The 72,089-nt window shown below is 34.8% G+C and overlaps 1 long non-coding RNA gene across 2 annotated transcripts; it reads right to left on the reverse strand.

The window, feature by feature from the left end:
* Positions 1–45,055: 45,055 nt before the first annotated feature.
* On the reverse strand, positions 45,056–52,636 carry LOC140498338 (uncharacterized). Of its 2 annotated transcripts, none has more exons than XR_011965073.1 (3): positions 52,585–52,636; positions 46,557–46,717; positions 45,056–45,275 (listed from the first exon to the last, which is right to left on the reverse strand). It is a non-coding gene; the product is annotated as an uncharacterized lncRNA (long non-coding RNA). The 2 variants fall into 2 exon arrangements; XR_011965074.1 differs by lacking the exon at positions 52,585–52,636 and adding an exon at positions 48,439–48,554.
* Between the last annotated feature and the right edge of the window lie 19,453 nt (positions 52,637–72,089).

The raw sequence follows: 72,089 nt of genomic DNA on the forward strand, positions 1-72,089 counted from the left end.
AATAAGTAAAAGGATGAGAGGGGAACATACTGGGAGAAGGAGAAAAGGAGAGGCAGAATGGGGTGAATTATTCCTCACACTAAAGAGACAAGAAAAATAGATTTTACAGTGGAGGGAAAGATGTGACATTTGAGAGGGAATGAGTGAATCTTAGTTCCATCAGATTTGACTTAAGGAGGGAATAATATGCAAACTCAATTTTGTAGGGAAATTTATCTTACACTACAGGAAAACATACAGGGAGAGGATAAGAGAAGGGGAATGATCAAAAAGATGGCAAATGGGGGGAGGCAGAGGTGATCAGAAGCAAAACTTTTGAGGTAGACTAGGATCAAATGGGAAAATAGAATAAATGGCGGACAGAACAGGATGGAAAGAAATATAGGTACCCTTTCTCAACATGACTATTATGGAAGCGTTTTGCATTATTACACATGTATAACTGACATCAAATTGCTTGCCTTCTCAGTGAGAGTGGAGAGGGAGAGAGAGAATGTGAAACTCGAACTTTTAAAAACAAAGGTTAAGAATCACTTTTATATGCAACTGGAAAATAAGATATGCAGGTAATGGGGTATAGAAATCTATCTTGCCCAACAAGAAATAAAAAGAGAAGGGGACAAGAGAAGAGGAGGAGAGTGATAGGAGGGAGGGAAGATTGAGGGAAGCAGTAATCAGAACGCATGCTGTCTTGGTGTGAGGGATGGAAAATATTGGGTGAAAATTTAAAACTCTGACTTGAACTTCTAGGAGTCGTATATTAGTAATTTAAATGTTAATTTAAATTAAAGGTAATTAAAATCTTTCTCATTCATTAATAGGGCCATATGATTGCCTTAAATCACTAGGAAGCCTAAGTCACATGTGGTGGGAGCAGCTTGCTGAACAGGCAGAACAGGAAGAGTGGAGCAGAACTTACAGGGAGTGAGTGAGGTTGGAGCAGAGTGGTGATGAGGCAGGCAGGCAGACTTGTGTGGCAAGGCTCAGGCTCATGAGTGTTTGCTTGTGAGAAGACCTTGGCTGAGGGGGGAATCTTGGGAATGGCTTTGCTTCCTGCAGCAATCATGATTGTGAACTTCTTGGTCACCATGACAGATTTTGCTTTCTGGTTCTGGGATATGGCTTCCTGGTGTCTAAATAAATGTTTTTGTTCTTCCTTCTATATAAAGAGTCTTTTATATTTTGAGAATGAGAACTACACTGACATATTCATTGTCTCCACCAATGCTGTGAATATTGCTTTTGTGATACACCAAAATGGTGGAGTGAACTATAAATGCTCTCACTCTCCCTTGTTGACCTTGAAAAACCCAGAGAATATTTCCCGAGGAAAAATCCTGGAATAGGGGAGCCAGCAGAAGGACTGCAACAGTGTTTTAGCTTGGGAGGATAGAGAGATTGGAATGTGAAGGTTCCCTCTTGCTATGGCTGAAGGGGACCAGTTCAAGACTGGAGGAATCCCAGTAAGCTCCATCTCAGTAGACCAACAGGAGATCCTGAGCCCCAGGGTTGTGGAGCCAGTAACTGCCAACACTAGGACCCCAGGCATGCTTAAGCACAGTCATGGGAACTGGGAAAATACCAGCACAGATGGGGTTCAAAAGCTGCTGAATCTGCCTGTGCTCTAGCACAGCTCTAAGTGAGGTGAAGACCTCCAGTGATCAGACCATCCCTCCCTCACTCCTCACTCCCAGAGCTTGAGTATAACCCCAGGGAAACTCAGATACAATTCACCTGACTTCATCCTTGGCACACAACAATCCAGCTCACTACCAGGTAAACAGCAGCATTATGTAGTTTCTAGTTGAAAGAACCAGAGCGCACAGCACACAAAGCCAGTAACTAAGCCCGAAACTCACAGCAAAAGACGCTTGGGACAGAGCCCCCTGTGCCCTAGAAACAGAGATCCCATTTAAAAGCTAAGGAAAAGTCAATCACAATGAGAAAGAAGCAAATTAGAACAACAAAGATGATAGAATCTTATTATGGGGACAGGGAAGATCAAAATATGAGTGAAAAAGAGAACAGTATTGACACTATACACACATGTGAAACCTCAAAAGGTAATATGAACTGTTCTCAAAAATTATTCTTGAAGAACTCAAGAAAGATTTTAAAATCCATATTAGAGTGGTAAAAGAAAAATTGACCAATTATTTTAAAAAATAAAACCAGCTCCTTTAAAAGCAAAATTGGCCAAATGGATAAGGAGGTACAAAATTTACCTGGAGAAAATAGCTCCTCAAAAGAACAATTGGACAAATGGAAAAGAAGTTACAAAAGCTAACTGAAGAAAACAATTACTTAAAATTTAGAATTAGTCTGGTAATGAGTCTATGAGACATTAGGAATCAGTCAAAATCTAAAGAACAAAGAAGTAGAAGAAAACATTAAATATCTAATTGAAACAAGTACTGATCTGGAAAACAGTTCCAGAGAGAAAGTCAAAGAATTATTGGTCTACCAGAAAGCTAGGATGAATAAAAACGTCTGGACAGTATCTTCTAAGAAATCATAAAGGAAAACTGCCTTGAGTTCTTAGGTCCAGAAGGCAAAATAATCATTGAAAGAATTCACTCATCATTTCCTGAAAGAGATCCCAAATTGAAAATGCCAAAGAATATTGGCATTGCCAAATTTCAAAATTATCGGGTCAAGGAGGAAATATTGCAAGCAGCCACAAAGAAACAATTCAAATATTGAGCAAGTACAATCACAATCATAATGGGCCTTACATATTTTACATCAAAAGATCAGAGGGATAGGAATAAGATATTCTGTAAGGCAAAGAACTTGGACTACAAACAAGGATCTATCACCCAGCAAAACTGAGCATAGTCTTTTGGGCAGGGAGATGGACATTTGGTGAGATAAGGCATTTCAAGACCTGCATGCTGAAAAAGGCAAGTGCTTAATAGAAATTTTGATCTTTAAATATAAGACTCAAGAGACGCATAAAAAGGTAAACAGAAAAAAGGAAAAACAAAACCTTGTTATTCAAAATGAACAAAGTGTTTACATCTATATATGGAAGGTTGTTAATCTTGAAAATTGTATATTTATTACAACATTAAAAAGAGATATACGTAGATAGTGTGAGTATAAAGGAACTGTTTGCATGATAAAAAAAATTCTAAGAATTACAAAGAGAGAAGAGGAAAGGAGGAGGTAGAAAAGGGTAAGTTACAACACATGAAGAGGCACAGAGGGAAAGAAAGGAGGGAGGTGAGCATTGTTTGAGTTTTACTCTCATCATATTTATTTTAAGAATGGAATAACATACTCAGTTAAATATACAAATATAACTTGCCCTCGGCAGTAGGAGGGGACAGGGGAAAGAAAAGGGAGGGGAGCTGATAGAAGGAAGGGAAGATTGAGGTAGTAGATGGTGAAAAGTAAAACTTGAGGAGGGTAAAGGAGAAGGTAGAAATAAAAATATAAACAAGGGGAAGGGAATATGATGGAAAGACATAGATATTAATCATGACTGTGAATGGAATGAAATCTCATAAAACAGAGGCAGAGAGAGAACAAAGGGTTAAAAATGATAATCTTACAATATGATGTTTATAAGAAACACATTTAAAAACAGGGGATACACTCAGGAAAAGATAAATAACTGGAGCTGAATATATTATACTTCACCTGATATAAAAAATAAACCAGGGGTAACAATCTATTCTCAGAAAAAGCAAAAGCAAAAATGAATCTAATCAAAAGAGATAAGGAAGGAAATTACATCCTGCTAAAAGTCACCATAAATAGTGAAGTAATATCAGTACTAAATATAGATGGACCAATTGGTATGGATCCAAATTTTAGAGAAGAGATTAAAGATGTTACAGGAAGAAACAGAGAACAAAACTATACCATTGTGGAACTTTCCCTCTCCCTCTCTGAACTTGATAAATCAAACCTCAGAATAAGCACGAAAGAAATTAAGGAGATGAATAGAATTCTGGAAAAGATAGATATGATAGACCTCTGAAGAAAACTGAATAGGAAGAAAAAGGAATATACCTTTTCTTCACAGTGGTACAAGGAACATACACAAAAATTGACCCTGTATTAGGGCATAAAACATTCACATCCTACTTCAGAAAGACATAAATACTCCATTCTTTTCAGATCATGTTGCAATAAAAATTATATGTAATAAATGGCCATGGAAAGATACACAACAAAGGAATTGGAAACTAAATAATCTAATCATAAAGAAAGAATGGCTCAAAAAAACAAATGACATTAATAATTAATAAATTAAAGAGAATGACAATAAAGAGAATATCTATGAAAACTTATAGGGTGCGACAAAAGCAATTCTTAGAGGAAGTTTTGTATATCCTAATGCTTACATCACTAAAATAGAGAATCAAGAGATCAGTGAACTGGACTGGCAAATAAAAAACCTAAAGAAAGAACAAACTAAAAATCACCAATTAAATACCAAATTAGAAATTCTGAAAGCTAAATGAGATTAATAAAATTGAAATTAAGAAAACTATTGTATTAATAAATAAAACTAACAGCTGGTTTTATGAAAAAAACAATAAAATTTATAAACTTTTGATTAATTTGATTTTAAGAAAGAAAAGAAAATCAAATTACATGTATCAAAAATGAGAAAATTTCCCCCCAATGAAGAAGATATTAAAGCAATAATTAGAAATTGTTTTACCCTACTGTGTGCCCACAAATGTTAAAATCTTAGTGAAGTGGATGAATATCAAAAATATATGAACTTCCCAGATTAACAAAAGATGAAATAAAACTCTTAAATAATTCCATTTCAGAATAAAGAAGTTGAACAAACTACCAGTGGAGTAACTAGGAAAAAATGTCCACGGCCAGATGGATTTACAAGTGAAGTCTATCAAAAATTTAAAGAACTGCTAATTCCAATATTATATAGAGTGTTTGGAAAAATTGGAGAAGAAGGGGTTCTACAAAATTTTTTTGTTATAAAATATAGTTCAGATGCCTAAACCAGGTAGAGGCAAAACAGAGAAAGAAAATTATAGTCCAATTTTCCTAAGAAATATATCATCATAAAGATTATAGCACTTCTCAAGAAGTGATGATCAGGTGAGATTTATACCAAGAATTCAGGGCTGGTTCAACATTAGACAAATTATCAGCATAATTGATCATATCAAAAGCAAAACTCATAGAAAGCATATAATTATCTCTATTGATGCAGAAAAGCTTCTGACAAAATACAACACTGATTTTTATTGAAAACACTGGAGAGCATAACAATAAATGGAGCCTACCTTAAAATCATAAGTAGCATCTACCTAAAACCATTAGGAGGCAGTCAGTGTAATAGGGGTAAGCTAGATACATTTCCAGTAAGATCAGGGGTGAAGCAAGAATGTCCATTATCACCACTGCTATTCAATATGGTACTAGAAATGTTAGATTTAGCAATAAGATAAAGAAACAAAAGGGATTAGAACTGCAAAGAAGAAACTGTTATCACTTTTTGCAGGCAATATGATGATATACTTAGAGAATCCTAGAGAATCAAGTAAAAAACTACTTGTAATAACAAACAACTTTAGCAAAGTTGCAGGATACAAAAGAAATCCATTTAAATCATCTGCATTTTTCTATATTACTAACAAAGCTCAACAGTAAGAGATACAACGAGACATCCGATTTAAAGTTGCAGTAGACAGTATAAAACATTTGGAAGTCCACCTGCCAAAGCAAATCCAGGCACTTTATGAACACAATCACAAAACATTTTTCACACAAATGAAGGCAGATCTAAATAATTGGGGGGGGGGGGAATCAGTTGTTCATGAATAGACTGAGCTAATACAGTAAAAATGACATCTCTACCTGAATTAATTTGCTTATTCAGTGCCATACCAATCAAATACCAGAACATTATTTTATTCAGATAGAAAAAAAATAATGCCGCCCTAGCCATACCAGATGTAACTTGTATTATGAAGCTACAATCATCAAAAACGCTCGGTATTGGTCAAGATATAGAGGGGTGGATCAGTGGAATAGGCTAGATACACAAGACACAGTAGTCAGTGACTATAGCAGTGTGCTATTTGATAATCCCAAAGACCCAATTTACTTTTTGATAAAAACTGCTGGGAAAACTGGATAATGATGTGGCAGAAATGGGGCATAGTCCAATGCCTGACTCCATACACCGGAATAAATAGGTACACAATCTAGATATAAAACTAATAATATAAGCAAATTAGGGAACTAAGGAATAGTTTATTTGTCAGATTTATGAAGAATGGAAAAATTCATAACCAAAGAAGAAATAGAGAACATCATGAAATGCAAACTGAATAATTTTGATTATATTAAATTGAAAAATTTTTACACAAACAAAGGCAATTCATGAAAGAAAAGGAAGGAAGCAGAGAAATGGGAAAGACTTTTTACAACTAGTATCTGTGATAAAGGCCTCAGATCTGTACAGGCAGTTTTCAGAGGAAGAAATTAAAATTTTCTATAGTCAAATAAGAAATGCTCTAAATCACTATTAAATATAGATATGTGAATCAAATAACTCTGAGATATGACTTCACACCTAGAAGATTGGCTAACATGACAAAACATGAAAATGATAAATGTTGGAGAAGATGTGGGAGAGTTGGAACACTAATTCATTGTTGGTGAAGCTGTGAGCTGATCCAACCATTCCGGAGAGCAGTATGGAACTATGCCCAAAGGGCTATAAAAATTTGCATACCCTTTGCAATACCACTTCTAGGACTGTATTCCAAAGATCACATAAAATAGAGGAAAAGATCTACATGTACAAAATGTTTATGGCAGCTCTTTTTGTGGTGGTCGAGAACTGGAAATCAAGGGGATACTCATCGGTTAGGGAATGACTAAATAAATTGTGGTATATAAATGTAATAGAATTCTATTGTCTTATGAGAAATGATGAACAGCTGCACCTCAGAAAAAAACTGGAAAGACTTATATGACCTGATGCTGAGTGAATTCAGCAGAACCAAGAAAACACTACGTATAGTACAGTGTGTAGGGACAGTTTTTGATAGACTTAGCCTTTCAGAGCAATGCAAAGACCGAAAACATTTCCAAAAATGGCATTCACATACCAAGGAAGAACTATGGAGTCAAAATGCAGAACGAAGAAGACTATTTTCTCTTTTGCTACATTTTTTGTTTTGTTTTTCTTACGATTTTTTTCCATTCCTTTCAATTCTTCTATGCAACATGACTAATGTGAAAATGTCTTTAATAGGAATGTACATGTAGAGCCCATATAAGGTGGCAGTCCATCTTTGGGAAGGAAGGGGAGAATAATTGGAACTTTTAGATGTGATGGTTGTAAACAAACACAAATAAATTAATACATTTGGAAGAAAAAAAGAAATTTTTCTCTCAAAATTTTGTGAATGTGAATGTTGAAAACTTAAAATAAATTAATAAAAAAGAGAATGCCTTTAATTCTTTACACTGATTCACATTCCCTTTTGAATTTTAACATGTAGGCATTATGACTTTGTTTTCCTCTTCTGGGTTTGTATCTTGATCTTCCCTGTCACCATACTCTCTGTGATCCAGCTTCTTGTTTTTGTTGCTTCTTTCTCATATTTTTGCTTATTTTGTGACCTTTAATGTTTTGTTCTTTTCCTGCCACAAAGTGGGCATTGTCCCAAGTTTCTAGTGTTGAGGATTAGGGCCTTTGCAATTGACTTTGTGTACTGGTTCCTTACATGCTGGCAGGTTGCTCAGTGAATTGGGTTGTCTTGAGATAGTCATATCTGTTTTCACCTGGTTTCTGGGGCTGGTAATTTGCCATATTCAGTAGTGCTGGAGACCTTATAGCTCACCTCCTGTGCTACTGCCCATCTGAATCAGGATGGAGGGACTTTGTTTGCTGACCTGTGCTGTGGCTAAGAGTTTCTTCCAGACATGTCCTGACACATTCTACACTTTTATCCAAGTGAGACAGACCTTTTCTACAGGAAACTTATCTTCTTAGTTGCCTTGAGCTGCAAACTTGCTTCACTTCATATTTTTTGTAGTTTTTGTTACTCCAGAATCCATTTAGATATTTTTAATGGTGTTTTCAAGGGAAACTGGGGAGAGCTCAGGCAACTTTCTGGCTTCTCTCCACCATCTTGACTCTATCCTTTCATTTATTTTTAAACAGTGATTCAAAAAGTTGACTTTGCAGTCAAAATTATTTTCTGGTCATTGAGAAATACGAGATAATTCGTGAATCATTTAAATAACCAATAAAAAGGAATTTATTAAGCACTTACTATGTTTCAAGTACTGTGTTGATTATAGGAAATAAGATTATGTATCTTAGTTATATTCTTCTCTTCAATCCATCAATGAACACCGGAATTTAGTCCCTCATCAATTCTCAACTAGACAACTGCAGTATCATCTTCACTAGTCTTTTAATGAAATCTATTCCCTCTCCATTTTATCCCCCACTCAGCTATCAAAATTATATTCTCAAAGACAGTTCTGGCCCTGTCACTGTTCTCCAAATGAGATTCCACTGTCTTTCTATTATCTTTCTGTTTTTGTTTAGTTGTTTTCAGTTATATCCAACTCTATGTGACCTCTTTTGGGTTTTTCTTGACTAAGAAACTAGAGTGGCTTGCTATTTCCTTCTCTAGCTCATTTTACAGATAAAGAAAATGAAGAAAACAATGTTAAGTGGCATGTCTGGGGGTCACACTACCAGTAAGTATCTGAGTCTGTATTTGAACTCAGCTCTTCCTGACTCCAGACTTAGAACTTTATCCACTGTACCAACTCACTTCTGATTTCTTTTCTTTAGTGTTGAGTCAAAAGTTCTCTGTCATTTAAAGACCTTCCCAACCTGCATTCTGCTTCATAGCTTATTGGACAATACTACCCCTTCATGCACTCACAGGAAAGTTAGATTGGTATCTCCTTTTTCTCACATGTAACATTCTAACTCTGAAACTATGAAAGAAATACTGGTTTGGGAGGACCATAGTACAAATTCTATCTCTGACACAAAGCTTATGTGTTAATGGAAAAATTGCTTTACCTGAGTCTCAATTTTCATCAACTGTAAAATGAAAAGATTGAGCTGGATGATCTTTGAAGACATTTTCTTCAAATATTTGCCCCTATGATCTTTTAAAAAATGTTAGTAAGTGGATACATAATGAACAATGGGTTATCCTCCATATATGGAAAGCACTGCCTTCACAATTCTGCCCCTATGAATCCCATTTCCTTCAAAGCTGAGTCCATATATGTTATCTAACTCCTGAAAACTTTCTGACCTCCCAGCTTAATGTCTCTCCTTCTAAATTACTTAGTATTTGTTCTTCATATTCATTTATGTGCATAAGCCATGACTACTAAACATTTCACTCCATTGTAACAGAGGATCTAAATTAAATCCTTCATCATTTATTCTTGGCTAGGTGGTGGATATAAGGAATCAGTAACAAGAAGAACTCTGAAGATGAAAGGAATAAAAGTCATGAACAAATTAGATAAATATAAACAAATACTTGTCTACATTTCAAAAGGGTAAGACAACCATAAAAAAGTGAAACAGAAAGGGTATAAGAGTGCTGACAAATTCTTTAAAGTAAGGAGCATAGCCAAGAAAAGAAGGAGGAGTAGCTGCCCTATGCATGTCTCTAAAATATAGTCCTAAATAGGAAACTTATTGAGGGAGGGGCCTATGGTGACAGAGGTATGTTTCAGGATGCAAAATCTCTGGGTTTTGAAGGAAATGCTTGTGTTAGAGACTAAATGAATTATTTTGGAAAAAATTTTCCTGCCTAGAATTACAGTTGGGAGGGAGATGAAGCACATTTGGTCTAAGAACATATCCTAAATGGAAGCCCCAAATGGAACTAAATGTACTGCACATCTTGCTTATCCCATTCCTTGAAATGACCTCTGAAGTCTGTAGAAAACTGCTTTATCTCCATCATCCATCTCAACAGGGAAAGAACAAAACTTAAAGCAAAAGAAAACAAAAATTTCAGTAAGCAGATAAGTGAGTCAAGAATAACATTTAACTTATTCATTATTTTGAGGAATTTAAAATACTACAATAAAATAAATGTCACCAAAATATATTTAGAAAGAAGAACATGAATTTGATGGTGTTTAACCAGTATACTGAAATACAAAAATGAAGAATGCAGAAAGCATGAAGCTGCACGAAAAAAGTAACAATTCATAAAATGAATAAGTATTTGCCACGTTGTAACAAGGATAATGTATTGATTTTTCACACTGCAGCTCGTTTCCATTTAGGAAGCTATGTTTTTGTGCAGCAACATAGGAACATTACTGCACATCTCTATTGCCTTAATGATCACCTATACATCTGTCACATTCACTAATTTAATAACTTTCCTCTAATTTTATATAAATGTTTGGAATATAAAGTATCTAGAGGCTGAAAACATAGAAAATTCTCATGAGATATCATAATTATGATATATCTCTACAGTCTTCAGAATTTTTCCAGTTCAGCTTATGCTCAAATATACATACACACATGCATATATATGTATATGTGTGTGTACATGTATGTATATATGTATATATACATATCGATGATTTAAATATATATATCATGGACAAAATTTTCAAGGAAACTTTGGTATATATAAACACATACATTTCCAAAGACTTTGAAAGAAGAGTATTTGACAAATTAAGATTTTGTCCAGTTAAGAATAAGACAAAGACTGTTTCTGGCCAAGGCCTTTCTCATTTTAAAGTGGATTTAAACCTTTCCAATTCAGAAAATAGTCTTTAAAGTATGGCTTTATAAACAAGATCTACATTAATAAGGAAGGTTGAGTGAGACAAAGAATATATATATATATATATATATATATATATATATATATATATATATATATATATATATATATATATATATATATATTACTATACAGATAGATACACAGACACAGACATATACACACATCCACACTCACACCCACCCCATGGGTGGGTTTGGATGTCTATGTATGTATGTATGTATGTATCATCAATGTTTTCTCTGGATGAAGACAGTATCTTCAAAAGCCTTTCGCAGTTTATTTGGATATTTTTAAATAAGCAACATTCATTCAAAATCATTTTTTTCATTTTTGATAGATTAATTTACTTTTAATTTTTAACACTCACTTCCATAAGTTTTAAATTTTCTCTGTCTCCCTCCCATTCCCCCAAATATGATGTACAATCTGATATAGGTTTTACATTCTTATTAAACATATGCTCATATTAGTCATGTTGTATCGAACAACTAGAATGAATGGAACTATGAGAAAGAAAAAATCAAAATAAAACTAAACAAAAAAAGGGAGGACAAAGAGTATGCTTTGATCTGCATTCAGACTCCATATTTCTTTCTGCGAATGTGGATGGCATTTTCCATGACATGTCTTTTGCGGTTGTCTTAGTTACTTGCATCATTGAGAAGATCTAAGTCTATGAAAGTCAGTCATCACACAATATAGGTGTTACTACGTACAGTGTACTCCTGACCTGTTCATTTCACTCAATATCAGTTCATATAAATTTTTCCACATTTTTTTCAGAAGTTCACCTGTTCATAATTTCATATAACACAATAATATTCCATTATATTTTTATACCACAACTTGTTCAACCATTCCTCAATTAATGAGTATCCCCTCAATCCAGTTCTTGACCACCACAGAAAGAGCTTAAACAAATATTTTTGTAGATGTTGGTCCTTTTCCTCCAAAAACTCTTTTTTTCTGCTATAAAAAGTTTATTAAAAATCAACAGTGTAGAAAGATTTAAGGGGTTATCCTTAAACTACTTTCTTTTTTATTAATATTTTTTTTTAGTTTTTAACATTCATTTCCACAAGATTTTGAAATCAAGATTTTCTACCCATCTCTCTCCTCCCTAAACCCCGAGACTGTGCTTTCTGATTACCTTTTTTCCCAATCTGCCCTCCCTTGTATCACCCCACTTTTTCTTGTCCCCATCCCTTCTATTTTCCAATAGGGCAAGATCAAGTTTTGTACCCCATTGCCTCTGTATTTTATTTCCCAGTTGCATGTACAACAATTTTTTAACATTTGTTTTCAAACTTTGAGTTCCACATTCTCTACCTTTATACCTCTCCACCCACCCTTATTGAGAAACCAAACAATTAATAGTTATATATGTGCAGTCATGCAAAACACTTCCATAATAGTCATGTTACAAAAGGCTAACTATATTTCCTTCCATTCTGTTCTGCCTCCCATTTGTTCTGTTCCCTTCTTTGAACCTATTGCTCGTTAAAACTGTTCCTTCTCACACAGGCTCCATAAGCACAGAATCTATCATACCAGAGGGGAGCAGGAATGGTCCTAGGTGGACTGAAGCAGTAGCAGCACTGCAGAGTTCCATGAAACTGAATGAGAGAGAAATGCAGGGCCCCCAACAACAGCAGCAGTCACTCTTCTGACTCTCAGCCCATAGATTAAATGTTTGAAAGTCACCTATTGAATTTCCAGGAGCCAAGATTGCAGAGTAAATTGTAAGTGCTTTCACCCTCTCCTGGTTGACCTTGAAAACCCAGAGAATATTTCAAAGTAAGAAATGTCAGGCAGAAACCCCTGTGCCCAAGAAGGAGAGATATACTTTAAAAACCAGAAAAAATGTAATTACCATTAGCTTGAAGCAAATCAGAAAAACAGAAACCATAACATCTTAGAGACAGAGAAGAAGAAAATATTCAGAACAAGATAGCCCTGACAACACACCAGTATCTGAAACCTCTAAAGGAAGTATGAACTGGTCTCAAGCCCCAAAATCATTCTTAGAAGAGATTAAGAAAGATTTTACTTTTTCCCTTCTTCCTAAATCTTTATTTGTTTATTTAAATTTAATTAATTCATTTATTTTCAGTTTTCAACAATCACTTCCATAAGTTTTAAATTTTCTCCCTCTCCCTCTCCCCTTCCTTCACAAGATGGTGTGCAATTTTATCTGGGTTCTATGCATGCATTCTTGTTAAACATATTTTCACATTAATCACGTTGCATAGAAGAATTAAAACTAATGGGAGAAACCATGGGAAAAACCAAACCAAACTAAAACATAACACAAGAAAAAATAGTCTGCTTCATTCTCCATTCTGATCCCACAGTTATTTCTCTGGATGAGGATGGCCTTTTTGCCTAAAGAGTTCTTTTGGAATGTTTCAGGTCCTTAAATAGCTGTGAAGGACTAATTCTATCAGAAGTATTTCTCACACACCATGGCTGTAAGTGTACATAATATTCTCCTGGTTCTATTCATTTCACTCAGCATCAGTTCATGTAAGTCTTTCCAGGATTCTCTGACCTCCATCTGCTCATCATTTCTTATAGCACAATACTGTTTCGTTATGTTCATATACCACAACTTGTTCGGGCATTCATCTGTTGATGGACGTTCTCTCAATTTCCAATTCTTGTCAATGACAAAAAGAACTGCTATAAATATTTTTGTACATGTGACATATTTTCCCATTTTTATGATCTTTGTGATGCAGTCCTAGAAACGATATTGCTAGGTCAAATGGTATACACGTTTTTGTAGCCCTTTAGACATAGTTCCAAACTTCTCTCCAGAATGGTTGGATCTTCCCACAGATCCACCAACAATGAATTAGTGTTCCAACTCTTCCACATTTTCTTCAACATTTATCATCTCCCTGTTTTGTCATGTTAGCCAATCTGATAAGTGTGATATGGTACTTCAGAGTTGTTTTGATTTTCATCTCTCCAAGTATCAAGAATGATTTAGAGCACTTTTTAATATGACTAAAGGTAATTTTAAATTCTGCCTCTGAAAACTGCTTGTTCATATCCTTTGACCATGTATCAATTAGGGTATACCTTGTATTCTTGTAAGTTTAACTCAGCTCTCCATATATTTTAGAAATAAGGACTTTTGTCACAGACATTAGTTATAAAATTTCTTTCCCAGTTTCCTGCTTCCCTCCTAGTCTTGGTTGCATTGGTCTTATTTGTACAAAAACCTTTCAATTTAAGGTAATCAAAATTATCCATTTTGCACTTCATATTGTTCTCTATCTCAAGTTTGGTCATAAATTTCTCCATTCCCCATAAATCCAACAAATGCACTATACCTAGCTCCCCTAATGTGTTTATAGTATCACCATTTATACCTTACCCATGTACCCATTTGGACTTTATTCTTTCGTATGGTGTCAGGCATTGGTTTATCCCCACTTTCTGCCACAATATTATCCAATTCTCCCAGCAGTTTTTGTCAAACAGTGAAATCTTCTCCAAAAAGCTGGGATCCTTGAGTTTATTAAACAGGAGCATGCTATATTCAATGACTACTCTGCCTTGAGTACCGAATCTGTTCCACTGATCTACTTCTCTATTTCTTAGCCAGCACCAAATGGTTTTGATGATTGCTGCTTCATAATACAAGTTAGATCGGTACAACAAAGCCACCTTCCTTAACATTTCTTTTCATTAGTTCCCTTGATATTCTGGACTGTTTGTTCTTCCGGATGAATTTTGACATTATTTTTTCTAGTTCTGGAAAAATACTTTTTATAGTTGTTTGGTATTGCACTGAATAAGCAAATTAATTTAAGTAGAATTATCACTTTTATTATATAACCTCGACCTCCCCAAGAGCAACTGATGTTTTTTCCAGTTACTTAGATCTGAATTTATGTTTGAGAAAAGTGTTTGGTAATTGGGTTCACATAGTCCCTGAGTTTATTTTGACAAGTAGACTCCCAAGTATTTCATGGTGTCTACTACAACTTTAAAGGGATTTATCTGTCTCTTGATTCTGAACTTTGTTAGTAATGTAAGTATAGATGATTTATGTGGTGTTCTTTTGTATCCTGCAACTTTGCCAATGTTGTTTATTACTTCAAGCAGTTTTGTTTTTTTACTTGATTTTCTGGGAATCTCTACGTATATCATCATATTGTCTGCAAAGAGTAATAATTTAGTTTCTTCTTTTCATATTTTAATTCTCTTAGTATATTTTTCTTCCCTTATTGCTAAAGCTTGCATTTCTAGTACCATATCAATTAACAGTGGTGATAATGGACATTCTTGTTTCACCCCACCCTTATGGAAAATGCATCCAGCTTGTCCACATTGCACATAATGCTTGCTGATGTTTTAAGGTAAATATTATCTATTACTTTAAGGAAGGTTTCATTTATTCCTATGCTTTCCAGTGTTTTCAATGGGAAAGCTTGTTGTATTTTGTCAAAAGTTTTTTTCTGCATTTATTGAAATAATCATATCATTTCTGTTAGATTTGTTGTTGATATGATCAATAATGCTGATAGTTTTCTTAATACTGAACCACCACTACTTCCTTGGTTATAAATCCTACATAATCATAATGTATTATTCTCCAGATAAGTTGCTGTAATCTTTTTGGTAGTATCTTATTTAAAAATTTTGCAACTGTATTCATTAGAGAAATTGTTCTATTATTTTCTTTCTTTGTTTTGGCTCTTTCCACTATAGGTATCAGAGCCATATTTGTATCATAATAATAATTTTGTAGGATTTCTTTTTTTGCCAATTTTCCCAAATACTCCATATAGCATTGGAATTAACTCTTCTTTAAATGTTAGATGGAATTCACTTGTAAATCCATGTGGCCCTGGAGAATTTTTTTCTTGGGGAGTTCACTGATGGCTTGTTCAAATTCTTTTGCTAAGATGGAGTTATGTAAGTTTTCAACTTCCTCTTCGGTTACTATGGGTAATTAGTATCTTTTAAAATAACCGTCCATCTCATTTAGATTGTCGAATTTAGGGGTATGCAGTTGGGCAAAGTAATTTCTCATTATTGCTTTAATTTGCTCCTCACTGGAGGTTAGTTCACCCTCTGCATTTTTGATATTGATAATTTGATTTTTTTTCTTTCTCTTTTTTAAATCAAATTGACCAAAAGTTTATTAATTTTATTGTTTATTTCATAAAACCAAATCATAGTTTTATTTACTAACTCAATAGTTTTCTTAATTTCAATTTTATTAATCTCTCCTAGAAATCAGTATTTCTAATTTGGTGTTTACTTAGGGATTTTCAATTTGCTCTTTTTCGAGTTTTTTTAGCTGCATGCCCAATTTATTGATCTCCTCTTTCTCTATTTTATTCATATAGGCACTCAAAGTTATAAAACTTCCTCTAAGAACTGCTTTTGCCGTACCCCATAAAATTTGGTAGTTTGTCTCTTTATTGTCATTCTCTTGAATGAAGTTGTTGATTGTTTCTATAATTTGTTGTTTAACCCACTCATTCTTTAGGATTAGATTGTTTAGTTTCCAATCAATTTTTAGTCCATCTTTACATGGCCCTTTATTACATATAATTTTTATCGCTTTATGTTCTGAAAAGGATGCATTAACTGTCTCTGCTTTTCTTCATTGGAATGTGAGGTTTTTATGCCCTAGGACATGGTCAATTTTTGTGTATGTACCATGTACCACTCAGAAGAAGGCATATCCCTTTCTATCCCCATTCAATTTTCTCCAGAGGTCTATCATATCTATAAAATTCCAATTTTAAAGAAAATACAACAGAAATTACAAGCAGAAATTATAAACAGAAAGACCAACAGGCAGGGCTTCCCACTGTCTGACTATAAGCAACCCATATGCCCTAGGTCAACAGATAGATCCAACTGTCTGACCATTCATACATAGTTACAAGAAAAAGAAGCACCAACATCTGGGTTTTCAAAGCCAGGGGTCTAGTTAGTGGCTACAGAGTCTCATCTGGCCAAATAAACACTTCCAATGAGTAAGACTCAAAACACCACCTCACCTCAGAGCTTGTGTATACAATTTTCAGAGCCAGAAATCATGACAAACCTTGAGAACCCATGCCTCATTAGAGATTAACAATGTGCCTTCCTCCAAAACAAATCTCCCCTAATCAAACTTCCCTTACTGGGCAGCACCATTAATTGGTGGGGTTTCCTCATTAACATAGTGGACACTACAGAGCCACAAATGTCTTCTTACTTTGTAGGAATGTGGACAGTTCAACTTTAAAAAGGCCCCTATAATTTCTACTTATTTCTTGTTTTCATTTTCATGCTTCTCTTGAGTTCTATTTGAAAGTCAAATTTTCTCTTCAGCTCCTTATTTTTTCATCAAGGATGATTTAAACTCCTCTACTTCGCTGAATGTTCATTTTTTCCGTGGGAGGAGTGTACTCAGTTTTGTTGGGTAGATGATTCTTTGTTTAAATCCTAGCTTCTTTGTCCTCCATAATGTCATATTCCAATCCTTTGATCCCTTAGTGTAGAAGTGTCTAAATCTTGTGCTATCCATATTGTCTTTCCACAATATTTCAATTGTTTCTTTCTGGTTACTTGATATATTTACTATCTGATGTGGAAAGTATAGAATTTCACAACAATATTACTAGGAGTTACCCTTTCAGGGTCATTTTCAGGAGATAATTGATGGATTCTTTCAATTTCTGTTTTACCCTCTGCTCCTAGAATATCAGGACAATTTTCCAAGTATTTCTTTTCCTTTTTTAAAAAATAGTTTATTTATTTTTAATTTTCAACATTCATTTCCACAATATTATGAGTTCCAAATTTTCTCCCCATCTCTCCCCTCTACACACCCCAAAGCACCATACATTCTGATTGTCCCTTCCCCAATCTCCCTTCCCTTTAATTCCACCTCTCCCTTCCCACATCCCCTTTCTCTCTGTTTTCTTCTAGGGCAAGATAGATTCCTATAACCCATTGCTTATAAGTCTTATTTCCCACTTACATGTAAAAACAATTTTTAATATTAATTTTTAAGACTGTGATTTCCACCACCTCTCCCTTTCTCCCATCCCCACTGAGAAGGCACACAATTTCATATAGGTTATAAATGTGTAGACATGCAAAAGACTTCCATAAGAGTCAAGCTGTGAAAGACTAATCATATTTCCTTTTATCCTATCCTGTCCTCCATTTATTCTAATCTCTCTTTTGACCCTGGCCCTCCTCAAAAGTATTTACGTCTAATTGCTCTTTCTCCCATTTGCCCTCCCTTATCCCATCTCTAGTTTCCTGTAGTGTAAGATAGATTTTCATACCAAATTGAGCATGCATGTTATTCCCTCCTTAAGCCAAATGTGATGAAAATAAGCTTTACTTTTTCCCTCTCACCTCACTCCTTTCTCCCTCCATTGAAAAAAACTTTTTCTTGCTGTTTTATGAGAGATAATTAGTGCCATTCCATTTCTCCCTTTCTCTTCCCAATATATTCCTCTCTCACTCCTTAATTTTATTTTTTTAAATATCATCCCTTCCTATTCAACTTACCCTGTGCCTTCTGTCTACATATATATATGTATGTATGTATTTATATATACATATATATACATACATATATAAACACACACACACGTGTGTGTGTGTGTGTGTGTGTGTGTGTGTGTGTGTGTGTAATCTCTCCAACTGCACAAATACTGAGAAAAGTTTCAAGGGCTACACATATTATCTTTCCATGTAGGAATGTAAGCAGTTCAACTTTTCCAAGTCCCTTATGGTTTCTCGTTCCTGCTTCTTGTGTTTGAAAGTCAAATTTTCTATTCATCTCTGGTCATTTCATCAAAAATGCTTGAAAGTCTTCTATTTTATTGAAATTCCATTTTTCCCTTGAAGTATTATATTCGGTTTCGCTACGTAGGTGATTCTTGGTTTTAATCCCAGTTCCTTTGATTTTTGGAATATCATATCCTAAGCTCTTCTATTCATTAGTGTAGTAGCTGCTAAATCTTGTGTTATCCTGATTTTATTTCCACAGTACTCAAATTATTTCTTTCTGGCTGCTTGCAAAATTTTCTCCTTGACCTGGGATCTCAGGAACTTGGCTACAATTTTCCTAGGAGTTTTCCTTTTGGCATTTCTCTCAGCAGGTGATTGGTGGATTCTTTTAATATTTATTTTACCCTCTGGTTCTAGAATATCAGGGCACTTTTCCTTGATAGTTTCATAAAGATCATATCTAGGCTCTTTTTTTGATCATGGCTTTCAAGTAGTCCCATAATTTTTAAATTGTCTCTCCTGGATCTATTTTTCAGGACAGTTCTTTTTCCAATGAGGTATTTCACATTGTCTTTTATTTTTTCTTTCTTTTGCTTTTTTTTTTTTTTTAAATTTCTTGGTTTCTCATAAAGTCATTAGTTTCCTTCTTCTCCATTCTAATTTTGAAAGAACTATTTTCTTCAGTGAGCTTTTGAACTTTTTTTTCCATTTGTCTAAATCTGCCTTTTAAATCATTCTTCTCATCATTGGCTTTTTGGACCTCTTTTTATATTCTATTAGTCTATTTTTAAAGGTGTTGCTTTCTTCAGCATTTTTGGGGTCTCCTTTTTTAAAGTTGTTGACTCACTTTTCATATCTCTTGCATTGCTCTCATTTCTCTTCCCAATTTTTCCTCCTCCTCTCTTTCTTGATTTTTAAAATCCTTTTTTCAGCTCTTCCATGACCTGAGATCATTGTATATTATTTTTGTTGGTTTTGGATGGAGAAGCCCTGACTTTTTTGTCTTCATCTAATGGTATGCATTGCTCTTCCTCATCCGAAAGAATGGGAAAAAAACTACTTGTTCAGCAAGAAAGTAACCTTTTATATTCTTATTTTTCCCCCTTTTGGGGCATTTTCCTTTTCAGTTACTTCACTTTTGAGTCCTTTCTGAAGTGGAAGGCATACTCTAGGGGCCTGTTAAGTCTCAGTTCCTCCAAGGTGGGACAAGGGAGAGGACTTTCCTCCTCTCTTGGCCTGTGCACTGGTCTGGGAGCAACCACAAGCTTTTCAACCCAGGATCTGCAAGTAGAATTCCCTATCTAGAGCCTCCACCAACTCTACCACCCAGTGGTCCTCATCACCCCAAGACTGCCACTCAGGACAGATATCCAGATCAGCTTCTCAATTACCCCAGGATCTTTAGGTGGAGGACTCCAAAAATTGATGCTGCCATTGCCTGGGGCCATCTTCAGCTGTGTTAGGGCACGACCCTGCTCCTTTTTCACCCAGATGAAAGAGCTTTCTCACTGAACTTTGTACCTGTTTCTGGCATTTGTGCATTGAGGAATCTAGGAACCACAGTTGCTACCCTGAATTATGCACCCTGAAGCTTACTCCAGTTCTGTCCCTGCAGAGCTGCACAGGCAATGCTGGGTTATGATCTTTGTGCTGCACTCTGCCCCAAGTCTGGTGCAATAGACCTTTCTTGTTAGCTTTCCAGGCTGTCTTGAGCTGGAAATCTCTTTTTCTCTGTCGTTTTGTGGTTTCTGCTGCTCTAGAATTTGTTTAGAGTCATTTTTTTACAGGTATTTTATGGTCTATGAGAGGATATCTAGAGCAAGTCTGTCTTTCTACTCAGCCATCTTGGCTCCACCCCAATCTCACACCTGTAGACAACTTTTTGTCCACTGACCCTTCAATTCTTCCTCATTGCTTTGGTGTTGTGAAATCTGGAAACTGCTACAGGCCCCAGAGATTCAGTCTGCTAAGGTCCTATCTGTGCTGGCGTGGTCCATGGTAGATTGCACTCTTCTCCTAGTTCAGCATGATAGACACTTCTGTTCCACCTTCCATGCTATTTTCAGCTGGAGATTGTCTTCACTCTGTCATTCTTTGGGTTATGCTGCTCCAGAATTTATTTAGAGTTATTTTTGTCAGTAATTTCACTGGACTTTGGAAGACAGCACTAACAAGCCTCTGCTTCTACTCCACAATCTTGTCCTTGATAATTTCTTGAAAGTTGATGTCTATGTTCTGATTTTTATCATGGCTTTCAGGAAGTCCAATAATTTTAAAATTAACTCTTCTAGATCCATTTTCCAGGTCAGTTGTTTTTCCAATGAGTTATTTCCCATTGTCTTCTATTTTTTCATTCTTTTGATTTTGTTCCATAATTTCTTGATTTCCTCTGGAAATTTTTAGCTTCCATTTGTTCCATTCTGATTTTGAAGGAATTATTTTGTTCCGTGAGTTTTTGGACCTCCTTTTCCATTTGGCTAATTCTGCTTTTCAAAGCATTCTTCTCCTCATTGGCTTTTTGAACCTCTTTTGCCCATTGAGTTAGCCTATTTTTCAAGGTGTTATTTTCTTCAGCATTTTTTGGGTCTCCTTTAGCAAGGTGTTGACCTGGTTTTCATGCTTTTCTTGCATCTCTCTCATTTCTCTTCCCAGTTTTTCCTCCACCTCTCTAACTTGATTTTCAAAATCCTTTTTGAACTCTTCCATGACCTGAGCCTATGGTATATTTATTTTGGTTGCATGGGATACAGAAGCCTTGACTTCTGTGTCTTTCCCTGATGGTAAGCATTGTTCTTCCTCATCAGAAAGGATGGGAGGAGATATCTGTTCACCAAGAAAGTAACCTTCTATGGTCTTATTTTTTTCTCCTTTTCTGGGCATTTTTCCAGCCAGTGACTTGACTTCTGAGTTTCCTCTCCACACCCACCATGCCTCCAGATCCACCCACCTAGTGCTTGGGGTCTGAGATTCAAATGCTGCTTCCCAGCCTCAGGGTTTTTGGCAGGGGCAGGGCTGCTATTCAGTCTGAGATTAAGTTCAGGTGCTCAGGTGGAGGCAGAGCCTCCACATGGAGCTTAGTTCCCTCAGGGGGTTTATGTGGAGACCTTCGACAATGGATCTGGGCTCCTGCCTGATTTGGGAGCCCTTGTCAGCTGCCGCTTAGCCTGCTGCCTCCCGCGGGGCCTGAGTCATAGGAACACCCAAAAAGACTCTCTCACTGACCTTTGCACCTGTGGGTAGAGGGACCTGCCCGGCTGCTGGAGATTCTGTCCCTGAAGCCTGCTTGGATCTGCTCCTGTCAGTGCTGCATGGTTGCAGGGCTGGGCTCTGCTCCATGTCTGGGGCGCAACAGACGTTTTGCGTCAGTTTTTCAGGTCTCTCTGGAACAGAAATCTCCTCCACTCCATTGTTCTGTGGCTTCTGCTGCTCCAGAATTTGTTGGGGGCTCTTCTTTACAGGTATTTTGTAGGTTGTGGGTGGGGAGCTAGGATATGTGTATCTTTCTGCTCTGCCATCTTGGCTTCTCCCATTTTCAGTACTATTAAGACAGTTTCCTCATGATAAAATATAAGGTTGATTCCAGTTGTTCTCTATGTATTTATTTCTCTGCTGAGTATAATTGGAGTGTTTGGAAGAGGATTTAGAATTTTTTTTTTTTGTCATTCCAGAGCAGGGATTATTAGCTTAGGATCTGTGATTTAAAAAAAAAATAACTTAGTAACTGTATTTTTATATAATTGCTTTCCTTTTAATACAACATACTTAATTTTATGCATTTAAAACCTTCTAATAAAAGATCAATGGTCTTCAGTAGATTTTCAAAAGATTCTGTTAAGCACTCTCTTGCCCACACCCACACACTCTCTCAAAAACCCTGTGTGAGAGGAAATAACTTACAGGCTGTGGGGAACCTGTGGCACTGAGGACAAATGTGGCCCTTTAGGTCCTCGAGTGCATACTTTTGACTGAATCTGAACCTCACAGAACAAATCACTTTAATTAAAGGATTTGTTCTGTAAAACTCAGATTCAGTCAAAAGGTGGTACCCTGTAAGCATCAGCAAAGTAGGACTTTGTTGTTATTTTTCTGGAGTTCAGTTCACTAAGCTCAGGCTAAATTGTAAAAATCTGAAGGATAATGTGGTAATTGACAGCTCTAATGAGTCATATGGATTGTGATGCCTTCTGGATCTGAAGCTATTAGTAGAAAACTACATACATACATACATATATATATATATATGTGTGTGTGTATATATATATATATATATATATATATATATATATATATATATATATATATATATATATATATATATATATATATATATATATATATATATATATATATATATATATATATATATATATATATACATGCACTGCTCAGGGTCCGGGCCCGAGACCCCTGGATCCTCCTGACCCATGGGCCTCTAAACTGTGGGCCCTGAAGGAAGGAGACCAGAGACAAGATGATCCAGGCAACAACAACTTTATTCAGCTGAGGGTTAGGGTTTATAAAGGCTGTATCCACCAATCACATACATGCTGAGCTCCTTCCATTTCTTCACCATCTCACGACTATTCCACATCCTTACACCTGCAGTAAGGAAGGAAGCTTATCTTGTTCCAGCAGCTAGTTCCTGGGTTCCCAGGCTCACTTGTAACTTTGCTGTACAAAACATCAGGTTCCAGGGTCACACAGAGCTTCTGCCAGGGTGTGCGTCAGCACCGTTCCCACGGGAACAGGCTTTGCCTCTGACTTGCACCCCCTGGGACCCTCTGGGCCCCTTACACATGCACACATACATACACATACATACATGTATGTGTATGTGTGCATATACATGTATATGTACACATACATATACACATACATACATATATTTGTGTATATATGTATATTATATATGTATACATACTGTGAGGTTGCTATTTTGCTCATATGTAATCTATGTTTTATATATTATGTATTATAAATACACATGTTGGTATTTTGCTTACATATATATTTATGCATATGTGTATGTATATATTTATTTATGTATATATGTATACACATATTTATATATATGTGTGTATAAATACTTATCTATGTATACATATTCATATAATTATTCATGTACATGTGTATATACATTAGCTCATACTTAGAGAAATATGCATATATACAAGAACATACGTACAAATATACATATACACACATACATATTTATTAGGAGGTTGGTATTTTGCTGTAGGGCCTCATTCATGAGCAGGATATTTTGATAGCCTGGACCAGACTCTGAATAGTTGTTTTTCAGAGCTTCCCCAACTACTCAGATGTTGGTACTTGCTTGGTCTCTTTGTGTATATAGATGGTTGTATTACTTTGTTCAGAAAGTTGGAGCCCTGTCTGTTGAATCTCTGCCTTTACTCCTCTGCTTGTATTTTCTATACTCACTACTTTCTACTTATCTGTAATTAAAATAAGATTGTTGACCCCTTTAAAGTTGCTTTTCCTTCAGAAAAGCAGGTTTTACAAAAGCCTTTTCTACAAGTCCACCCTGTAGGCAGGTGTGGATGCTACTACACACCTAAGGACCTAGAAGGCCACATGTGGCCTTGAGGTCACAGGTTTCCCATTCCTAGATCAATAGGGTAGGGCAGAGGGGGGGATGGCTGATATCAACTTAATGTAATTGTAGACACAAGGTAGCACCATTGTGCTCTATTGTATGTGCTCTCTTCAATCTCTTCATCTAAGGGTTAAAGTCAATATTCTCAATTAACCAGTTTTAACTCAACATCAAAACATGAACTCCCTTGGGGGAGAAAAGAGAGATCATGCTCTTTTCTTCCCTCAACTCTCCCCTTCTTCAGTGCTCTATTGGGTTTAAAATCTCTTTGTGACAGGATGAATAAGCTTACAATGAAGACAGACAAGGTTGTTCTCTCAATTTCCTACAGAAAGGTAGTTCTATTTATTCCTTCAAATATTTGAGCATATTTCCCCTTAATTATTTTCCTCCTTCAGGTTATACATTTTGAAATTTTTTAAAGAATTTCTTGTCTGATATGATTTCAAGACACCCCCTTTCTTTTACCCTACTTCAATATTTCCAAGTTGGTTAATATTCCTTTTGAAATGGATTTCTTAGAATTAAGAACATCATTTTAGTGTTATGTCTCCAACATAGTGAATCATCTCTGACATTGTCTATATGTAAGAAGATGTTTCTTCCAGTACATTCAATATAATTTTTTTTATTATTTCTTTTCCATAGAATAATTTCAAATGTAAGAGTTGTGTGGAGAAAATATCCTTGTTCTAAGAGCTTTCACAAAATAGATGTGGAGTGAACTAAGGAAAAAAAGGGAAAGGAAATCTATGACCATGTAACTCAGTATAAAGCGATCTTAAAAGCTGAGGTGAAAGGGTAACAGAGGAAACATATATTTTCACAATTTTATATTCTGCAATTTGTCTTATATATTCCTAGTTTCTCCTATTTGGATTGCTTTTCTAAAAGTAAATTGTTTTGTTTTTAATATACCATTTTAAATTTCTGGATTTGTCCCTGACTCCTTTTTCGCTCCCTCATGTTTCTGGGTTCTGAGGTTGAATAGTACACTTAGTATTTCTTTGTTCTTTTCATTTTTTTCTTCCTTATTTCCTGGTTAACTGACCTACTTTCTCCCTTAGCTTTGTTACTGACTGCTGGTTAGAGATGTTACTCCTTGTCCCAATGCTTTCAAGTTTACTGTGTCTTCTCTGAAAACTGCCCTGTTTTTGTAACTTGGGAGAAGATACTGGCAAGAAAAAAAAAAAAACAATTGAATACTTACAAGACAAGGAAAAAATTTGAAGTTTTTGTCTTCAGGAAATGAAATCATGGTACAGTGAAAATGCCTTCTTTTCTCTTCCAAATTTCCTTTACCCAGAATATAATCTTGAAAAATATAATACATATGGGTAAACTACATAGTCTAGGCTTCATATTGCAAAAATTTCCTGTAATTCAAATAGTAAAAAGCTCCAAATATCTTGTCAATACCACTTGAAAAAGTGAATTGGGCACCATGATCACCATCATCTTGGCTCACATATTTATATTATTTTTTAAATTATGAAGTGCTTTGATATATGTTATTTCACTTAATTTTCAATGACTCTGCATGATAAATAGGAACATTATAATGATTTCCATTTTATTAACTGTTACACTCTGACTTGCTAAAAGTCACTGTTACTCTGGAAATCATAATGTTAATTACTGGAAGGATTTAAAATAACCTTACTGCACGTGTTACAGGTGGGGAAAAATGAAAACCAGAAATGTTCAATGAATTTCATAAGAATTGTCTACTACTCAATATTCTTCTTATTCCTAATGTAGAGTTTCATCACTATATGTTTCATCATACATAATAAAATATACTTAAAAGTTGTTGTTTATCTTTTCTCTTGTTATAGTTTTATTTGCATTTATCTAAGTATTTATGTAATTATCGACCTGAAGAGAAAGTATATACATATATGTACATATATATACACACATATGTATATATATAAGCTATATTGTCAGGATTCACATTAGTGTATTTATTTATGTAATTAATTAAAATATTTTATAATTTCAGCATCAGTGAATTGAAATGTCTCATTTACAAGGTTCTCCCCTAAGAAAAATCAGAAGAGAAAGCAATAACACATATTTAGGATTATGATACAATTAATACCAAGTGGAACTAATCTGTCAGGTGATATGTCAGCTAAATCTAAGATTTTGAGGCAATCGTTTTAATGATGCATCAGATTCAAATAATTGAAAAGCAAAATATTTTGAAATATCTGATACTAGAAAAAAATATGATGGTTTCCTACAGTAGGAAAACATATATATATATATGTATGTACTTTTTTGGTTAATAATAAGTCTTACAAAATGTAAATTACTATCATGACTGTTTCCTTGTGATCAACAGGGGTTCCTAGTAATATTTTTCTGAAATGATATTTAATCTTCCTATTATCTCTGGGCTGTAAGAGCTGCTAATATCCTTGCTGCCACTCCTGATGTCTCCCCAATGCTGCCTCCAGTACCCACCACTGCTATTATTTGTTCTGCACTTTGTTCTTGGCCAGAGTTTACTCTAACATTAGTAGATCTTTCTTTCTCTTCCTCTCGGCTATACCAGGTTTAAAAAAATTACCCAATGTATTTTTGGGGAGTTATACCACTCAATTCAATTTGATACACTTTAAAGAAATATTTACTCAAGAATGTTGGGAGAACTCTGAAAAAAATATCATATGTCTACTTTGCTATCTTTCCTCTGCATCCATATAGCGTGTTTCTTGTCAAAATTCCTATTATTGACGAAACTATTTAAATAAAATTTTTAAATATTAACTTTATTTATATACTGCATTGGACTGGAATGAATAATCCTATGACAGTTATGTATATGATAACTCAGATCTATTTTTTTTTGAAGATTTAGTTGGGAAATCCCAAATACTAAACTTAAACATCAACCTGAAACATTTTTAAATAATTACATTTAAAAATAATTCTGATAGAGAAAATCTACAATCACAATATTTATGTACTTCTATAGACTACTATGTAGTCATGCTTCTATTCATCTTATCATGATTTCTTAATGTTAAATGCATAAAATAATTAAACGCATAAAATAACTACCTTTTTGTCAAAAACTGAAGGTAACTGGCTGGGTGCTTTTGATGTTATCTTAACCTTTCCGTGTCTTAATTTCCCCACTTATCTCTAAGACTCAAGGCTACAAATTCTAATACTTGAAGGTTTTATATCTACTTTTTCCTAATCTTTATCCAAAAAAACTACTTTAAAATTGTTTTGTACAGGTATTTAAACAAATAGAAACAATATGTATTTGCTCATAGGATGCCTGTAAGAGACCTCTTTTCCCCTCTACTCCATCTCATTTACAAATTTTACTCCTCCTATGTGAAACTTTTTCTTCATGTGGAAGTGATCTTCCCTTTCTCAGTTTTCACCAATTCACCAAGATCTCACCCTCTTTCAAATCATTATTACTTAAAATTGATTCACTGAAATTATATTAAGCAAATGCATTAGGTGATGAATACAGAAAGTTGAAAATGAGATTATCTTTGCTTTATTTAGGAAGGAAAAAAAATCTTAAGTGGAAGGGTAGAAAAATGGGGAGGCTGCAGAGCATTTTCATGAGTGAAGATGCATGGAGGATTCACATGAGATGTAGATTCCTAGGTTGAGATATCTTTAAACATTATGTATCAGTAAGCAACGCTACATACACAGAGGGGCTTCCTACACAGTTTCTTTGATCTGTTTCTCTAAAAGGAAAGATAGCTTTTAAGGGGTTAACAATCACTTTAATCAAGCATATGTATCATTCCTTTAATCAAGCATATATATATATATATATATATGTATGTATGTATGTATGTATGTATGTATGTATGTATTATTCACCTCGTTCAGAAGCATCAACACCCTGAACTTCAGAGAAAATACAGAGAAATGAAAGATAAACAGACATGGCTTCCTTTGCCTGACCATAATCAATACATATATCACAAATCAACAGACAGATCCAAATGTCTGATCATAGTTGCCGGAGAAGGAAGCACCAGCATCTGGGTTTTCCAAGAAGGAGGTCTGCTCAACAACTTCCAGAGTCTCTTATCTGACACACAAACCTTCTTCCAAAAACTAAATCCCAAAATAAAACCACACCTCAGAGTCTTTACACACTTTTTAGAGCTAGAAGGCATCACATCCCTTGAGAAGCAGTGCCTTTTTAACAAAAGGTGTGAACCTTCCTACAAATCTTCCCAGGTCCTACAATGGGTGGAAAAGATCCTCCTTAATGACATTATACTTCTTGGTACAAAAAAAAAAATAGAAAAAGGTGCTATGTTACTTGCCCTCACACTTTGGCATGACTACACACAGTTCATTGAGAGCTTAGTTTGAGTCTTCTACATATATATCTCCTTGAAAATGGTAGCTTTACAAGTGTTTACTGGATTAAATTTAGTGATTAATGAGTAGGAATAATTCTCATAGGAGATTTCCAGTGAGTATTTTAAGTTTTATTAAGGATACAAAAGCATTTAAAATAACCATGAAAATATTAAAAGAGACATAAATTTGCTACAACTGTTGTGATTTCCTTAGATTGTTATGCCTTTAAATGTCTAGCTCTTAATACAACTGTTCACTTAACTGTATTTCTATATATATCCAATTTACACACTAATCAAAAGACATGACCCATACCATCTGACTATTTTACCTCAAAGTCCTGTGGTGACAGGCAAGTGATGAAACAGCAGGTGGGAATACACTGGGAACATTAGTCACAACCTTGCATACAGGCGGCCCAGGCCATAGGGTCATTTCTCACTAGAAGTAGCGGTGGGACTTGGCAGCCCCCTGGGGGTCTGAGCAACATTTTAAGGATCACACTGCTAACTTCTTGAGGTGAGGAAGGGGGCTAGAAAAGGTGCCCTAAACATTGTTGGCTTACTTAACCCTGACCTGATTACCACAGCAGGCAGGGAATCCCACTATGCCGTCAAAGCACAAAAAAATTTACAAAATGTACGAAAACATAGAAAGATGATTCCATTCACCATTGGCACATGGAACGTGTGCACATTTATAGACAACATAAAATCCAGTAGACCTGAATGATCAACTGTACTTGTTGACAGAGAATTCAACAGGTATCCCATCCAAATAGCAGCCCTGAATAAACCAAGTCTGGCAAATGCAGGCTAGTTTATTGAATTTGGAGCTGGATATACATTTTTCTTTAGTGGTCCCAGTCTAGGGTAGCACCATGAAGTTGGCATAGTTTTTGCAATCCAAACTAATCTAGTCAGGAAGTTGGTACTCCTGCCAAAAGGAGTGAATGACAGACTCATGGCAATGTGATTGTCACTGGCAGGAAAACACCATGCCATCATCATCAGTGCTTATGCTCCCACCACGATGAACCTTGCTGAGGTCAAAGAAAAATTTTATGAAGACCTACAGACCCTTATCATCAATGTGCCAAAAGAGGTCAAGCTTGTAATTCTAGGTGACTTTAATTCTAGAGTAGGCTCAGACTACTAGACTTGGTAAGGAGTCCTAGGGAGGAATGGAGTTCTTAAAACATCAGAAGCAATGGTTATTTATTGCTGAAGACTTGTGCATCACATGACCTTCTCATCACCAACTCTGTTTTTTGGTTTACCTAAATGCAATAAAACTTCATGAATGCACCCTTACAGCAAACATTAGCATCTAATAGACTATGTGATTGTAAGGAGATTGTTGTGAATTAATCTATGAGCAGTTACTACTAGAGAATACTGGTTCTTCTGTTCATAATTTCTGAAACAACTGTTAGGAAGCAGAATCATATATTACTATATGATACAAATACTTGAAGTGAAGTAGCAGGGCAAGTAAACTTACTGTTTCTGAAGAAGAAAAATGTATTAAAACAAAGATTACAGAGATCCCCAACTACGAAGAAGCACTACAGGTAGATAAACCATTAGTCTGACAAAAGTAGCTTCTTCAGTTGGTGAAGAATACATAGTGTTTTAAGTCAGAAGGAAAACTGAACACTTATGTGCACAGATAACTTTGTAAAAGGAAAATTAATCTTGGCATTTAAGCTCCAAACTAAAAGGTGAATTACATGCAATTTTCCTAGTATGTCTATTGATCACCTTTCACCCTAAAAAGAACACATACAGTTAAAAAAAACATTTAAGGATTTATTCCCTGTGTTGGTCAAGGTTTTCTGTGGTGATGAAAGCAAACATAAATCCTTATTTTAGTGATACATTGAGCATAATAGCTTAAATAAGTTAAATCAGATGCTAGAAATTAATACTCTATTTTAAGTTTTTCATTGCAGAGGGAGCTGTAAAATTTGCCATTTTATTGTGGTTATATATCTGCATGAATGCATCTTTCAATATTGGAAAATGTCACGCTTTGTATATGCGGTAGGCAATGGCTGTTTTGAGATCAGAGGGAAATGTATTGGTCAGATGCAAACTAAGCTCAAAGGAAGCTCAAGTCTTTATTGCATTGACTCCTTTAGTTAAAACTAGATATTCTAACAAGGTTACAACTCTCCCCTCAAGGAAGCATGAAATTAACTTTGAGATTAAACATACAAATTTGAACATTATTTAAACTGGCCTTGCGTTAGATGACATTGCTAGTTTGATCCATAAAGTACCAAAACTATCCAAATCACTTTATATCTTAGTTGGATAGTAACTGAATGAACTAGAAGAGTCACAAATGTACATGCCATATCCTGATGTGAATATAAGGTGATATTTATAAAGCATAATTATTTGAGTGGGGTGATATTTTTATAAACTTTTCATCTTAAATTATGACAGTTATATACCAAATGTACTACTTCCTCCTCCAATAAGTCATATTCCCCTATAATTCTTTGGAGAACATTGTTGTTCTTGTATATCATTCTTAAATAATAGTTTTATGTCCCATACTCCACTTGTATTTTGGCTCAGTAATTAGAGGACGTGAGTCCACATTTACCATTCATATGAGCTTAGACAAATCACTCTACATCTGTGGATCTCTTTTTACTTTTTGTAAAAAGTGAAAGTTAGACTAGATAACATCAATGGTCTTTTCTGTGATATTTTGGTCATATATTCTTTGATTAGGCCAAGAATTTGGTAGTTCATCATGCTGAAAGTGTGGTTTCTCTAAAGTGAAAAAATTGCATCTATTAGAATGTTTTTTTTTTTTTTGAGGTGATTGTCCATGATAGAGAACAACTTTTTAGTTCTTCATATTTTCATAGTGAATTTGAACTAGTGAATGTGGTTTTTGTTTTGAACAAATTACATTTGTCTATTTTTCCTAGAAACAAAGTATTGCGCTTTTTGCAACTATAATGTTAGCCTCTGATGCACAATTAAAATTTAGTTGATAAGTTTCTATTTATTTCTCAATTGATGCTTTATAATTTCAATGTCTTATAAAGCCAGATGACCAATAATAGCTTATCTATTCTGATAAGTCCATGTCTCCATTTATATTATCTAGAATGTATTAATATAATTAGTTCAATTAAAATATTCATTAGATCCTTTATTTGTTCAATACATTGGTCTAGGAAATAGGGATCCATATAAAAAACAACAACAGTAAAAGAATACTAAAATATTTTCATCCTCAGCAAACACAAGTTTTCATGAAGATAAAACAGACCATCAGTAAATGAGATTATAAATTATTTTAGGGCAAGAGACTGTCTTTTACCTCGCTTTATATGTCCAGTCCTTAGAACCGAGCATAGAACATAATAGTTGCTTAACACATGGTACTGATTGACTGATAAAAAATATCTTGGATGTAATTTTAAGAAGGAAATGCTTCTAGTAACTGCAATCAAGAAAAGCCTCATTCACTTGTCTTCTAAAAAATGATTTTGTTTATAAACTTCATATACAAGATACTTTTTAAAGCTCTCTTTGAAATCTAGTTTACTATAAGAACTTATGTCCGCTATATTAGTTAAGTTTTATTTTCACGACTTCTTCTCTCTGTCCCTCCTTCCCTCCCCCCTCTCTCTCTCTGTTTCTCCATCTCTCTCCTCTCTGTTACCATTTTCTGCTTCCTATTTATTTAATGTATTTCTATATATTACACATTTTGCCATTTTGCAGAATCTTTCGTATCTTTTGCCACATACTTTCACTTCAGTTTATGACTTCAAAAGACTTATGATTTCTAAAGGTTAATATAATAATAATAGTGTCTCTCTTGAATTCCTTCCTTCGTTCTTTCTAGGATATTTTTTGATACAATGTGATTTTAACAAAAGGTCTCCTAAACTTCTTAACTTAGGTTCCAGGAAATGCTGTTGTTGTTGTTGTCGTTATTGGTGGTGGTGGTGGTCCTAATGTATATAAGTATGTGTGTGTGCGTGCGTGTGTGTCTGTGTGCATGTGTGTGTGTCTGTGTGTTTAATCAATATATCCACTGACTTTGTTGCTTCTGGCTGTAGATATAACTTATTTTGTTATTTCAATCTTCATTAAATTTCTGCTGGAACAGTTTAAACTCAACTCTACTGTGATTATTACTAAACATTAAAAGCCCTGGGCTCTGAGAATCTGAGAAACAAGTCTTCCTTCAGTCCCTTTGCTGTCAGAGCCTTCAGTGTTTAGTATATAATAGAGGTACCACTATGGAACTCTCCATTTTCTCTTAGATTTATTTAAATGAACAACTGGCATGTTTTTTCATGACACACAATTAATCTCTCCTTTTTGAAACCTTGCATGTTGTATAGAGGAATTTACTGACAAGACTCTAAGTTAGTTTTGCCTCACATGAAATGGAAAAAAAAACCAATTATTTCAGTCACCAAATGATTAGTTCTATCTCAATCATTTATTATCAAAGGATCACCTTCCCTTGTGCACAATGGTAGTTATCTTATGACCTTTATTTAGCAAGGATAAATGTAGGATATTTCTTAATAGACCACATTTCCCAATTTCTCTTTTAAAAAATAGAAATTTTACATTTATACCTATAGTCATACTTTCATCTACCCTTGTGAATCATATTACCTAAGAACAATCAGTTTAAGTAAAATGGTATTTAAATTTTAGTTGAAATATGCTGATTTATTGTGACATATTAATATCATCCAGTCAGGAAAAGTACTTTTTTCATTATTGAGATATTTTTTCCTTATAGATAACCCTTAACACATTCCATATATTTAAATTCATTTGTCGTAGTAAGGAAACATACACAGTTCTGAATCTTTCTGCTCTAATTGGTCCAAAAAACTCAAAACCCAACAATGTAAAAATATAAAATTCATTGAAACCCTATCTCAGATAGTTACTTTTTTGATGTTGGAAAAGTCACATGACTTGTCAGTATCTTTGTTTCTTCTTTTCTAAAATGAAGGTGTAGAATTTGGACTCAGTAGCCACTAAAATCCTTTCTCTCTCCAAATCTATGATTCTGTGATCCTAAGAAATCCATAAGTTGATCATAATCTCTCCACTGAAATATTCTTTCATTTACATTGGCATGACTAGGTCACTTCAATGTCCATTAGTAAGTAAAAGTCAATATACCCAATAAAAAACATACCATCTTTCTCACTAAGTCTGTTACTTCTTCTAACTTTGTTAATTGTGTTTAAGGTACCAGTTTTATTTCAATCAGTCGGGTATGAAAAGTTGGAATTATTTCATACTCTTCCTCTGGTTCCAACCTTACACCTAAATAGTTTTTGAGCTCTAGAATTTGCGGTGTTTCAAAATTTTTACCTTTAGGGTTCTCCCTTCCATTACTATGATAGTCACAATTATTCAGAACATTAACACTTCTTGTCTTGTCTATTGTCATATCCTCTTGAATATTTTCTCTGCTTTCATTCTTTTTCATTGACAAACCATAACTCAAGAACTTATATAAATGTTCTTTAAATGCACATAACTGAACACAAGACTCCCCTCTCCCAATTTTTTTTTTACACAACTGTGATTTCGTTTGTTTAGATCATAGAGAAGAAATCCTCTCAACAGTGGGTATTTGGGAGAGTGTTTCAACTTACACTGAGATTTTCCTAGGTCTCTCATAGTTAACACGACTTTATCAGATCCACAGAGTGTGTGTATGTGTATGTACACATGATTACATGTATACACACATATCCACACATGCATATATCCACATAAATGTATTTTGCATTGTATGTGTGTATTTCTGTATTATATACATACATATGTATTATGTGCATTGTATTCATTTGTGCAAATATGCAAATATATGTGTGCACAGTTGTATGTATACAAGCACAAATGTGTATAAATGTATGTGTGTGTATGTGTGTTTATACACATGTAGATGTACATGCATTCTGTGTATATGCACATGCATGTCTGTACAAATAGATATGTGTTTGTATATGTGTGTGCATGTATATATACACATACATATACACACATATTGACAATGCTGAGCTCTTCTAAATTTGTGTTTTGACATTCCCTTTCACCACAGTAATTTCATAAGATCAAGATTCTGTTTAGTTTCTTACTTGTTTTTTTGCATATTTCATGACTTTTAAAGTTGAACTCTACTCTTGGGGAACAGTATGTGCTGTCCCAAACTTCTAACATTTGGGACCAGGTACCTGGCTCACTGGCCTTGTGTGCTGGAGCCTCAGGTGCTGGCAGCTTGCTCACTGCTGGGGAGGTTCATCCTAGCCATGACTGTTTTGCTCAGGCTCTGAGGCTTGCAATTTGCCTTTTGCATTTGGCCTGGATGCCTCACAGTTGTCCTGCTCTGCCTCTAGCTCTCTGAGCCAGGATTGGGGGCCTTGATTGCTGATTTGTGCTGTAGGTAAGATCCTCCCACAAGCTTGCCCAGACATCATCTGTGCTGGGCTGCTCTCCCTTTTTGTACAAGTGAGACTGACCTTTCCTGAAGTCATTCTAAATTATCTTAAGCTTCAAAACCGTTTCACTTAGTCTTTTTGTTAGGTATTGTCTCTCCAGAATCCATTTTAACTTTTTTTCTGAGGGAAAGTGGAGAGAAATCAAGCAACTTTCTGGCTTCTCCTTCGAGAATCTTAGCTCCCTGGCCATCTTAGCTCTGAAACTCAAAGTTTTGAAAATGATTGTTAACAATTGTTTTTTATATGTATCTTGGGAAAATATAATACTAAAGAAATGATGTCATCACAACACCACTTTTTAACAATATTTGAAGAAATAATGAATTATGGTTTCTGCCATTGCCTTCCTCATTCTGAATTCCATTTTAAAATGTAAAACATAGGAGAAACTCGAAAGTGTAAATGGTGTTCTTTTGTATCATGCATGTTTGTTCTGTCCCATTGTCCCTTCTTTGACATTGGCCAAAGATCAGGCACAATAGGTTAACAATTCTCTTCCACATAATGTTCATCTTTTGATCACCAGTTATATTTAAACTTTTTAAAGCAAACATACAACTGATTTGTGGCAACTAATGAATTTATTATTGAAATTTCATCCACAATTATTATAGGATTATCTCAGTATAAGAAAAACATGGAACTGACTTAGTATAAAATGATATGATGACAACACATTGTCAACTGTACCACTTATTTCATGACATTCTATATATGAATAAGAAAGGGAAAAACAAAAAAAGTTTTAACTTTGCTTTCAAAAGTTTGGATGGCAATATGACTACTTAAACTGTAATTCAGAAAAATATGCTCATAACTAATTAAAGGTACAAAAATATGTACAAAATAAGTATAACAACTCACTTTGTGATGGCAAAAGTTTTTAAAAAGTGAGAAAATTAATCAGGGAATTGTTGAACAAGCTATGTTATATGACTATGACTGAATACTATTGTGCTGTAAGATATGGTGAAGGGAACAGTTAAAAAAAACTTGGGAAGAATTATATGAACTAATCAACTGTGAAAGAACTAGTTAATGTGATCAAAACAATAATTCACAAGACTAAACTATTTCTGCCAAAATATTGCATCCACCCCTAAAAAGAGAACTGATGAATTCTGAATACAGATTGAAGTGAATATTTTCACTTTATTTTTTCTTCCCCACACAGCATGATTAATACGGAAATGTCTTACATGACTTCATATGTACAATGTATATCACATTTGCCTCATCAACGGCTGAAGAAGAGGCTGAGGGGAAGAAGAAAATTTGGAACTCAAAATTTTTAAAACTGATTTTAAATTTTAAAATGTCCAATTTTAAAATATTTTAGAAAATAAATACATTTTTTTTTTTACTTTTAACATTTATTTTCACAAAATTTTGGGTTACAAATTTTCTCCCCTTTTATCCCCTCCCCCCCCAAACCCAAGCATTCTAGTTGCCCCTGTGACCAATCTGCTCTCTCCTCTATCCTCCCTCCCTGCCCTTGTCTCCTTCTTCTCTTTTGTCCTGTAGGGCCAGATAGCTTTCTTAACCCCTTAACCTGTATTTCTTATTTCCCAGTGGTAAGAACATTACATTTGATCCTAACACTTTGAGTTCCAACTTCTTTAGCTCCCTCCCTCTCCACCCCTTCCCCTTGGAAGACAAGCAATTCAATATAGGCCAAATCTATGTAGTTTTGCAAATGATTTCCATACTAGTTGTGATGGACAGGACTAACTATATTTCCCTCCATCCTATCCTGTCCCCCTTTACTTCTATTCTCTTAAGATCGTTTCCCTCCCCATGAGTGTTGACCTCGGATTGCATTCTCCTCCCCATGTCCTCCCCTCCATTCTCCCCCCCGCCCTGCTTGTGCCCCTGTCCCCCACTCTCCTGTATTATAAGATAGGTTTTCCTATCAAAATGAGTGTGCATTTTATTCTTTCCTTTAGTGGAATGTGATGAGAATAGACCTCATGTTTTTCTCTTGCCTCCCCTCTTTATCCCTCCACTAATAAGTCTTTTGCTTGCCTCTTTTATGAGAGATAATTTGCCCCATTCAATTTCTTCCTTTCTCCTCCCAATATTTCTCTCTCACTGCTTGATTTCGTTTTTTTTTGAGATATAATCCCATCCTCTTCAATTCACTCTGTGCACTCTGTCTCTATGTATGTGTGCGTGTGTGCATGTGTGTGTGTGTGTACTTCCACCCAGTACCCAGATACTGAAATGTTTCAAGAGTTACAAATATTGTCTTTCCATGTAGGAATGTAAACAGTTGAACTTTAGTAAGTCCCTTATGACTTCTCTTTCCTGTTCACCTTTTCATGGTTCTCTTCATTCTTGTGTTTGAAAGTCAAATTTTCTTTCCAGCTCTGGTCTTTTCATCAAGAAAACCTGAAAATCTTCCATTTCATTGAAAGACCATTTTTTCTCCTAAAGTATTATACTCAGTTTTGCTGGGTAGGTGATTCTTGGTTTTAGTCCTAGTTCCTTTGACTTCTGGAATATCCTATTCCATTCCCTTCGATCCCTTAATGTAGAGGGTGCTAGATCTTGTGTTATCCTGATTGTATTTCCACAATACTTGAATTGTTTCTTTCTAGCTGCTTGCAATATTTTCTCTTTCACCTTGGAATTCTGGAATTTGGCCACAATGTTCCTAGGAGTTTCTCTTTTTGGATCTCTTTCATGCGGTGTTCTGCAGATTCCTTGAATATTTATTTTGCCCTCTGGTTCTAGAATCTCAGGGCAGGTTTCCTTGATAATTTCATGGAAGATGATGTCTAGGCTCTTCTTTTGATCATGGTTTTCAGGTAGTCCCAGAATTTTTACATTGTCTCTCCTGATTCTATTTTCCAGGTCAGTTGTTTTTCCAATAAGATATTTCACATTATCTTCCATTTTTCGAATCTTCTCACTATGTTCTTATAAAGTCCTTAGCGTCCATCTGTGCCATTCCAGTTTTGAAAGATCTATTTTCTTCAGTGAGCTTTTGAATCTCCTTTTCCATTTGGCTAATTCTGTTTTTGAAAGCATTCTTCTCCTCGTTGGCCTTTTGAACCTCTTTTGCCAATTGAGTTAGGCTAGTTTTTAAGGTGTTAATTTCTTCAACATTTTTTTGGTTCTCCTTTAGCAGGGAGATGATCTGCTTTTCATGCTTCTCTTTCATCCCTCTCATTTCTCTTCCCAGTTTTTCCTGCACCTCTCTAACTTGATTTTCAAAATTCTTTTTGAGCTCTTCCATGGACTGATCCCATTGGGTGGGCTGGGGCACAGAATCCTTGATTTCTGTGTCTTTGCCTGATGGTAAGCATTGTTCTTCCTCATCAGAAAGGAAGGGAGGAAGTGTCTTTTCTCCGAGAAAGTACCCTTCAATAGTTTTATTTCTTTTCCCTTTTCTGGGCATTCTCCCCAGCCAGTGGCTTGACCTCTGAATATTCTCCTCACACCCACCTCACCTCCTGCTCCTCCCAGCCAGCGTTTGGGGACTGAGATTCAAATGCTGCTTCCCGCCTTAGGGCTTTTGGCGGGGACAGGGCTGCTATTCAGTGTATGAATTGAGTTCAGATGGTCAGGTAGGGGCAGGGCTGCCTCTCAGGCACAGTTCCCTCAGGGGTTTATGCACAGACCTTCCACAATGCATCCAGGCTCCCGCCCGCTTGGGGAGCCCCGGTCTGCAGCCACCTCTCAGCTTCTATCTCCCGGGGGGGCCCGAGCCATGGGGACACCCCACTCCCCTCTCGACCCGCCAAAGAGACTCTCTCACCGACCCTCGTCACCTGTGGATGGGGGGGCTTGTGCCGCCACTGGAGATCCCGTTCCTGAAGCCTGCTTGGATCTGTACCTCTCAGAGCCCTGGCTGCCGCAGGTCTGGGCTCGGCTCCGCGTCTGCAGCGCGAGGGACCTTTTGCGAGAGGTTTGCAGGTCCCTCTATGGGTGGAGGGACCCCCGTGGCCGCAGGATATCCCGTCCCCGTAGCCCGCTCGGATCTTTTCATCATGGTGTCAGGGCTGCTGCAGGGCTGCACTCTGCTCCCCCTTCCAGCGCCCAGTCCACAGCGTGAAGGACCCCCCGCGAGAGGTTTGCAGGTCTCTCTGGAACAGAAATCTCCCTCGCTCCAATATTCCATGGCCTCTGGGTGCAGAATTCACTGTGGGTTGGTCCCCTCTAGCCGTTCTGTGGGTTGTGGGTTCGGAGCTATGTGTATGTGCGTCTTTCTACTCCGCCATCTTGGCTCCGCCCCCATAAATACATTTTTTTAGTTAGGACAAATAATATTGTTCAGTCTTCACTCATCCACAACAATATTGTCTCCTTTCTTTATTTTTATTTGTATTTTTACATGCCTATATATGTTTATGTTACCTTTAGCTTTAGGTTGTTAATTCATTGAAAGCAAAGACTGGTGCATTTTTGTCTTTTCAATGATAGTGCCTGTCACCTAGAAGGTGCTTAATTAATGCTTTTTTTTAATTGATTCATCATATTTACATGAAGTTTTCTGCTTAAAGATTTTCTGGGATATTATTATAAGATATATTATAAGATAAAATGCAATATTGATATTTTTGTATACGTAGTACATAAGTAGATTTGTAATATATGTATATACATTTTCAGTTATCATCTAACTTGTCCTGGATTTGTATCACTGAGTCTGAACTGAGGGCTGGGAAAAGGAAATGCAATAGATACTCCAGAAATAGAAATTACAGTATTTGTCAACTGATTCCATATGGAAGGTGAGCTAAAGGGAAAATTCAAAGCTGATCTTGATTAAGGGAGTTTAGGAAGAAGGTTTTACTATTAACAGAGAAGAGTAAATCAAGTGAAGAAGGGAAGTTTTGGGAGGAGTAGGAAGAATATAGATTATCTGGAGTCTGCAAAAGATTTCCCATATATGTTTAGGAACACAATTCTGGAATTAGGGAGAAAAGTTTCTGTTGTTATTGTTCAGCAGTTTCAATCACTCCCAACTCTTCTTGACCCATTTGGGGTTTTCTTGGCAAAGAGAGGGAAGTAATTTGCCATTTCCTTCTCTAGATTATTAATAGATGAGAAAACTGAGATAAATGTGGTTAAGTTATTTGCCCAGGGTCACATAACTTGTAAGTATCTGAGGTTAATTTTGAACTTAAGCCTTCCTGACTTCAGGCCTGGTGCTCTCTCCACTAGTTGCCTATCTATCTACTATCTACCTAGTTGCCCAGGGAGAGGGGTAAAGACATAAAGGAAGCAGTTAAAGCCATGGAAACAGATAATATTGCTAGAGCAATAGTTTGTTCTTAGATTCTTTTTGAATGCTTGAACTGGATTTTGTGCCCTTTTTTTCGCTGAAGGGGAAAATTATGACAAGTCACTTAAATTTTACAATTTCAGAGCATGGATTAGTTGTCACATCATTTTATTTACCTATGTTTATTTTCTCTTCACTGACTTGGACCATTTTATTGGAGGAAATTTGACTTTTTTATGCTCTATTTCTTTTGGCCACCTGATCTGAAACTGCATCACCATGGAAAAGTCCTTCTATAAACTCTCTCCAAGTATGAAAACAGAAAACTCAGGCATGAATAATCAATTTTGAAATTTGTGTATTGCAACAAGAGGCTAAAGGAAACGTTAATGATCACATTACTAATATCTGTCAAAGCCAAGACCTGAATCCAAGTTTTATTGACCTCAAGGGCAGTTTTCTATATTTATCAAAGCATGATACCTCTAAGCTCATATATGGAAGAAAAAGATAACATGAAATTGAAGAAATATTTTTCACCTAAATTCCTTTGATTGCATAAAGGGGAAAGAAAATATTCATGTTTTGAATTTCCAAAATAAAATATTCAAGTAACACATTTTGTACATTAAGTGTTATCTAGCCTCAGGATGCTGCGGTCATATTCATCTATTCTTCAATACATGCTATGATATTTTGAAGTAAAGCCAACAGTTCCTATGAACTTTCACTACATATAATGTTTTGAAGGATAAAAGGGCTCTTTAGGATTATCATAACTGAGAACTGGGGCTACTTTGAACTTCACTTTCAAAATGCCATGAAAAGATGTGACATTCAACTTTCCACTACATAAAAACAAAAACACGAAAAAAAAAGAACTTGGAGATGTTTTCTTTGCTGTTAAATTATACATCATAGAAAGAGTGCTATATCTAAAACCTATTAACCTCAACAAGATATTTTTCTTGGTGACTTAAAAAATTAAAAAAAAATCATATCTCCATCCATTTTCAGTATTTTTAATTTTTTTTGTATTTGTAAAAATTATGGAATTCAAAGGTCATTCCAAGGTGTTACTGATACTTTCTTACAAGCTGTATCTTGAATAAAAATTCTTAACCAAATAATTATGCTCCAAGAAAAACCAAAAGATCATTTATCTCCTTATTTTAATTTAACCAATAAAACAATTAAAATAAACTTGAGTAAATAATTACAAACTTCCCTATTCTATAGGAAAGTAAATTCTACAGTATCTTAAAATGACATCTATTTTAGCAGATTGTTTATTTTATTCTATTCTTTGCTTACAAAGATACATTAAGTAGCATAATGTATTCTTACATTAAAATATAATATCTTAGATACTAATTGCTTAGGATTCCAATATAGAATGACTAGGTCAAGGCACAAGGAATAACTAGATTTCAAAAATTTAATTAATTTCGTGTGATTTGTAAGATACAGCATAGTTCATACCGCATTCCACAACATCAAGAATTATAAAATAATAGTACTTGTGTTATGGGATTGACTTTATAAATATTAATGTTCTTTAATTGCATTAATGGTAAATGGAAATAATAATTTAAATATATTAAATTATTTGAAAGAAAATTTGCTTATTTCATCTTCTTTTTAGATATATTTTGAGAAATAAACTATTTTTAAATATATTTTAACCCAATTACAAGTAAAAAACAATTTTAATATTCTTTTTTCCAAATTCTGAATTCTAAATTTTCTTCCTCTTTCCTTCCATTCCCATCATCATGGCAAGGCAATTAATTTGACATAGGTTACTCTGTAAATTTAAGAACTTATTTTATACACGTTGAGTCTTTGAATTAGTTTGAGTTACCACACTCTCAGTTTTCTCCCTCTAAACATTTTAAATAGCTACCTTAATATTTTGGCCTCCATTTGCCTTTTGTCCTCTTAGTTTCCTGTGAGCTTATTTCTATCTTTAACCCAGATCAAAACCAGAAAACTGTTAAATGGAAAGAAAAAAATGACTAACGCTAGTTACTAAGAGTGTGTGAGGGATAATTCTCTCACGGCAACATCTACTCACATTGAGGGCTTAGAGTGAGAAGGAGCAAACATGTTAAAACAGAGCTCTCATACTTAATCTTAAAGGAATGGAAGTGGTACAAGTGAGAGACCAGTAATGGTAGGGACAATGCCCATTTCTTTGGGTGACAGGACAGTAAAAGACCAATGTAATTTTTTGCACTCATTTATTTTACGTATTAGTATCTATGCTGTGCGAAACAGTATGTAGTTGTAAGGGGAGTTAAAATCAAACATGGCACTTTTCCTCATGATTCTTATATTCCAGTAGAGGTGTATAGTATATGCATCATTAATGACAATGAAAGATCAAAAGGAAAGAGAGGAACAACTAATAACATCCACTGTCATTATTATACTAGATTTAAGAAACTGTAATTAATTCCCAGAACTACCTGGCAAAATAGGTATGTCTGCGAATATTAGAAACCCACACTATGTTGAGTGGGGAAATAATGTTAAAAAGTGAAAATCGGGAAAACCTTTCTTTAAAAGATTTAAAACTTTAACTTTAACTTTATAGAAACAGGATTTATAAGGAATACAAATGATGAGTGAATAAATCCCAGGCCTGAGAGGCAGCTTGTATAACATAACATGAGAAGGAGAGGGAATGAAGATTCCACATAGTAGCATGTAGTCCGTATTAGCTGGAAAATAAAGCATGTGTGTGGAAGCAATATAAGCAAAATAAGTCTAGAGGGATAATCTGGAACCATATTGTGAAATACAGAAGTTGCTGAAAACTTTACATTTTGTCTATGAAGGACTAGACCCCACTGAAAATTCTGGAGAATGAAGTGAAAGGTCCAGGCTCAATAGTTATATGGAGGATAGATTGGAGAATTTAAAAATAGAAGTCCACTTAGAAGGCTTTTGTAGCCTTTTGGGAAAAAGGTAATGCGGTTCTAAACTAGGATAGTGAATGGCACATGAGAGTTGAGAGTAGATGGATAAGAAATCTGGTGTGGTGGTAGAATCAATAAAACTTAAGAAGTAACTGATTATTTAGGGTGAGAAGCATAAAGAATCAAGAATGAACATAAGATTGTGAATCTTTATGAATAGAAAAATAATAATTAGAACAATGGAGAAGGATTTGGCATAGGAAAAATTATAGCAAGCTTTTGGGGAAAAATATGTTTAAAGATGCAAATAATATTTTCACTTAGAGATTGCCAGTGGACATATGGTAACATAGAAAGAGAGTTCAGTGGAGAAATTTGAGTTGGACATGTAAAGCTGGAGTCACCTGTAACAAAACAAGAGAGGTAATAAGGAAAGAGAGAAGAGAGGGGGAGAGAGAGAGAGAGAGAGAGAGAGAGAGGAAAGGAAGGAAGAGAAGGCACAAGCTAAAATCTTTGGATTTGTGGAACAAATTTAGAAAACAAATTTTGAAACTAAACTGGGGAAAAATCCTAGGTGAAGAGAAAGATGAGAGGAAATCATTATTGGATACGAAAAGAGCCAGGAGAAAAGAGCATTATGAAAATTTGGATAAAGCTTACCATGGAGAAGTGGATGATCAATGACATCAAAAACTGGCCAGAGTTCAAGAAGCATGATCAAGGAAAAATGCTATGGGACTTTGCAATTAAAAGATTCATTCAAATTCTAGAAAGTTGTCTTAGTTTAGTTTATTTAGTGTTTCATGGATTCAAGCAATTCAGAATTGAAGGAAGAGGAAGAAGTTGAGACAAAAAGACTTTCCCTTTCTCTTACTCCATTCAGGAGTTTGTGAGAGAAAGGAGAAATACCAGATAATGTCTTCCTATTTTAACGAACTGTTCTTGTTAAATAGGCACTAATTAATCCATGCACAACTTATAAACTTATAAATGCCCATTGTTGCCTTCCTTAAGTGAACCTGAGACCTACGAATTGTGGTAAAGGCTCTTTTCCATAAAGATGGTGGGGATATGGGCTCATTTGGGGACACAAAACAAGCAAATAATAACCTGAGTGGCTTCCAATTTGTTTTCTGTGTGCAGGAATGGAAAGTGTTAAGGATATTAGAGATGGCAATAAGGAATCACTACTCATCAAAACTGAGATGCTTCCATATTCCTACCCAACTCTACCTCATGTAGGTCAGGGAAGCCTGAAGGACATAAGGGAGAAAAGTCATGTTGCAGCTAAGGTAGAACGAAGTGGGCATTTATGGCAGTTGAGCATGGAAGTTTACAGCATCTATGCTCAATGCCAATATATCCCCTCCAACCTTACCCACTCATTATGAAGGACTTTTTGATTCTGACTCCACCTAGTCTAGGTCTACCTTTTACTGAAGCACAGATCCAGGTTGTCTTGAGGGGGATCACACAAGGAGACAGATATCTGCAGAGCTGCTGTATAGTCTCTCTTTGAGACAAGAGAGGTTATTCTCTTCCTGTTCTCTGTTAGCAATTTTTCCTCTGCATTTTGCATTATGGAGCATTATACCAGTGTCTGTAGCTCAGCTACCTCAGTAAACAGGGAGAATATTCTTGTCCATATAGGTGACAGATAAACTTCACCAAGCAATATAGGTACATATTTTTGGAAGAGTATAGAGATGATAATTACACATTCTATGTCCATCATTCCTAAACTTTTGTCATAAAATGGATAAAATAACACATGATTATGTAAATAATGCTTTATTTTTAAAAAAAATAAACAATGGATGTATCCAATTAGAAAAGAGAAAACTTAGACAACTCTAAATTAATCACCTTGTATGTGACAAAGTGCAAAAGGATATTCACTATTTTGACTGAATTCATCAAAATCTCTCAACTCTGTACCGATTCTAAGATCTTTCCCCAAGGTTCTTCTTTTGATTAGTAGCACCCTGTTGACACTGAGCAGAGATGAATCAATAGATGTGGTAGTTTGTTTCCCCAACTCAGATTTCTAAAATGAACCAAAACAAACAGGAGTCACAGGAGAGTAATCTAGCAGGACTGTTTGTAGTCATTTTTAGTTTAGTAGTTGATGGTTGCTTCTTATTCATTTCAATAAGTTTTTCTTGTGAAAAATATGTGTGAATATCAAGCACTGAATCAAACAGGTTGGCAGTTAATTTTCAGAATGATATTCAAGAAATATTCCTGCATGAAGACTATCATACTATGTTCTGCATATGGGTTGATTAAAGGATATGTGGTTTTGAAGATAGAAAATGAGAGTGAGATAGAGAGTGAGAGAGAGAGAGATAGAAACTAGGTGATGTATTCATGCTCTATTTGAATTCTCATTTTGTTTCAGAAATGTCAGTGCTTATGTCTGATGACAGACTATACAGAAATTTTATGGTTTGTAGCATACATATTCTTAAATCTTCACTATCCCATACCATAAGAATTTTACCTAATCATTTTATAGTATTTATTTTACCTTCACATTTCCTTTTAACAAAAATTAATCTCTGCTAAATTTTACATTGCTTATAGCCATGCAGAAATATGATTTTTTTAAATGCAGAGTTTGGTTGTCTATGGTGGTAGAATGAAGGGATGTGTTCATCAGTTTCTCAGGCATCTCTCTACTTGGAGAAGATTAGCAACAACAATAACCAATTCCACAGTTCAGTGACCAAAGTAGGTCCTTATCAAGATGGCACAAAATGGAAAGCATGCTAGAGTCATAGCCAAAGGACTTGAGTGGAAATCTCAACACTACATGTAAGCTTGGCCAAGATGCAAAACATTCATAGACAAGAGTTTCATTATCTGGAAAGTGAGACAATTGTCCTAGATGACTTTTAATTTTTCACTTCAACTCCAAATTTGTGGTCCTTTCATTGACTAAATCATCAAGGTGGTGTTAGAAAGAAAATTAGATTAACTTGTTCAAACACTAACTTTTACAAAACAGGAAAACTGAAGAGTCTGAGATGTGAAATTACTCCTATCAGGTCATATATATTAGAAAATTTTCAAACAAGGATTTTAACAAAGGTGTGCTAAACAAAGTTTAACAAAGGTGATGCCATTGTCCCTTTAATCATACCATACTGTCTCATTTATGGATTTGGCTGTACCAGAAAATGTCTTCCCTTTTAAATCACAAAAGCAAATTTTCTATTTGCTAAAACAGAAAAAGTAAAAGTCTTAGAGAAATGTTGGATATCACAGAGTAAATATATAGGAACAAAAATGGAGGCTTTAAGATAGAAACAAATATATACTTCACCTCTCTCTTTCTCATCAGTTCATTTTTCCTGCCCCAAGTACATCAGATAAACATTCCAGGAATGGACATAATTTACTGCTTTTATTCTTCTGTCACATTCAGAGCCATCTGATCTCAAAACAGATGCAAAGCTCCACAGTCACTGTATTCTCAGTTATCATCTAACTCACAACAGTGAGAGGAAAGAAGACAGATTTTAGGTGAATGTTTTCCCCAAGTAATTGAAGGACAAAGATACCCATCTTTCTTATTAATGAATTAATTCTAAGTTAAATATGAGATGCAATTTTGTAAGTCTTCAATGCAACTTGGAGGGAATTTATTCAACATGTATATATAAAGCTTAGTGAGAAGCAATGTCTCTCTCCCTTGCCCTTCCCTTCCCCCTCTCCTTTTCTTCGTGTTTTCCTCTCCCTCTTTCCCTCTCCTTCTCTCTCTGTCTCTCTCTCTCTTTCTCTCTCTCTGTCTCTCTGTCTCTCTCTCACTCTCTCTCTGTCTCTATCTGTATCTCTCTGTCTCTCTCTGACACACACACACACACACACACACACACACACACACACACACAGAACTTTTCACCATAACTATATAAGCACCAAGCAAAAACTCATAATACCGGACTCATATCATCCTGAGCACACCTTGAATTACTTCATTTTCACATGTGTAAGTATTGCCTAATCTTTGATTTCAACTTCTGAACTCTCATAACATTTATAATATTCAAAAGTACATAATTAATTCTCTTTGTTAAATTTTATTTTATTTTCCTTTTTAATGTTTTTCATTGCTAACCAATGATAAGCTCATTGAGAGCAAGAGTATATCGTATTTTTAACTATAACTTCAATCCCTATCAGATTCTCTTATTTATAGGAAGCCTTGAATGAATGCATATGAAAACAACTTCAAATAACATTGTTTCAAGCAATCTTGTGTTCAAGAAAAAGAGTTAAGACTTGCCAATTGCTTGGTGACTCAGAGATTGAGTTATGGATTATAATTTTCAGTATTACAAAATGAAAAGCAAATTAGAAAACTTAATGACCAGAAGAAATTGTGTGAAGATAGAGCATCTCCAAAATGAATTTTTTCTTTTCTTAAGATGATGTAACTGAAGGAAAACAGTCACCAGAATGAGGAAGAAGAAAAAATAAAGTACATTCCGTCTTCCACCACCAACCCTCCCCCACCAGATAAATCTTAATCATCTTGTTAGAATGTATTTCATCTACATCTCAAATACTAGAGAGATGTGGAATTTAGGTCAAAAATACTTTGTAAAAAGTCTTATCTGTAAGAGGTTACAAAGACAAAGATTAAAGAAATACGCATTTTGCTTTGCAAAACACCAAGAAGTCAGTACATAAATAAATGTTTATTTAAAGCATGGCACTATGATAAGCTCTAGGCATACACAAAGAGGCAAAAGACAGCCCTGTCCCTCAAAGAGTTTATAATCTAATGGAAAAGGGAAAAAGCAAAGGAATAAATAAAAAAAGCTATATGTGTGTGTGTGTGTGTGTGTGTGTGTGTGTGTATGTATATGTATATATATATATATATATGTAAAAATAGGAAGTAAAAAAAAAAGGATAGCCCTAAAATAAAAAGGTAGAGATGAGCAAGGAGAGCATTCCAGGCATGGGGAAAATAGAGAAAATTCCTAGAGACAATAAATGGAATGCTTCATTTGTGGCATAAAACCAGTATTACTGGATTAAATAGTATGTAATAAAGAATAAGGTACAAAGAACCTAAAAATGTAGAAGTGATCTAGACTGTGAAAGACTTCCAATGTCATCCCTATGATTTTGCATTTGATCACTCAGGCAATAGGAAGCCTAGAAGTTAATTGAATAGGGGAACAACATGGCTGTACCTGCAGCTTAGGTAAATCACTTTGATGACTGAAAGGAGGATGAACTGTATCAGGGAGAGACTTGAGGCAGGCAGATCCAAGATCACGCTATTGTAATTGTCCAGATCTGAGTTGAAGAGAACCTTACAAAGTAGAGAAGGAAGTATATTCAAGAGAGGGCATAAAGGAAAAAACTATACGCCTTAGCAACAGAAAAGACATGGAGGGAATAAGAGACAATCAGGAGTTAAGGAGAGCACCTAGGTTTTTGCTTGATGGTCTGAGAAGATAGTGTTATATTCTATAATAATAGGAAAGGAAAGGATTATAAAGGGTTTAGGAGGACAGAGAAGTTCAGTTAAAATTTCTACTGTCTATACAGTTTGAGGCGTCTGAAAGGAAACTGGAGACACATGATTTGAGAAGTTCAAAGTATTTCACAGACAGCTAGAGTGTTTTGAAAAATTTATACTGAAATTGTAATGACAAAGAAATGTGAAATGGAAGAAATACATATGTCTTTTTATAAATATTTTAAATTGATAGTTAATAGTGGAACCACCACATTTGGACTTTACCACTTCAGTGTCTGATGTATTTATTATGCGAGGAATTTTCAGGGCTATTTAAAATCAGCACAGCTGCTGAATTTGTATATATACATATATATATATATTTATTATACTATTATATTATTATATATATTTATATAATTATATAATTATTTATTATATATATTATATATATAATTTTAATTATATATAATTTTTTGTATATATTATATAATTATATAAATAATATAAATTATATAATATATTATTATATATTATAAAAATACAAATATATTTTTCCAAAATTTATTCTAGTTTTGTCAACATTGGAAAATATTAAGTAATAACTTTTTAAAAATATGTAAAACAAAAGATGACATAAACAAACACAACATTAAATGACATAAAAAATTATTATCACCAAAAAAAGCAATGGAAAATAGTTCAATAAAGTTTGCCTACTTTCTCATTTGTATGAAATAATTCTGAACATGGTCAGTGTATGAATTGTAGGTAACTTGAATGAAGGGGTATGAGGAAATTGATTTTACATGTAATTTTCTACAACATGATTAATCTTTATATTTATAGAATTTACTGAAGCATAAAGAGTATTGGTCTGTGCAGCTGCTTTTATTATTTGCTAATTATAAAAAATGATGATATAACATTATTGGAAAGATGGAAGAGTATCTACATTCAATATATCTTTCCACTGATCAACTTAAAAAGGATATGTATATATGTTTATGTGTACATATATATACATACCAAATACATACTAAATTAAAGATAAAAAATGAGATCAGAACACAGACACATTACTCAATACAATAGGAAAAAAAATAGAATGCAAGATATTCAACATTTAAAGAGAAATTAAAGTGAAGAAAATTAGAGGAAGAAATAAATTCATGTTCTCTGAAATGAGCCCAATTTTCCCAGGTTAAAAGATCAATACATTTTGGAGGTGAATATAGAGGGTAATATAAGGAGAAGTATAACACAGTGAAGAAAAAGAAATCAAAAACAAAGAGATGTAAAATCTCATCTAGCATTGATTTGAAGAAGCAATGAAAATAACTTTTTATCCCCTAGCAACGTATAGCTGAGGAGGGGGAAGAAGGTAATGGAACTTTGAAGAAAAGGGTAAAAAGCAATTTAAAGAAGATATTGGATGGATAAATTAGAGCCTGGTCTTATCCAGAAGAGAAAGCAAAAGAAGGTCAATAAAGCATATTCTAGTGGGAACATGTCAAAAGTGGTTGAGGAGAGCAAAGGTTCTAACTAACAGGACCAAAATAAAAGTGGAAATTTTGGTAATAGCATTTGTAATTAATGTTTGTACTTTGAAAGACTGGGTCCTTCCACAATAGACATGATGCACATGTCCACACATTCAGTAGCAAGGAAGGTAAGGAAAATATATATGGAAAATTAATATTTACTGACTTTATTATAAGTGAATAATGATAAGAATACAAAGTTAGGAAACATATCATTATTTTAGATTGAAAGTACATAATACCTAATTCATTTACAATGAAGTAGCAAGATTTAATATTTGTAGGATGCAGATAAAATACATTAATGTTCTAGTAATTTTAATATTAATCATTATCATAAGGAAATAGAGTGAAGTTTACAAATATAACAAAAATAGTACAAATGAAGGAGCTAAAATTTTATATTACCAAAAATTATCGCAGAAAATGTTACATTACAAAAAATCAACCTTTCACAGGACAGAAAGACATAATGAAGAAAGAAGTATATTTTGTTTTTCATGAGTGGACTAGTAGAATTCGAAATGAAGTAAGAGGCTTAATAAAATAAAGAATATAATGAAAAATATGTATATTTAAGAAGAGGGCATCACAAAGAATGTTACCTTAGTTAGGAGGTCAAGCAGAAATAGGAGGAAAGTAGTATTTGAACCATAAATTTATATCCTTGGGGAAAAGGAAACATTAAAAAAGAACAATAGAGCAAAATAAGACACAAAATTAATAAGAAATTAATAGTTCAAATAATTCCAAAGCACTTGAGTTCATGAAGATAAATAATAGTGACGTGCAGAAGGACTCATAGGAGGAGTGTTAATAAGTAGCCAATTATTATAAGAAAAACTAATCGTAAGGGCAGAATGCCAACTGACAATAGAAATAGCAATAAAAATCAATGAAAACAGAAGCAAGTGAAAGCTTTGATAACTAAATCTTTAATTTTTAATGGAACAAATGTCACAATGAAAAAATAGCAGCAGGATGAATAGTAAAATAAAACCCAGTAATTTGCAATATATAAGAAAAATATCCAGAATAAACACACATAAAATAAAAACAAAAAAAAATTTGAAGAGTTTAATATATTCAAAAGTGACTATAAAAAAAACTAGGAGGGCAAATTATGGTATCAGATGAAGGAACATTAAAATTCAAAATATTGGAAAATATTTTTAAAAGTTTTCTCCAAATTTAGTAGAACCACCATATTTCACCCTTAACCTTATAGAGACAAATGTACTTATGGCAGAGGCAGAAATGACATTAAACACAGATAGGAAAAGCAGTCACTTTGGATCTGCTATGCAGAGAGGTCTTTACTTGAAATAATATAGTTTTGGGGATAATGAGGGCCTAATATACAAGGATCAAAATTTAAAAAAAAATCAATATAATGTGTGGGAAAATATAAGTTTGTTTTTCATTAAGATAATTTAAAAGGAAAGATGAGAAAGAGCATCAATATCAGTTAAACTATATGACTAATCTTCCACCCATACATTTTAAAATATATCATGTCTACATCAATTCACATCATTTTCAATAAGGGCATTTGCATAGATAGCAAAAGTTTTGCAGTTGATAATTCAAAATGAATGGAGCAGTTGTTTATTGTCTTCCAAATAAATGAGATACACACACATACAACTATTATTTTGCTTGTTGCTTATAAAAATAGTATTAACACAACAATATGTAAGAATAAACTATTTTAAAATGAAATTCATTGAAACAAAATGTCAGACTACACTCTCTTTAACACCTACACATCTCCAGCAATGCATAAAGAAAGCATTTTAAGAAAACATAGACAATCAGTAACCATGAAAGGAATTCTTACACTTAAAAAATCACAACATCTATTGAATAATCGAATTGTATGTATATTAATGACATGCCTTTTGTTGTGGTCTTATTTTTTATGTCTGATGGTTAATTAAAGACAATTATGCATTCTAGATGGCTAAGTGTTTGAATACCCAGCCCTGGAAGTCCTTATAATTATGGAAAAGTCTTGAATACAGTCCCAATAAATTGTGCTGTTCAACTTCCAGGGAATTATATTCATTCATTTGGGATTTTAACTGGAATATTAAATCATCAAATAAAGCATTTTGTACCTACAATATTCCTCAGAATCCCAACATGAAAAGACGCATCCTGGAAGGTTTGAACATTGAGAATGCAAGGATGTCAAAGCAATTCATAACTAGAAAGAACAACATCTATTAGAATCATCAGAGTTACAAGATATTTTGAAAAAAAATACAATGTCCACACTTTTATAAATTAAGAAATTCAATTCTAAGGAATGAAAATATTTACTATACCTGTATATTTGGAGCATTATTTCTATTTTGACTTCAGTCCTCTTGTCTGCAAAATAAGGCATTAATGTGAGATGAATGCTAAGACAACTTTCATTTATAGAATCTAAAAGACTATGGAATTTGACTGAATTTATACAGGCATACTATTTGGAAAATCTTGTGTTAGAATCTGTTCTTATAGCTCTTAATATATATTGAGGCTGTGCTTTTTGTAGTGAAGTTCTCAAAAATCACTTTTAACTACACAGTAGAGAACTATCTTGAAGTCATTGTATAAATCGTAAATCTGCTTACTCTGGGAAATGAGAAGCAGCACTGAATTTTTTTCTCTGAATAGTAGTAAGGAATACTTCCCAGAAGCATGGAGTTGTTGATAATGGATAAAGCATTGAAATTCTAGTCAGAAAAACTTGAATTTGAATGCAGATAGTGATTTTAGAGAAGTCAACCTCTCTGTGTTTCATTTTCTTAGTTTATGAGATTTTAAGAATGGGTTCAGTGGCATCTAAGGTCTCTTCCAGCTCTAAATTTGTAACTTTTATTGAGCGATCTATGACATCCATGTTTATGTATCAAAACCTCCACTAAAGTTGTCCAGATGGGAGGATATAAGCATAAGAATATCATAAAGTATGTTTATTTGATTTCTTACATACACACACATACTCACTGACAGACACATTGTTCTACTTATATGCAATAAAGTTATGATAGCTTTTATTCCCTAAAGTTTCATTTGCTATTTCTAAATTGCTCAGGGCCTGTCCTGAGCTGTCACCTGGAGCTTACCTCCAACCGCTTTTACTGGTCTTCCCATGGTTCCGGCCCCCTCCTGTGGGAGAGGGGAATGACCAAACAGTTCACTGGAGGAGGCTGCTTACTGCACTTTATTGCTTACTCCAGTCCTCCCGACCTTTCCGTGTTCCCCCTTATATACCCTGCCATAGCTCCTCCCATGTTCCGCCCTGGAGGTAGAGCCAGCTCCTTAAGGAGCGTTCCCAGCACCTGAAGGTGGGTTCTCACCCCCGGGCGTCTCCAGGCTCACCAGGGGACCACAGTCCAGAGCTCGACCCTCTACACTAAATATCTCAAAAAAGAATACGGTGAATAGAATACTATCATGTGCTTGGCAAACCATTTTAAAGATGTTAACAAGGATCTAAAATGTTCTCTCTAATCATGCCATGTTTGTATGCCTCTTAACATGATTCTCAAAAGATTACGTATCCCTTAAAAAAATGTTAGAACCATTGACTATCATTAAAGTGGTTTAACAGTGGTGATTATTTTGAATTTTGGCCAATTTATTATTAACAGCAGGTGAAGAACTTAACAGAGAGGTATAGGTTCAACAACTGTTTTTGCTACAAGCAAAGCCAGAACAGAGAACGGAGAAAAACCAAACCAGAGGTCAAAGGCATGATGAAATTCCTATAGATGCTGAGTATTTTCAGATTCTACTCTGTGTATGAAAAAAATTAAATTATTTTTAAAAGGCTCTAGAGTGTTACAGGCACTGTTGAATCAAACATTTTCACTCATAAGAATTGCCCTAATTTTTCCCTCATCAAAGAGCAATTGGTAAAAAATGTCTATGATTGAGAATATGACATTCAGTTGTATAGACAATACACAGAACTTAGTCAACAATACACATATCTTAGACAGATAGAAAATGGAAAATTATGTAGACCCAGTGTTGAACAACTGGAAGAATTTTGACTAAATATATTTTTATGGGGAGGGGACTTCACATGATGCAAATAGTGATCTCAACAATCTCCCTGAAACAAAACCTCTTTTATTTTATTTTGTTTTTCACAATTTATTGTTTTCTGTTAACAACAACCACTTCCATAAGTTCCAAATTTTGTCCCTTGCACTCCACCTCACTCTCCAAGACAGAATGCAATTTTATATGGCTACCACACATACATTCCTATTAAACACATTTTCACATTTGTAATGTTGCATAGAAGAATTGAAACAAATGGGAGAAAGCATGAGAAAAACAAAACAAGACATAACAAAGGAGAGAACAGTACACTTCATTCTGTGTTCCTATTCCATAGTTATTTCTCTAGATGTGGATGGCATTCTGCATTATGAATCCTTTGAAAATGCTTTGGGATCTTGCATTGCTGTGAAGGAGTAAATCTATCAAAAAAGGTTGTTGCACACTGTAGCAATTACTGTGTATGATAATCTTCTGATTCTACTCACTTCACTTAGCATCAGTTCATATAAGTCCTTCCAGGTGTTTCTGAAGTCCACCTGTCAGTCATTTTTTATAGCAAGATAGCATTCCATTACATGCATATACCAAAACTTGTTCAGCCATTCCCCAAGTGATGGACATTCCTTCAATTTCCAGTTATTGGACACCACAGAAAAAGCTGCTCTAAATATTTTAGTACATGTGGATATTTTCCCTATTTTTATGATCTCTTTGGAATACAGCCCTAGAAGTGATATTTCTGGATCAAAAGGTATGCACTTTTTTATAGCCATTTGGGAATAGTTCCAAATTGCACTCCAGAATGGTTGGATCAATTCACAGCTCCACCAACAATGAATTAGTGTTGTACTCTCCCACATCTCCTTTCCTATTATGTCATGCTAGCCAATCTGATAGGTGTGCTGTGATACCTCAGAGTTGTTTTGATTTGTATCTCTCTAATCAATAGAGATTTAAAGCATTTTTATATGACTATAGATAGCATTAGTTTCTTCCTCTGGAAACTCCCTGTTCATATCTTTTGACTATTAATCAACTGGGGAATGATTAATACTCTTGTAAATTTGACTCAGTTCTCCATACATTTTTATATTTATATTTATCACAGAAACTTGATGCAAATTTTTCCCTAGTTTTCCGCTTTCCTCCTAATATTAGTGACATTGCCTTTGTTTGTGTAAAAGCTTTTCAATTTGATGTAATCAAAGCTATTCATTTTGCATGTTGACAGGGAAGGGATAAATGTTGGAGAAAATGTGACAGAGTAGAACACTAATTAATTGTTGGTAGAGCTGTGAGCAGGTCCTGCTGTTCTGGACTGCCATTTGCATTGACCCACCAATATCATTTTTCTAACTCTTATTTGGTCATAAATGCCTCCATTCGCCGTTAGTCTGACAAAGAAACCATTCTTTACTCCCTACTTTGTTTATAGTATCAGCCTTTTTACCTAGATCATGCATTCATTTGGACTTTATTCTGGTATATGGTGTCAGGCATTAGTCTACACCCAATTTCTGGCACACTCTTTTCCATTTTTCCCAGTAGGTTTTGTCTAACAGTGAGTTCTTATTCAAGAAGCTGGGGTACTTGGGTTTATGAAACAGTATACTCCTACAGTCATTGACTACTGTATCTTTTTTTCATTTATTTTTTATTTAACTTTTAACATTCATTTTCACAAAATTTTGGATTCCAAATTTTCTCCCCTTTTGTCCCCTCCCCGCACCCCAAAACACCGAGCATTCCAATTGCCCCTATCACCAATCTGCACTCTCTTCTATCATCCCTCTCTGCCCTTGTCTCCAACTACTCTTTTGTCCTGTAGGGCCAAATAACTTTCTATACCCCTTTACCTGTATTTCTTGTTTCCTAGTAGCAAGAACAGTACTTGACAGTTGTTCCTAAAACGTTGAGTTCCAACTTCTCTTCATCCCTCCCTCCCCACCCCTTCCCTTTGGGTGGCAAGTAATTCAATACAGGCCATATCTGTGTAGTTTTGCAAATGACTTCCATAATAGTTGTGTTGTATAAGACTAACTATATTTCCCTCCATCCTATCCTGTCCCCCATTACTTCTATTCTCTTTTGATCCTATCCCACCCCATGAGTGTCTACCTCAAATTGCACCCTCCTCCCCATGCCCTCCCTTCCATCATCCCCCCCATCTTGCTTATCCCCTTATCCACCACTTTCCTGTACTGTAAGATGGGTTTTCATACCAAAATGAGTGTGCATTTTATTCCTTCCTTTAGTCGAATGTGATGAGAGCAAACTTCATGTTTTTCTCTCACCTCCCCTCTTTTTCCCTCCACTAATAAGTCTTTTGCTTGCCTCTTTTATGAGAGATAATTTGCCCCATTCCATTTCTCCCTTTCTCCTCCCAATATATTTCTCTCTCAATGCTTGATTTCATTTTTTTAAGATATGATCCCATCCTCTTCAATTCACTCTGTGTACTCTGTCTCTATGTGTGTGTGCGTGTGCATGTGCATGTGTGTGTGTGTGTGTGTGTTATCCCACCTGGTACCCAGAAACTGAAAAGTTTCAAGAATTACAAATATTGTCTTTCCATGTAGGAATGTAAACAGTTCATCTTTAGTAAGTCCCTTATGACTTCTCTTTGCTGTTTACCTTTTCATGCTTCTCTTCATTCGTGTGTTTCAAAAGTCAAATTTTCTTTTCAGCTCTGGTCTTTTCATCAAGAATGCTTGAAGGTCCTCTATTTCATTGAAAGACCAATTTTTCCCCTGAAGTATTATACTCAGTTTTGCTGGGTAGGTGATTCTTGGTTTTAGTCCTAGTTCCTTTGACTTCTGGAATATCCTATTCCATGCCCTTTGATCCCTTAATGTAGAAGCTGCTAGATCTTATGTTATCCTGATTGTATTTCCACAATACTTGAATTGTTTCTTTCTAGCTGCTTGCAATATTTTCTCCTTGACCTGGGAACTCTGGAATTTGGCCATAATGTTCCTAAGAGTTTCTCTTTTTGGATCTCTTTCAGGCGGTGATCTGTGGATTCTTTGAATACTTATTTTGCCCTCTGGTTCTAAAATCTCAAGGCAGTTTTCCTTGATAATTTCATGAAAGATGATGTCTAGGCTCTTTTTTTGATCATGGCTTTCAGGTAGTCCCATAATTTATAAATTGTCTCTCCTGGATCCATTTTCCAGGTCAGTTTTTTTTCCAATGAGATATTTCACATTATCTTCCATTTTTTCATTCTTTTGGTTTTGTATTGTGATTTCTTGGTTTCTCATAAAGTCATTAGCCTCCATCTGTTCTGTTCCAACTTTTAAAGAACTATTTACCGCAGGGAGATTTTGAACCTTCTTTTCCATTTGGTTAATTCTTCTCTTGAAAGCCCTCTTCTCCTCATTGGTTTTTTGAACCTCTTTTGCCAGTTGAGTTAGCCTATTTTTCAAGGTGTTATTTTATTCAACATTTTTTTGGGTCTCCTTTAGCTGGGTGTGGACCTGTTTTTCATGCTTTTCTTTCATCTCTCTCGTTTCTCTTCCCAGTTTTTCCTCCACCTCTCTAACTTGATTTTCTAAATCCTTTTTGGGCTTTTCCATGGCCTGAACCCATTGGGTGGGCTGAGATACAGAAGCCTTGACTTCCGTGTCTTTCCCTGATGGTAAGCATTGTTTTTCCTCATCAGAAAGGAAGGGAGGAAATACCTGTTCACCAAGAAAGTAAACTTCTATAGTCTTATTTTTTTTCCCCTTTTCTGGGGGTTTTTCCAGCCAGTGACTTGACTTCTGAATATTCTCTTCACACCCACTTTGCCTCCAGATCCTCCCAGCCTGTGCTTGGGGTCTGAGATTCAAATGCTGCTTCCCAGCCTCAGGGCTTTTGGTGGGGCCAGGGCTGCTGTTCTGTGTGAGATTAAGTTCCGGTGCTCAAGTGGGGGCAGTTCTGCCTCACAGGGCTCAGTTCCCTCAGGGGGTTTATGTGGAGACCTTCAACAATTGGATCCGAGCTCCTGCCTGCTTGGGGAGCCCCTGTCAGCTGCCACCTCGGCTGCTACCTCCCAAGGGGGCCTGAGTTATGGGGGAACCCCACTCCCCTTTCGGCAAGGCAAGAAGACCCTCTCACCAACCTTTGGGGCCAGTGGATGGAGGGACCTGTGTGGCTGCTGGAGATTCAGTCCCTTAAGCCTGCTCAGATCCGCTCCTCTCAGTGCTGTGTGGCCAAGGTAGGACTGGGCTCGGCTCCGGGTCCAGGGCGTGACGGACCTTTGGCGAGAGGTTTTCAGGGCTCTCTGGAAAAGAAATCTCATCTGCTCCATTGTTCTGTGGCTTCTGCCGCTCCAGAATTTGTTGGGAGTTCTTCTTTACAAATATTTTATGAGCTCTGGGTTTGAAGTTAGTGTATGTGTGTCTTTCTACTCCACCATCTTGGCTCCGCCCGACTACTTTATCTTGTATACCTAACCTATTCCTCTGATCCACCCATCTATTTCATAGCCAACATGAAGTAATTGTGAAAATTTCTGCTATAAAATAAAATTTAAGATCTGGTATGCCTAGGTTGCTTTGCCTACCTAGCACTGCTTTTCATTAATCCCCCTAATATTCTGGAAATTTTGTTATTCCAGATGAATTCTGATATTAGTTTTCTAAAATACTTTTCATTACTTGATTGGTGTGACACTGAATAAGTATATTTATTTAGGTAGAATTGTCATTTGTATTATAGTAGCTTGGCCTACCTATGATTAACTGATATTTTTTCTATTATTTAGATTTGGCTTTATTTGTATGAAAAGTATTTTGTAATTGTGTTCGTATAGTCCTTTGGTCTGTTTTTTCAGGTAAACTCTCAAATATTTCACAGTATCTACAATAACTTTAAATGAGATTTCTTTTTCTATCTCTTGCTAATAGGTTTTATCAGTAATGTATAGAAATGCAGATGATTTATGTGGGTTTATTTTTTATGTTGAAACTTTACTAAAGTTGCTTATTATTTCAAGTAATTTTTTAACTGATTCTTTAGGATTCTCTAATATATCATTATATCATCTGCAAGAAGTGATAATTTAACTTCTTTGCCTATTCTAATTTATTGAGTTTCTTTTTCTTCTCCTATTGCTAAAGCTAACCTTTCTAGTACTATATTGGATGACGGTAGAGATAATGAATATCCTTGTTTCACTTCCGATCTTACTAGAAATGGGTCTAGCTCATGCTCATTACATATAATGCTTGATGATAGTTGTAGGGAGTTATTATTCATCATTTTAAGGAAGATTCAATTTATTGCTTTTCTTTGCAAAATTTTCAATAGGAATAGATGCTGTATTTTGTCAAAAGCTTTTACTGTATCTATTGAGATAATCATACGGTCTCTGTTAGTTTTATTGCTGATATGATCAATTAGGCTGATAATTTTCCTAATATTGAACCAACCCTTCATTTGTGTTATAAATTGTACCTGATCAAAGTGTATTATTCTCTTGATAAGTTATTGTAGTGTTTTTGATAATATATTATTTGCAATTTTTGCATTTATATTCATTAGGGAAATTGGTCTATGAATTTCTTTCTCCGCTTTTGCTTTTCCGGGTTTAGGTATCAATAACATATTTGTATCATAAAAAGAAATTGGAAGGGGGGTAATGAAAAGATATGCTAGGGAAGGTGGCCTAGCTCTGCCAGATATCAAATTGTATTATAAAGCAGCAATTATCAAAATCATTTGGTACTGGCTAAGAAACAGAAGTGTGGACAAGTGGAACAGGGTAGGTATGCAAGACACAGTAGGAAATGAATATAGCAATCTCCTGTTTGATAAACCCAAGGACCCCAGCTTTTGGGATAAGAACTCACTCTTTGATAAAAATTGCTGGGAAAACTGGATAGCAGTATGGCAGAAATTAGGCATAGATCCATGCCTGACACCATATATAAGAATAAAGTCCAAATGAGTACACAATCTAGGTACAAAGATTGATACCGTGGACAAACTGGGGGAGCAAGGAATAGTGTATTTATCAGTATATTGAGAAGGAAAGAATTTTTGACTAAAGAAGAGATAGAATGCATTATGAAGTGCAAGATGGATAATTTTGATTACATTAAACTGATAAGTTTTTGCACAACCAAACCCAATGCAATCAAAATTCGGAGGGATGTAATATATTGGGAAAGAATTTTTGCAGCTAATCTCGGGGATCATGGCCTCACTTCTAGAATATATAGAGAACTGAGTCAAATGTACAACAATACAAGTCATTCTCCAATGGATAAATGATCAAAGGATGTGAACTGGCAGTTTTCAAAAGAAATTAAAGATATCTATAATCATATGAAAAAATGCTCTAAATCAATTTTGATTAGAGAAATGCAAATCAAAACAGCTCTGAGGTACCACATCATGCCTATTAGATTGGCTAACATGACAGAACAGGAAAATGATAAATGTTGGAGACGATGTGGCAGACTTGGAACACTAATTCGTTGTTGGTGGAGCTGTTAGCTCATCCAACCATTTTGGAGAGCGGTTTGGAACTATGCTCAAAGGGTTGCAAAAATGTGCATATCCTTTGACCCAGCAACAGCGCTTCTAAGACTGTATCCCCAAGAGATCATAAAAATGGGAAAGAGTCCCACATGTACAAAAATATTTATAGCAGCTCTTTTTGTGGTGGCCAAAAACTGGAAATCAAGAGGATGCCCATCCATTGGGGAATGACTGAATAAATTATGGTACATGAATATAATGGAATACTATTGCGCTATAAGAAATGATGAGCTAAAAGACTTCAGAGAGGCTTAGAAAGACTTATATGGTCTGATGCTGAGCGAAAAAGGAGCAGAACTTGGAGAACTTTGTGCACAGCAACGACCACAGTGTGCAAGAGTTATTTCTGGTAGACTTGGATCTTCATAGCAATGCAAGGGCATAAAAATAAAAAAAAAAAATTCCCAATGGTCTTCTAAGACAAAATGCCTTCCACATCCAGAGAAAGAACTATGGAATTCAATTGCAGAACATAGCAGATGATTTTTTTGTGTCTGTGTGTGTCTTATGTTTTGTTTTGCTATATGATTTCTACCATTTATATTAGTTCTTCTATACAGCATGACTATAGTGAAAATGTATTTAATAGGAATGTATGTGTAGATCTCATATAGAATTTTATGCTGTCTTGAAGAGGGAGGCAGGTGGTGAGGGGTAGGTAGGGGGGGAAAAACTAAGTTCTATGGCAGTGATTGTAGAACACTAAAAATAAAATGAAAAAAATAAAAAATATATATATATGTGTATATATATATATATACATATATATATATAAAGTTTTTGCAAACCTTGAACTGTATGTACCAGTTATTATTATCATCATTATATAGATATAAACATGTGGCACTGTTCTGTGATTCTGATGTTTATTCATAGTTTATTCACCAGTTTTCCCAACAGTCTATATAGTATTGGAATGAACTGTTCTTTTAATGTTTCATAGAATTCACTTTCAAATCCAGCTGACCCTGCAGATTTTTTCTTATGGAATTCATTGATGGCTGTTCTTCTTTTTCTGAGATGTGGTTATTTAAGTAACTTAATTGTCTTAATATGGGCAATTTATATATTTGTAAATATCCATCTATTTCACTAGACTGTTAAATTAATGGACACACAGTTGGCCAAAATGATTCCTAATACTTGTTTTATATCCTCTTGTGTGGGCGTGAATTTATCTTTTTCATTTTTGATACTGGTAATTTGGTTTTATTTTTTTATAAAATCAAATTGACCAAAGGTTTATCAATTTTCTTGTTTGTTTATGAAACTGGCTCGGTTTTATTTACTGATTCAAGTGTTTTCTTAATTTCAATTTTATTAATCTCTTCTGTGGTTTTCAATATTTCTAATTTGTTATTTAATTGCTAGTTTTCAATTTATTCTTTTTGTAGTTTTTTTGAATCGCATGCCTAATTCATTGATGTTCTCTTTCTCTGTTTTATTCATTTAAGCATTCAGAGATATGAAACTTCCCCTAAGAACTGCTTTTGCTGTATCTGGTAAGTTTTCATAGATTGTTTCATTATTGTCATTCTCTTGAATAAATTTATTGATTATTTCTATGATTTGTTGTTTGATCCACTCATTCTTTGTGATCAGATTATTTAGTTTCCAATTATTTTTTTGGTCTGTTTTTCTGTGGCCCTTTCTTGCACATAATTTTGATTGTAACATGGTCTGAAAATGATGGTTTGTCTATTACCTGAACCATTAAAGGGAACGCTCATATTGATAAAATCACAGATCCATCAAGATATCAATGGTATGATACTTTTTAATCTTTTCATCTGTATGAATATCAAATATTATGGCACAACAATGCCATTTTAGAACAGGATATAGATTCCTTTATACATCTCAATGCCTTTTTCTAATTAGTTTTGTAACTAAAATATTCCAGCTCAAGGTTGTCTTTACTATGGTGAGGATTTTGTCATTTCCTCTCCCTTTGTGTCTTCTTCAACTTCTTATGTCAAACAGTGAATTTCAAATGACCATCGGCCCTGAGTTCTTGTGTTAGACATAGAACTAATTGATTTACAAAATGTATTTTGGTAAACATTCTTAGGTCTTACCTAGGGTCTCAGGAAAACTAGGCAATGTTTCATAAGTCACAGCTTTCAGGAGAAAGCACTTTACATTACTTCGTGTAATCTGCACAGTGCATATAAAATATTTAGAATCTAGAGTCATACTTAGAGGGTTATTTTTGTCATATTTTTTGACAAACATTTAAAGCAAGTGGTAAAACTAGCTCACATTTATTTGTCAAATTAGAACAAAATTCACCTAAATCCAATAATAAAGCTAAATAATTGCAATTTACCAAAAAAAGTGGGAACAAAAGAAGAACAATAAATCAATTTTGGGAAATATTCTAATTAAATAATGTGGAAGAGATATGATTTCGTTATATGCATGGTCACAGAAAAGACTTCAAAGTCATTGCAAATACATGATGTTAGCATACTCTCTCCCCAAGCTCACAAAACAAGTAGAATCAATGTGAATAAAGACAAATTGATAGAAAGTCGGTGTATTTTAGTGAAACTTTGCATGATTCTTTATTATTGATATTTTCTGTTATCAGTTTCATTCATCTATTATTTGCAAATATTAGAATAAGAGATTAAATTTCTCCAAAAAGAGAAGAAAATATTTTGCCTTTGTCTCAGGAGAGTAAATAGGTTTTCTTAATGAGTTTTGTTCTTTTGAGAAAATAACAGGAGAGTCCCAACGAAATTTCAAACAAATGATTATAAATCATTTTGTACCTAGTATGCTTTAACTAAAAATATATTAAAGAAACCACTATGCTTCAGGAATCTGTAGTGTACTACAGTAGAAACATCAATAGCATGAGAGATAATTAACTTACATTCCAGTATTTCTCCAGCCACTGTTTCTGTGTAGCTTTGGGCAAAGTATCATTTCTCTGGACCTCAGGTGTTTAATGTGCACAATGAGAACGTTGGATCATTTTATTACTCATTTCCATACCACAATTTTAATTCAAGAAACATAAATTCCTTGAATAAGGAAAGCATATTTTTGTCTCTCTTAGTAAACTCCAAAGCTACAACATCTTTGATATACCAAAGAGTGCAAAACTCTATAATGATCGAAATTATTTCTTCTATGCATTCACATGTTTTGAGATAGAAACTGGTAACCAGTGTGTGTTAAGCAATAATTCTTACAGGAAAAATAGTGGAAAAAGGAACTGCCTATTAAATTAAGGAAGCAATTATGGGAAATATTCTAGAACAGTCATATTTTTTAAATGTTATTTATATTTCTATTGATTTCATTAAAGGTAATAAATGGCAATAAATGAATTTTGATAAATGCCTCAGTCCATGTGCAGATCCATTTTAATTACAGGAATGGACAAAGTCTTCTGTAACAAACTAATGATGCTATATTTTCCCCAACTAGAGAAGGAACAATACAAATAACCAAAACACCAAATCCTCCTTGATTTTCAATGGGAGATTGACCAAATCTCCTCCCTCCACCCTACACAAGCAATTTTTTCTCCTTAACAGTATTTTTAAATAATTTTTACCCAAATACATGGAAAGGCAGGTTTCAACATTCACTTTTATAAGATTTTGAGTTTCAAATTATTTTTCTCCCTCCCTTCTCTTGCCCCTCCACAATATGGCATGCAAGCTAATAAAGGCTATACATAGATAATCTTAATTTCAATTTTTTTAATCTGTCCATTTAAAATCCCCTTTTATTGTTCTCTTACAGAACTTTTAATTTGGTATTTATTTGGTGATTGCTAATTTGTTCTTTTTCTAACTTTTTTAGTTTTATGACCAATTCCTTGACATCCACTTTCTCTATTTTATTCATGTAAGCATTTAGAGATATGGAATTTCCTCTAAGAATTGCTTTGGCTACAACCAATACATTTTGATATGTTGTTGAATTATTGCAATTATCTGTGATGAAATTATTGGTTGCTTGTCTGATTTGTTGTGTGACCACTTAATTCTTTAGGATTAGATTATTTAGTTTTCTTTTTTTAAAGTTACCCAGAAAAATTGGGTATAATTTTATTGAGGTGAAAATTGATCTTATTAAAGTCAAGGACTTACAAGCATTCCTAATGAAAAGACCAGAGCTGAGTAGAAAGTTTAAAATTCAAACACAGGCATCAAGAGAAACATAATAAGGTAAACGTGAGCAAGCAATCACAAATAAACTAAAAAAGGATAAGCTATTTCCTTTTTTCTTTTTTAATTCTGCATGACTTTATTTTTTTAATTTAATTTTAACACAATTTATAACAGATAAAGCAGTTCAAACTTTTGGCTAGGTGATACTTCTTTTAAAGCATTTACAATATGGACCACAAAAGAATTTTTTTTAAACGTTAACCAACTGAGACACAGATAATGTTTATGTTGCTAACTTCACAAGTTCTTGACCTAATTTTCTCCACAGTATTACTAAGTATTAAAGGACCCTAACTTAATTTTGTTGGTCTAAAGTCCTATGCTTAATAGCTTAATTTTAGACAACTTCAGATGTTCCTCTACCCATAATCTATAATTGAATAGATCTGGTATTAAGCTTACAAACCTTTTGACTATAGGAAGTTGCCACCAATAGTAAGGACATTGCAGGGATACAATATCTCCTTAACTTCATGTCAGCCCCAGGCAGGATTAGACTATCCACTTGCATTCAGTCAAGCTTAAAGTCTGCCAGGTGTCAGTAGAGAAATTGAGTCAGGAGAATCCCACCTCGGCCCATGCTGAATAGCCACTCTCCCACCCTTCCCTTGAGATCACCTTATGCAGTTCATACCAGCCTCTTATCAGCTTACTAGCATCATGGATTGGAGACTCAGATTGCCTTTCTTGCTTCCCATACCTGGAGTTGACTCAGAAGAACAGTCACTTAATACTTCCATAGCATCTAAAAATGGCAAGGGCCAATAACCAGGTTTCAAATATGATTATTGTTTCACTTTGGCTAAGGAACATCTTTTGAGGCAAGTCTTATGTGGCTTACATGTCTTTCTAGACATGTTCTAGTTCCTGATTAAATGGCAAGATTATTTAGTTTTCAATTAATTTTTGGCCTATCTTTCCAAAGCCTTTATTACATGTAACTTTTTTTGCATCATGATCTGAAAAGTTTGCATTTAATATTTCTGCCCTTATGCATTGGATTCTGACATTTTTATGCCTTGACACAGGGTCATTTTATGTAGGTGCCATTAACTACTGATAAAAAGTATATTTCTTTCTATTCCCATTCAATTTTCTTCCAATATCTAAAGTATCTAAAATTCTCTTCACCTCCTCAACTTCTTTCTATTTTATTTTGTGGTTGGATTTATATAGTTCTGAGAGGGGGAGGTTAAGGTTTCACATTACTATAATTTTGCTATCTCTTCATATAACTCACTAAACTTCTCTAAAAATCAAGATGCTTTACCACTTGCTACATATATATTTAGTATTCACATTACTTCATTATCTAGGGTACATTTTGTTGAGATGTAGTTACCCTCCTTTTCTCTTTTAGTTACATCTGTTTTGCATTTGATTTGCCTGAGATATGGATTGCTATCTCTATTTTTTGTCTTGTGTTGTTTTACTTCAGTTGTAGCATAATATATCTTGCTCCATTCTTCAACCTTTATGTTCTGTGTATCTTCCTGTTTCTTTTAACAATATATTTTAGGATTATGGTTTGCATTCCACTCTGCTATCCACTTCTGTTTTATGGAAGAGTTCACCCCATTCACATTCACAGTTATGAATACTATGTCTTTCTCTGCATCCTGTTTGGCCTTCATTTATACTTTTCTCTCATTTCATCCTTTTCCCCTTCCCCCTGGGGGGGGGGGGTGTGTTTGCTTTTGCAAAGTACCTTCCTTAGTCTCTCTTCCCTTCTTTCAGTCTCTTTCCCTTTTCTTTTCCCTGTCTCCTACTAATTTCATCATAATCTGCCCTCCATTCTATTCACCCTTTCCTATTTCTTTCCCCTTTCTCCTCCTACTTTGCTATACTGTAAAATATATTTCTATAACCAACTGAATCTATAAGTTATTCCTTTTTTTGAGAAATTTGATGAGAATAAGATTCAAACCATGTTCATCTACCCTTCCCTCTATCCCTGTACTGTAACAGGTGCTTTGCACCTCTTCATGTGATGCAATTTACCTTATTCTGACACCCCCTTTCCTCTTCTCTCAGCACAATACTTTTTTCATCTCTTACTCAATTTTTATTGTTACATCAAAGTCAACTGATAGTCACACCCTCCTTCTATGTAAATCCCTTCCAACTACTCTAATGATGATACAGTTATTGTGTGTTGATCCTTCATTGCCAAAGAAGACCATGTCATCAGAGAAATAATGACATGACTTGCACTTGACTCTGTTTTGAGTGACGGAGGGCTGTGCAGGTCACCAGCCTCACTTCTTCTCCAGAGCCATCTGAATCCAGTGACCAGACATTCATCATGATAACTGGAGATGATCCAGGATGAGGCAATTGGGGTTAAGTGACTTGCCCAAAGTCACACAGCTAATGAGTGTCAAGTGTCTGAAGTGAGATGTGAACTCAGATCCTCCTTACTCCTGCACTGGTACTCTATCCATTGTACCACCTAGCTGCCTGATATAGTTATTAAGAATTACATGTATCACCCTTCCATGTGGCATGTAAAAGTTTAGACTCATTGAATGACATTATTTTTGAGTCTGGTATTTGATACTCAAATTTTCTACTCAGCTCAGGTTTTTTCATTAGGAATGATCAAAAGCCACCAATTTCATTGAATAGTCCTCTTTTATCCTGACATATTATGCTCATTTTTTTTCTGAGTGGTTGTTTCTTGGTTATCATCCAAACTCCTAATCCCTCCAGAATATCATATTCCAAGTTCTCTGCTACTTTCAATGTAGAAGCTACTAAATCCTGTGTAATTTGGAGCGTGGCTCCATGATATTTGAATTATTTCTCTCTGCCTGCTTGCAGTATTTTCTCCTGACCTGATAATTCTTGTATTCGCCTACTACATTCCTCAGTGTTTTCATTTTGGGATCTCTTTCAGAAAGTGATCAGTGAATTCTTTCAATGACTATTTTACCTTCTATTTCTCAGGTATTAGGGCAGTTTTTCTTGATAATTCCTTGAAAGCTACTATCTAGGCTCTTTTGTAAAGCATGATTTTCAGGTCTTTGGATAGTTTTAAATTATCCCTCCTCTATATATTTCCTAAGTCAGTTCTTTTTCCAATGAGGTATTTTATATTTTCTTTCATCTTTTTTTTTTTTGATGTAATTTGACTGATTCATGATGTTTCACATACAGTCATTATCTTCCATAGGCCAATTCTAATTTTAAATAATTATTTTCTTCAGTTAGTTTTTGTACCTCATTTTCCATTTGGCCAAATCTACTTTTTAAGGAGATCTTTCTCCAATGTGTTTTTTATTTTCCATTTGGTCAATTTTATTTTTTATGGAATTATTTAATTTAATATTTTATGGAATTACTTAGAGGACAAAATTAATTATTTGTCCTTTATCTTCCAAGTTGTTGACTGTCTTTTGCATACCTCTCATTTTTTTCCCCAAATTTTTATTCTACCTCTTACATGACTTTTGAAATCTTTTTTGACCTTTTGCAAGAAGGCTTTTTGATTCTGAGACCAATTCATATTCCCCTTTGAGTTTTCACATGCAGGTATATTGGCAATGTTTCTCCTTCTGAGTTTGTGTTTTTATCTCCTCTGTTACCATATTCATTTTCTATAGTAAAGATTCTTTTTGGGTTTTTTTTGGTTCTTGATCATTGTTTTGGCAGAATTTATGGATTTTAATGTTGAGCTCTCCTCTTGGGCACAGATGGCACTTACCTAAGCATCTTTTGATGTGGGTCAGGGGACTGATCACTAGCTTTGTAAGCTGTCACCTCAAATGCTGACAATTTGAGCATGTAGGAGTCTGGAAGCTTACCTAGTCCTGAGTTGGGGTCCTAGTGATGGTATCTGGCATGGGTTGAGGCCAGGTGGGGTTTTTCTGCACTCATCTGGGGTTATGCTGCAGCATGTGCAAGTTTGGCCCCTAGATGATGCCTGTTTGCTCTGGGCTGCTCTGAAACTTGGAGAGGTCTGGAAGCTGGAAGATGCTAGCTTGAGATGCCATGAAACACACAGAGGTTTGGTTGCTGTAGGACACCTGCTCAATCAGGCCTATGCAGAAGCATGGGGAAGCCTGACAATGGTCCAAAAACCAAACAATATACTTTTGCCCTGTGCTGCATTGAAGCATGAGTTGGGGAATCTATGAGTTACCCTGACTATGCTAAGGTATTTGAGGCATTGTTGGCATTTGACTATTCCACCACATAGAGGCTCAGATTCTTCCACTGGTTTGCTTAGGAGGAGCTTACTGATGACTTGCTGGCACTCTTCTTGTCCTGGAATTTGCTCCCCTTTTTTTTTTCACCTGAGTAATGAGGGCATTTCTTGCAGACCCTCCAGGTTACCTGGGGTAAAAGACTGCCCCACCCTGTCTTTCCATTGACTCAATTGTTCAAGGATTAACTGTGTGTTGCTATTATGGTTGTTTCAAGGTGAATCTGAGAGAGCAACAGTGATTTACTACTTACTCCATAATCTTTGCCCCCAGAACTTCATAATCATTCTTTACTGTTTTCTCATCAATATAAGTATATTGTGCTTATAATGTGAGTACATTTTATAAATAACATTTTGGCTTGCCAAATAAGTAGCAAGAGAGCAGGGAGATAAATGTAGGGGACTGGGGGGAAGCACATCTGTGAAACAATTGGATGACTGGGATATTTTTAGTTACATTTTCAAAATCTTATATTCTGTCCAAACAGACTATATGCAAGTGAATGAATAGATAAACAATAAATCAAAAGAAAATACATAATACTTTTTGGAAGAGATAGAGTTGAGGAAGGTAGGGCAGGGAGCAGGAAAGGCCTGATATATGTGGAAAGGATTCAGTAGGGCTTTGGACGTGGCTCGGGAGATAGATTGAAGAGGAACATTCATGGCATGGGGTATGATGCATGAAAAAGCACAATGAGAGAAAATGTTGTAACATTTGAGTGGCTGTAACATTGAAGAAAGATTATAATTACTTTGCTAGCCTCCAAAAGAAAATTTAGGAATAATAGAGTGTAAGTTAACAAGAAGGCTGATTTGTGTTTGACATAACAAGAATTCCTAAGTAATTAGAGATGACAAGAGGTGGAATAGTAGAGTGAAGACAGCAGATAAAGAGAATAAGATGAATAATTAACCCTCTTCATTTGCAAGAAAACTCATATAAAAAGGTAATGAATCATTTTTTTTGTCTAACTAACTTAAAAAAATTAAGGCACTCAACCGCCTTTGTTTTTCTTTTTATAACTTAAGTAACCAAATTGTAAAAATTGTAAAACAGTCAGTTGCAATGTGTGCATATCTATATGTAGATATAGATACTTGTTGTTTGGTCATTTCAGTCACATCTTACTCTTCATGTGCCTGTTTTGGTTATTCTTGTCAAAGATAATGGAGTGGTGTGTCATTTTGTTTTCTAGTTCATTTTACAGATGAAGAATTAAAGCAAACAGGTTTAAGTGACTTGCCCAGAGTCACATAGTTATTAAGTGCGTGAGGCAAAATTTGAATCTTCCTGACTCTAGACCCAGAACTCTTAAGTGCTCTGCTATTTAGCTGCCCAGTAGATAGAGATGCATTTCTCTGCAAATAGGTGTATACATATATACATTTTGAATTATCATTATTGATTTCCTTTGAACTTTCAATGCCTTACTTTTGATCCTTACTATTTGAATTCTTAACTATTGATTTTCTTTGGATGATTTTTGGATGTAACTTATAAAATATCATGATTTCTGACAAACTGAAGTTGGGAATCTATGGGGTAACTAAGATGTTTTTTTTTTTTTTTACAGGATTAGTAGTTGTATACATAGTAACAATGAAGCAGTACAGAGGGGAATAATGTAAGAGATTTTATTTAAAAAATATAAGCTCATAAAAGAAGGTGGATGTATCATATAGCTGAAGTGAGGAATTAAAACCAATTTTGTGCCCCCCCTCCAAATAAAAAAAAAGTCAATATTAAGAAATTTAGAAAATTTCCTCCCTGCTTTTCCTGTGAGTGACATGTTAGACAACAACTATAGAGTATTACAAATCCTGACTCTTTTATTGTTGAATGTATTATTCATATTAAGGAGACAAGAGATTCAGTAAAGTACAAATGATGATGATGATGATGATGATGATGATGATGATGATGATGATTATAATGACACATATTTTCTCATAATATCAGCATAACATCAACATATGTAAAGTGAAGTTTGTAAGCACTTCCTCAAAATAATGTTTTTAATTGTATAAAACAAAATGGAATTACAAAGTAATTACATTTAATGAAGTTGAATTTTTCATACCCAAGTTCATAGATCCTCAAAACTACTTTTTTGGTTCTTACTCACTAGTTTAAAACAACCCTAGGGGGAAAGTTCTATTATTATTTCCATCTTACAGAAGAAAATAAGGCAAGTAGCAGTAAAGTGATTTGTCTAGTTTCATGTAGTCTGTATAGATCTGAGGCCAGATTTTACTTCAGGTCTTCCTGATTCCCAGTCCATCACTATCAACTGTACCAACTTGCTAACATGCATTTATCCTGCATGTGAATGAACAAGGATGTTTTGCAGGCAGCTAGGAGATATGAAAAAGAAGAAGACCTAGGTAAGGAATAAGCACTATTTCAACTATTGGCTAGTCATAGGACCTTGTAAAAGTAATTTTAAACTACCCAACTCATCAGAGAAAAGTGATGCAGAACAACACACCTAATTTTGCATGAAGTCAATGTGGGGATTTATTTTGCTGGACTACGCATATTTGTAATGATTTCCTTTTCCTTCAGTCTTTTATAACTACAAGAGACAGGGATATGAGAGAAAATAAACATGTATACAAATTAAAAATTAATAATAATAAAAGCTATTGTAAGCCTAATTATTCTCATTTGCAACATGGATATGTTATTTTTCTCTAATTGTCTCAAAGGTTCATTTCAAAGATCAAATGAAAGAAATTATACAAAGTTTCATATAAACATTTAAACAACATGAAGAAAACTTTGTGAAGAGAAGACCATGGGAAATATCTTAGTTGTCAAATAGAATAA

This window comes from Notamacropus eugenii, chromosome 4 (assembly GCF_028372415.1).
Source record: "Notamacropus eugenii isolate mMacEug1 chromosome 4, mMacEug1.pri_v2, whole genome shotgun sequence".
NCBI classification, from domain to species: domain Eukaryota; kingdom Metazoa; phylum Chordata; class Mammalia; order Diprotodontia; family Macropodidae; genus Notamacropus; species Notamacropus eugenii.